Genomic DNA, 70,943 nt, shown 5'->3' with positions numbered 1-70,943 from the left:
AAATTACTGGGCATGTTGACGACAGGCAGCAACTGTCTGAGGCTATTTTTGAGAGCCAGTTATCTGACTTTTGCCCCCAAGTGATGAAGACACAGAACATCAACTCCTTCTCTCCTTTCTCTCCTTTCTTTCTCCATCTTTCTTCCCTTCCCCTCTCCCCACTTTTTCTTCTTTTTTGTTGTTGTTCAGTTGCTCTGTCTGTCCAACTCTTTGTGACCCCATGGACTGCAGCTCGCCAGGCTTCCCTGTCCTTCGCCATCCCCCGGAGTATCTTTATTAGTCTACACACATACACACACAAATCAGTATTTTCAACATGTCATTCAATACATTTCTTTAGGCAAAGAATTTTTCAAAGTTTCGGGTCACTGGGGTACAGTCTGAAATTCTTCTCTACGGGGTAGACATCAAGAGATAATTTTTTTTGGTTTTGGGTTAATATTTAACATCTTCAACGTCAATGCGATTGCAGAATAGTCAGGTCTTGAAACTGATCGATCATGAAGTGAATACATTTCAGATGGGTTTGTGGGTTCAAAGAATCCAGTTTCATTGGCGAATCTCATCTTTATGAGAAACGAGAAGGAAGAAGGAAAGAGTGAGTTTCTGAGTTTTTGGAATGTGTTGATGACTTCGGTTAGAACTTCCTGCCCACAAAGTGCTTGCCTTCCTCCAGCAGGTTGGCCAAAGAGTGATAGCCCTGACTTTGGGAGTTAGGGTTACCTCGCTGGCACCATTTGGTCATCACTGCGGTCCCACCTGGAAGAAGAGAGGGGGAATAAAAAGGCTCTCCCTTCCTGTAATGTACTTAATCTACAGTCTTAGTTTCCACACTGGTCTTAACTTATCCACTAGAGGACGAGTCCAGTAGCTGAGTTTTGTTTTGATTTTTTTACAAAGATGTATTTAAAAAAAAAAAATTTATTTATTTATTTGTTGTATTGTTTTTTGACTGCATCGGGTCTTAGTTTTGGTGTATGGGTTCCAGAGCCCATGGGCTCTGTAGTTAAGGCACGTGGGCTTGGTTGTCCCTCGGCATGTGGGATCTTAGTTCTTTGACCAGAGTTCGAACCCAAATCCCCTGCATTGGAGGGTGGATTCTTAACCACTGGACCACCAAGGAAATCCCAGGAGCTGAGCCTTGAAGGAATCTTAAAGTTGCCAGATTTCGCAGATAACAATATTAGGTTGGTCAAAAAGTTTGTTTGGGTTTTCCCATAAGATCAATGCAAGATGCCTGGTTAAATTTGAATTTTAGATAAAATAATGAATTAAAAATATGTATGTTATATGTATATAGCTATATCCCAGACTTTGCGTAGGGCATGGAGGATGGAGCTTGGGTCTTCAGGTGACTTTTTGGAAAGGGGAGACTAGCGTTTGGGGAGGCGGGAGTAGGATGGGTTTGTTGCCTGTTTCGATATTAATGTGTGTGCTGCATGGCAACGCGGGAAGTGTCGCCCGAGGAAGGAGGTCTGCCGCCGGGAAGATGGTCTGTCTGGGGCTGGCAGCATTAGGACATGGGCCCTTTGCTCTCCCTTCTGCCCCATCCCCCTGGGTTGGGGGACTGATGAGAAGTGGGTTCTGGTTGTCCTTAGACAGCCCTGCCTGGGTATACCTCGTGGCTCTGTAGCCTCAGGACCTGCGTGAGGGACACAGTATAAGAGTTCCATCTCCCAGGGGCGGCTGCACTCTAACTGAGCGTCCAGACTGAGGGCTGCAACCAGAAGCACATTGGTGGCGGGACTTCCCTGGTGGTCCAGTGGTTAAGAATCCGCCTTCCAATACAGGGGATGCAAGTTCGATCCCTGGTTGGGCAACTAAGATCCCACGTGCTGCGGGGCAACTAGATAGCCCACGCAGTCTATACGCGAACCACCCTGAACACACGCGACTTTGTCTAGAGAGCCCATTCACCACAACTAGCGAAGCCTGTGTGCAGCAACAAGAACAGCCTGTGGACAGCCAAAAAAAAAAAAAAGCATGTTAGCAGGTTCATCAACCAGAGGCTAGTGAACCGAAAGGCACGCCCTTTCCTGCAGAGGAGCGTTAGGAAGGTCGGGAGGCGAGCGCAGTTAGAACCGCTAAGCGTTCTTCCACCGCACTTTCTCTCCACTCAGGACTCCTGTGCCTCCCTCTCGATGCAATCCACTTCCTTCTCTGTGGCCCAGGACATCGGATTTCCATGTCCTACCCGACACCCACATTCTAGTCCCACCCACCAGATGACTCTGTCATCACCCTGGTGGAGTGTAGGCTGTGGCTGCATTCTTTTCTCCTAGTTAGAGACCGTCTCTTGATTCATTCCCCAGAGATGCCTTACTGCATCCACTGTCTGTGAATGGACCAGCCTAACCTGGAGGGCAGCTTATTTCCAAGTCCTGTCCACTGCTGTACCCCTGGTGTAGGTGGGGGAAGCAGCAGGATTTGAGTCCAGCGCTCGGGCAGGGCCAGGCTCCCAGGAGGGCCTCCTAGGCTACTGAGGAGTCTGGACTTTGTCCCGTTGGGGATTGTTAGCAGAGACGGATTTTCATCAAAAGCATTGAAGATGACTCTTTGATTTTTGGCAACCGTGGGAAGTATATTGTGGAAAGGGATGAGACTGAAATCTTAGGGGCCACTTAGGATGTAGGACAATGGTCTCCCAAAATGGCCATGATCTCATCTCCAGAAGCTGTGAATACGTTAGGTTACACGACAAAAGGAAAGGAGGATGGCAAATGGAATTAAGGTTGCTAATCAGCTGACGCTGAGATGAAGTGGTCACACTGGATTACCTGGCTGGGCCCAGAGCAGTCACAAGGGTCCATCCACATGGAAGAGGGAGGCAGAGGAGGAGGCCAGAGGGAGCGTGGAGCCTGCACCACTGATCTGAAGGTGGGAGCAGGGGCCGGAAGCCGAGGAATGAAGGTGGCCTCTAGAAACTGAAAAAGGATGGAAACACACTCTCCCCTGGGAGTCTCCAGAAGGAGCACAGCCTGCCAACACTTTGGGTTTTAGTTCAGTGAAATCATTTTGAATTTCTGACCTCCAGATCTGTAAGATAATACATTTGAGGTTTAAAAAAAAAAAACACAAAAACATTAAGTCTGTGGTAGTCATAGGAAACTAGTTCAGAGGTTATTTGCAATATCCCAGGCCACAGACAGCAAAGGCATGGTACTGGGATGGGAGTAGAGAAGGGGGCACATTCAAGGTAAACTGAGAAAGCGGTGGACTCAGAGACCTATGGATGCATATGGTCAGATCCTTCTTCTGGCCCCAGTGCCCTGAGGTCGGTCCTCATCTCCTCACTACCCGTGAGACAAGAAGAGGGCCCGGGCTCTCTCCCTGGGAGCTGCTGACTGAGAGCATCTCCAACCTGTCCTAGGGCTGAAGGAGTATCCACATGAGTCATCATCATCGTAAGAGGGAATTCTAAAGGACACTTTGAGCTGAATCCCTCGCAGACACTCAGGATGCTTGGGTGCTGCAGACACAGCTTCAGCTATTTTAGGAGTTAACTACATTCTTCTCACGGGCTTGGAATCCATTCATTTGATGGGGGACAAGTCTGAGTTTCAAGGCCCTGGTTGACCCATTCTGATGCTAGCAACTGTGCATGCTTAGCTGAATCTATCTTCAGATTTATTTCTGCATATACTAAAGGTTCATAATTTGGGTTTGCTCATGGAAATATGTTGGGTGGCTAACTCTTAATGATTCATTCTCACATTGTTTCCATGTGCCCGCTGGTGTGTTCCGTAAGTGCCTGGGGAGGAACGCTCCTTAATTACACGCTGCAGAAGGCATTGTTTGTGTGGCCCTTTCATCATCAATTGATGTTTTCTTTATCATTTATCTGAAGCCACTCTGAACAACAACCACCCTATGGTGAATGACTACCCACAAAACCCCTGGCATGTGCAAACAGCTTGCTTGCATTAGCTATAAACTAGACATTATTTTATCCATATCATCTTGATAAAGTTGATGAGGGTTGGTTTTGGTTCCTCTTCCTGCTTCATGAATCATTTATAGATTTTCCTGCCAGGCTAACTTCAATCCACTCACATGTTGAGGGTGTAAAACTGCAGCTTTCCTACAGATCCATCAGTTTACGTTATATATTGACATAGCAAGGGCAAGTCCTTGGATTTTGCAGTGTTGCAATGATTCTGCAATGTTGATTCTGCAATGATGGCCATGTTTAGTAATGACGACTCCTCTTCAGCTTCCTTTAAGAATAAATCTAACTGGGATTTATCTGGTGGTGCAGTAATTAAGATTCCACACTCCCAATGCTGGGGACAGGGGTTCGATAACTGGTCCAGAAACTAAGATCTTGCAAGTCACATGGGGTGGCCAAAAATTAAATAAATAGTAATTGTTCTTTTGGTTGCAGGTTGTGGGAGTAATATATTAAAAAAAAGAAAATTCTCCCAGATTCACAGTTTAGTTTATAACATGATCAAGAAATGGGGTCTTTCCTCTGGGCTCTTCAAAAGTATGAATGCTCAAAGTAATACAGTGCTAACAATACATTTCTTGCTTTTAACTTTTTTGGCTTTATTGAGATACATTTTACATTTCTTGTTAAAAAAATTTTTTTTTTACTGTTTTTAATTTTAAAAACCTATTTATTTATTTGGCCGCGAGAGATCTTAGCTGCAGTATGCACAATCTTTAGCTGTGGCATGTGGGATCTAGTTTCCTGACCAGGGATTGAACCTGGGTCCCCTGCGTTTGGAGGGTGGAGTGTTAGCCACTGGACCACCAGAAAAGTCCCACATGTATTACATTGTCACTTTACATAGTTTGTGCATAATGCTTCTCAAACCCGGGAAGCTTCTATTCATTACATTGGCCTCCTTGCATTTTAGAGTTTAGTATATTCATAGTGAAAAAGGCTGATCATATAATTATATATTTCTATAACTAGGGCTGGACGCACTTCTCCTCATCCTCCTTCTTCAAACATAAAAATCCTTCTTAGCTTGAGGTCTGTTCAAAGATAAGCCATGGCCCCAGTGTGGTCAGGCAGAAAAGGAAAAAAAGACAAAAAAGAATCCCATGACATTCTTTCATTTCTCTAATTTTTTTCTGCTTTCCCCAAACATGAGTCACACAGATATGTGCTTTTTCTGTGGCTGTGATCAGTTCATCTTGCATTCTGCTCTTTTAAAACTGAATGTACCCTGTGTGCTGACAGCTCGCATTCTTGGGATCGCCTACATTTGCAGCTCCTCTGAGGTGGAGACTCTCCCTGCCATATAATTGGACTTCCTTTTATCCCTAGATACCTGCTGTATTTGCCCTAGGTAAATATTTCCCTAGTTCTGAATAGGTAATTAAAATTCTGAGCCTTTTATCGCCCTGGATCCTTATCTGTTTGAACAACACTCACCTAGGTGGATGGCCAAAGTATGTGAGTTAAAGATGACCTGGATGCAAAGGAACCCGGGGGACTCAGCAGTGGGGCAGAGGGGAGGCAAGAGGCTCACCAGCCCCAAGGAGGCCCCACCCTCTACCAAGAATCTCTTCTGGAATTGTCAGTTCCCCTGACCGGCTCTGGAATTTTTATAATCACAGGCCCTCCTTTGTGGCAGATAGGGAGGGGTGGGATGGCTATAGTCCGGGTGTGTGTGTGTGTGTGTCTGCATAAGCGGGCACGTAGGTGCATATTTTGGGGGGGTAGGTGGACATTTTTCATCAGCGTCATTTCAGTTAATAGCTCAGGAAATTCCTGCCTTTGGGATCCTACTCTCTACTGTAGGGCAGGGGTTGGGGGTCTGGCTTTGAATCTGGATTGTGTGAGGAAGAAATAAGAAATTGCAGAAATGCTTGCCAGGGAGTAAGCAATCAATAAAATTAATTATTAGGTTACTTGAGATGTTAAAAAAGGTGGACGGAGGTCAGAGGACCCGCTCCACTAGCGCCCGAGGCTCCTCTGTACCTTCCGGACCATCTCACGTTCTAGATTCTGCTGGACTGGCCCTCGCAATTGTTCGGGAAGGGAATTATTACTAATTCCAAAAGAGCTGACACATGCCTGGCAGGGTTCAGCGGGCAGCAATTTTGTAAGACTGCCCCTGTTTTTCCTCAGAATTCTTATTAAGAAAAAAAAAACAAACCAACCCTGAAAAATCAAGTTAAAGCAATCACAGATGATACCAAAAACAAACAAACAAACAAACAAACAAACCCAAACACCAAACCTAGAAAGGAACTGCCTTTCATCATGCGTGCCGCGGATTGAGCCAGGCTGCGTGGAGCTGCAGGGCTCAGAGGCCCCGACCTGGACACCTTGGTCGACACTGCCCCCTAGTGGCCATGGTGGCGCCGGCTGCTGAGGGCGCGGAAGGCGCGTCCCCGAGGGACCACGTAGCTGCTTGGAAAAATCTGAACGGAAGAGGTTCCTCCCTGCAACCCTCTCGTTCTGTGACCTCTGCGGATGCCCTCTCCATTCCCGCTTTCCCTGTGCGCGTCCTCCCCTTTCATTCAATATCTGGGGATGGTGTGGCCGGGTCAGGGACCGATTGCCCTGGGACAAGGGGTGTTTAGAGGGTGTTTATATCCACATGGGACCCACGTTTCGGATGAGTGCTAGTCTTGGCCTATTTTGCTCTAGGGCGATTTTTTTTTTTCTTCTTTTGGGGGGGGGCGCACCAGAGGGCATGTGGGATCTTAGTTTCCCGACCAGGAATGGAACCCGTGTCCCCTGCATTGGAGGCATCAAGTCTTTTTTCTTAATAAATAAATATTTATTTATTTTAATAAATATATTTATTTGGCTGTCCAGGTCTTAGTGGTGGCACGTGGGATCTTTGGTCCTTGCTATGGCGTGTGGAATCTTTTATCTGTGGCATGCAAACTTTTAGATGTGGCATGTGGGGATCTAGATAGTTCCCTAACCAAGGATGGAACCCAGGCCACCTGCCTTGGGAGCTCAGAGTTTTAGCCACTGAACCACCAGGGAAGTCCTTAGGGTGAATTTTTACAGCAACTGTCAACAGTTTCCAGCAGTTAATGCTGTGTGGCCTGTGCAAAGGCCCTGAGGTAGGAACAGGCTTGGTGGCTTGGTTCTTAAAAAAACAAAAAGAACTGCAGGCCAGCACGGTGGACTGCAGAGAGGGAGTGAGCAGTGGGGAGGATGGATGGGAGATGAGAGCCCGTGATGGGTGCATTCTGGATTTGCAGTTGATGAGAAGAGTGTGGGGAAGCTTCCAAGAGTTGGACTTGATTGGAGTGGGGGAGAGGCTGTGAAAGGGGGTTTTCATTTGATAACTGGGTCTGGCCTTACTGTAGAGAGCACACTGCAGGGCACTCGAGTGTGAGCTGGGGGGCAGTTAGGAGCCCTCCTCCCCCAGGCTGTGCAGGTGAGGGGGCGGGTGGGGCCCAGGGTGGCTCTGTGCGCAGGCAGGCGGTTCTCAGAGGTGTTTGCGGGTGACTTGCTTGGCTGGGCATGACAGTGCTGGAGAGGGACGGGTCGAGGCTGCCCCTTGGCTTCAGGCCAGAGCAGCTGGGAGGCTAAAGATGGAATTTACAGAGGCTGGAAAGAGAGAGGAGGGAAGGGGGAATCAGATTTCTCTTGGACAAGAGGAGACTGAGAGGTTGGGTGGATGGTAGGACATAAGGGGAGGAGGTCTGGCCTGTTTGCTGGCAGGTGAGAGATACCTAGAGCTAAGGTTCTTCAGCAGGTTCTGCATTTTCTCCTGGGGCCCAAGGGCAGGGCTCCAGGGTGCGTCAGGGAGGGCAAGAGTGCGGAAAGGAGCCTGGGCAGCCTTCCCACGGTCCCCTCCGTGCCCCTGCCTGATCGTCCTCCTGTTTCCCCTCTGCCTCTGGCTGCCTCCCCCATCTCCTCCAGTCCCTCCTGTCTCTGCACAGACCTTGAGCCAGGGGATTCCTGGGCTGGCCTGTCCACGCTACTCTTTTTTTTTTTTTTTAATATTTATTTGGCTGCATCAGATCTTAGTTGCTTTGCAGCCTTTGAGATCTTGGTTCCCTGACCAGGGATGGACCCTGCATCCCCTGCTTTGCAAGGCAGATTCTTAACCACTGGACCACCAGGAAATCCCATGTCCATGCTCCTCTTGCTTACGTCACTCCCTTTTTTTCTTTTTTCCAAACGAATTTTACCTGTGTATTTATTTTTGTCTGCGCTAGATCTCCGTTGCTGCGAGGGTTTGCCTCTAGCCGCGGAGCTTGGGTTTCTCGTTGCGGTGGCTCCTCTTGTTACAGAGTGCAGGCTCTAGGGCACGTGGGCTCGGTGGTTGTGGCTCCTGGGCTCTAGAGCACGCGTTCAGCAGTTGGGGTGCATGGGCTTAGTTACCTTGCAGCATGTGGGATCTTTCGGGATCAGGGGCTGAACCCGTGTCTCCTGCATTGACAGGCAGATTCTTTACCACTGAGCCACCAGGGGAGCCTCCTCCCTTTCTTTCTTTCATGCTTTTAGCACGGGTTTACCTATCTGTCTGTCTGCTTCTTTGTTGATTTTTGGGGGGCTGGTGATCTTCCCCATCAGGTCACTAGCTCCCTGAGACCAGAGGCCGCCGTCATCTTCACTCTGCTCTACTTGGGCCTCAGTGCGGTTGTGCACTGAGAAATCGCTTCATGCATATTTGCTGGGTTGTGAAATCTGCTCCTGGCTTCCTCAGAGCCCCGAGCGCCACCATGAACACGTGGCAAGTGCCAGTAAATACCTCGGGATTGATTCCATGCAAGAAGGAAGGGGGTGGCCGATTCACTTCTTGAGTGAAAGTTGGCTGGATGTGACTCAAGGGATGGCGGGGAGGGGGGGGCAAGGGCAAGTCACAGAAGGGCTTTGGGGTCAAATAAGAGCACCATCGCCAGTGGGCGGCAGTCACCAGGTGCTGACCAGCCTGACCCCCTCCCACCCACTCTCCACTAGCCTCTTGGGGACAGAGAGTGACGTGAATGGACGGCTTGACCCATAAGCCCCTGCAGCTTCAGCCTGGAAATAGGATGTCTTCATCAGGATGGCTGATAAAGGATGTAGAAAATGCGCAAGAGGAGGGGTTTTGCTTGAAAAAATAGTTTGAGAATAATTCCATGCGGCAAATGTGAAGTAAGCGAAACACTTAACCGACCCTCTCTGGGGACGCCCCCCAGACCCTGTCTGTCCTCAAAGTTCCCCTCAAGGACCCTGGATCCCTAATCAAGGGATTGAACCTGCTCCTCCCTCCAGCCTTTGTTTTCTAAGTTTCTTACAGGAATCAGATCCTTCCATAGGTGGGAAGAGACCATCTGCGCTGGAAGTGATTGCAGACTGTCACAGGGCCAGCCAGCCCCTCAGAGCACCGCACTGCTCTGTCAAAATGCTTCAGAGATCCCCCATTTATCTTTGGGAGATGGAACTCTCTGGAAAACGCCATCTTTGTTTGCAGTTATGTCTGGGTAGCATAATCACCTTAAGTATTTCTTTTTCAAGCCAAGAGAGGGATCCCAAAGGGCTTGGAAGAAACAGAACGCTGAATTTCATTACTAAATGGATGGGGGTTGGAAGGTCAGCCTGAGGTCAGCTGCCACCATGTCTAACGCTCCCCCTGCCGGCACCCCCCCCCCCCCGCCCCCACCGTTCCCTGTAGGTCAGGTTTGAGCAAGGCCCTGGGAATGTTTCCAGGCTGGCTCTCTGCCCGTGGAAGGGAGTATGAGAAGCTGGTCTGCCCATCTGTGGACTGGAAGTGAGACAAGGCCTGGACCCTTGGGGATGTGTTTCCACGGCCACTGCCTTTCTTTTCGCTCTAATCTTACCCCAGCAGCGGCACACCTTTCATTCTAGCAGGTGAATAAAAAAGGCGGGGACACAGATGAGATTCTTGCTTGTACTTTATTGCAGGAGTCAGGCGGGGCTGGTGGGGACGGGGTGAAAGGAGCATCCGGGGAGTGGCAGGGGCCTTGGCAGGTGGAGATCTTCAGCTTCTAAATCCTAAGCACACTCTGGGCTTTGTACTATTTTTCCCTAAAACAAACAAACAAAATCCCCAATACAATAGTGAATGAAAATGTCAAAGCCAGACCCAGAAACTTTAATGTCACCTAAGAGCTTCAGTATTTGTGGGAGGAGCTAAGCTTGGATTATTTCTCAGAAGCTTCTCTAGTTTTAATTAAATTTTTCTCTTTTTTGGCCACTCTGACTAGGGATTGAACCCATGCCCCTTGCAGTGGAAGCTGGGAGTCTTAACCACTGGGCTGCCAGGACGGTACCTCAAGAGCTTCTTTAAAAAAGGTAAGGTGACTGTGCATGCTTCCCCAGGGACATTTACACTGTGACTCTCCTCTCTGTATTAGAAAAGTGTCCCCAAAGTAGGGACTTCTCAGGTGACATAGTGGTAAAGAATCTGCCTGCCAATGCAGGAGATGGAAAAGATGTGGGTTTGATCCCTGGGTTTGGAAGATCCCCTGGAGAAGGGATAGGCTACCCACTCCAGTATTCTTGGGGCTTCCCTGGTGGCTCAGATGGTAAAGAATCTGCCTTCAATGCGGGAGACCTGGGTCCGATCCCTGGGTTGGGAAGATCCCCTGGAGGAGGGCATGGCAACCCTCTCCAGTATTCTTGCCTGGAGAATCCCCACGGACAGAGGAGGCTGGTGGGTTACAGCCCATGGGGTCACAAAGAGGTGGACGTGACTGAGCGACTAGGCACAGCACAGCACCAGTATGCTTGCTTGGAAGATGCGTGGGCAGAGGAGCCTGGCGGGCTACAGTCCACGGAGTTGCAGGACTGGACGCGACTGATGGACTGAGCATGCACGCATGCCCCGAAGTGGGTGATGCTGCAGCCCAGGGACACGGGCAGCGGGTGTGGAGGGAGCCGTGTACCATGCGCTGTAACACGCTGTCCTTGGTCTTCGGGGAGAGGGTGTCTATCAGCGCCTTCAGCTGTCTTGTTGCTTCTTTCATGTCTTTGTCAGGGCTCAAAGGTTCCAGGGCAGCCTCGTAGCTGGAAGGCATGCCTATGAGGAGGTTTCCCAAGGCATACAGAAGGCTGGGGCACACCTCTGTGGATGCTGGAGAACAGAGAGGAGGGATCCCCTGTATCCAGGCCCGTGTCTAGACTGGCCAGCTCCCTGCCGGGGCCTGGCCCAGATGCACACAGCTGAGCCTGTCCACAAGAGCTAGGGGCCCTCTCACCCCCGCCCTGGAGGGTGATGCTCCAAGCAATTGGCTCTTTGGCACCAAGTGGATGCTTTCTGGGTTGTGGCCAGCTTTTTGTAGCTTGCCTGAGCCTTCCTTGTGCTTCCTGGGTTGCAACGGACAAGGTGCTACCAGCTCTTTCCAGGCAGAGCTCTGAGAATAGAAGCTGCTGATCTGACTTTTTTTTTTTTTTGGTGTGGTGTGTGGGGGCTGGGGAGAGGCTGCAAAGGGTTTTGGCTCCCACCGGAAACATACCTCTTACTGATGGTTAGTGATGGTCGGAGTCCACGTGACAAAGTTAGGCTCTGGCAGGAAGAGGCACTCGTACCTGCCAAGCGTGAGCCCCCGAGCCTGGCTCGGAAGGGACATCTGCCGTGGGTGCCAGGCCTGTGGGCTCATCCACCCGCAGACACGCCTCTGCCCCTATCCCCAGCCCCCCTCCCGTGTTCCCTTCATCTGAGGGTGCCCCCCTCATGCTCTTTTTAGGTCCCTGCCCCCAGAATCATGGGGCTTCCCAGGTGGCTTAGTGGTAAAGAATCTGCCTGCAATGCAGGAAATTGCAGGTTTGATCCTTGGGTCTGGAAGATCCCCTGGAGAAGGAAATGGCAACCCACTCTAGTATTCTTGCTTGGGAAATCCCCTGGACAGAGGCGCCCAGGGGCTACAGTCTATGGGGTTGCAAAGAGTCAGAGAGGACTTAGCGTCTAAACAACAACACTCCCGGGATCATGGGGAGAATCACCATGCCCCGCTCCCTGTTTGCCCTGTCTTCCCATTGAGTCTTAAATCCCTGTTCTTGCCTTCACCACCTTTTGTGCAAACTCCCTTTCCTGAACTCCGGGGTTCCACCCGAATGGGTCACTCCAAGTCAGACCCTCTCCAGAACTTAGATCCCTGCTTTGCAACTTACTGTGTCATCAGGCAAGTTACTTTATCTTTCTGTAGCTCAGTTTTCTCATCTGAAAAATGGGGGATAATGTCCCCACTTCATAGAGCTGTTGTAAGAATGAAAAGAGATAATATGTGAACGGAATTCAGCACAGGGATGGGTACAGATAAACCTTAGAGCTTATTATTGGTATTATTATATGTGCACACACACAGACATACAAACACATCCCAGACCCACCAGCTACATATTTCACCCTGTCTTGCTGGGTTGTACCTGGCACTAAGATCTTCTAATTAATGTACATTTCACTCCAAATGATGTTACTTCCCGTTTAAAACACGCATCTCTGCACCATGGTTGCTCCTGCCGCCTCTTGCTCTCTGTTTTCTAACTCCCCCGCCACTCCCCAAGGTCATAAAACTTCTCTCTATTTTTCTTAGGGAACTTTGAAAGTGAGGGAGTTGGAATTTGTTTACATTTTTTAGTTGTTGTTGTAGAAGGAGTAGAAGAGACTGATAGGGAGTAAAAGCAGCTAAGTAACCCAGTTCCCAAAAGATCAGGGGCTTCGAGGAAGATGGGATCCACATCCCCTGCCCCATCACTCTCCTCTTCATAACAGCTGCAACTCTTCCGAGACTCCTAATCCTTTTTGCAGAGGACAAAAAAATGTTTAGAAATCTCCATTCTGAGTTGGCAGTTTCCCAAAGGGAAGAACCCTATCTAGAATATTCCTCTCTGCCCAGAATGGGAGACCTTGCCTGGGGTTGGGTTTCTTTGGAAGCCATGAGGCTCCTTCCAGCCCCTTTGGCTGCCAGGGTGATGTGCTGACCCCAAACCTGGAGGTCTCTTGGCATCTCGGGGTCTGTCCAGGCCTGGGCTTTGGGGAGCTTGTTAGTTACTTCTGTTCTCCTGGTCACTGCATCTAGGTGGGATCTTCTCCATCTCTGCACTTCTGAGGTTGTTGGATATGGAAGATGGGGTCCTTTACAAGTTTCATCACAGCCTCAGGGCTCTGCATAAATTCCTAAGATGGGCTTGTTTGCCAGACCCGGCTTCCTGGCTGGAAGTCAGTATTCCCAGGCTCTCCCAGCAGCCGCACAGAGGACGTGGACAGCTGCCCCCTTTCCTGGGCAGCGCTGGGGGAGTTGCTGAGGCTGGCTTGGGGTGGGATACTTACCAGGTCTGCAGAAGAGAGTCAGGGTGACCAGGGCGAAGGCAATGGTGAGCTTCATGGTGGCAGGAGGCTGGTGGGGGAGGCTCTGGCCCTGTCTCTGGATCTGGTGGTCTCATGGGTGATGTGCCCACTGGGATACCTTCTTATACTCTCCTGCAGTGAGGAGGGCAGGGCATGGGATCCACTTACGGGATCACATTGTTTACTTGGGCATCCGCTCGGTGGGAAAAGTAAACATTCTCATTTCTCAACCCAGTTTCTGTCCCCAGTGAAACAGAGCTCACACAATGGGCCACCTGGGCGAGGGGAACCCAGAGTCCAATGTGGAGGCAGTGAGAGTGCCTGAGTCAGAGGGTTTGGAGAGCTGGCCGCCTTTGCTACTCCCTTCGGACCTGAGTGCTGGGCAGTGCAGATGGACAGACAGCATAGTCCGCCTGATCCTATCACCCCAGGAGAAACTGAGGCCCAAGGCCCCGTACCAGTGGCAGTGATAGGACTAAGACTTGGGTTTCCTGATACTCCAGCGGGCTCTGCTCCAAGGAAGTGGCTGGACTTCAAGCCTCCAGAGTCACGCGGTCCAGAGCGTCTTGTGGTCAGACTTGGGCGAGACCCTGGACCAAAGCATGTTGACAGATTAAGTTCTCCAGAAACCTAATGCCCAGGTCGGGTTGGAGGATGCACTGTGCCAGCCGGGTCTGGAGTCCTGCCTTCCTGATGACAAACCCATGGGCACTGCAGGCCTCATAGCACTTGACCTCTTCATGGCCTTAACCTCTCACCATTTCCTTCTTGAATTGTTCTCTCTCCTACGTTCCCACGACTCTCTGCTTTCCTGTTTTCCTCCCTGGCCATCCTTATTCTTTGGATGTTGATTCTTTACTGACCGAGCTTCCGTGTTGGTGGCTCCAGGCTGTGACCCTGGCCCCTTCTGACACCATGTCAGTGGCGGCCTCCTTTCTTCTCCAAAGCCTGTGCCATAGAACACAGACCTCCCCGACTCAGAGTCACCTCCTAAATGGCCTTCGGCCTCCTAGCTCTTCCTCCTCGGCCATCCTGGGAAAGGCCACTAGAATGATTTTTCTTAAGCCTGCTTATCGTATTCTCCTCCTTCTTGAAACCCTTTTAAAGCTGCCTTGGGCGAATGCGATAAAGTTCAAGTGCAACTTATGAGGCCCTTGTCCACTGGCCCTTGCTTACCATTTGAATCTCATTCCTCTGCTCTTCTGCGTGGAATCTTTTTTTTTTTTTTTTTCAGAAATAAATTTGATAACAGAATTGTGGACTTTTCAGTTGACTTATCAAACTACTAGAAAATTTAATTTTACATAATTTATAAAATCTCCACATCACTATCCTAAACTTCATTTAGTTTTCACTTGAGTTTCTGTTTTAAATTTATTTTTAATTGATTGATCAATACTTTACAGTATTGGTTTGATTTCTGTCATACATCAACATGAATTAACCATAGGTGTACATATGTCCCCTCCCTCTTGAATCTCCCTCCTACCTCTCACCCATTCCCACCCCTCTAGGTTATTACAGAGCCCCACTTTGAAAAAGTGCCACGAAGTTGTCGGCCTGCCTTAACCATAGTCGTGTGGTCAGGCTGGAGAGCCTCTGCTGTCCTTGTCAAGGGGAGTGCTAACCTTCTCTCCTTTCATACAACACTCCTGCATGGAAATTTAACTCTTAGTATGTGCTGATTTGGGAACAGTCCTTGTCTTTCTCCATGCCTTTTTACCTTTGTACAAGCTGTGCTTCTTGCCTGGAACACACTTCTGCCTCGTCTTCTCCAAATCCTATCTGTATTTCAAGAATTCGATCAAATGTTCGTTCATTCATTCCCGAGCATCTGCTGTGTTCCAGGCACAGTGCTAGGAGTTGGGAGTTGGCATAGACATGGAGCAGCCCTGCCAGGAGCCCCTTCAAGATGAACTTGCCACTGAGCTGTGAGGAGTGAGGTCGAGAGCAACCAGTGGCCAGTCCCTGGGGGTCTGCCCAGCCCCTGGGGGTCTGCCCCAGCTGCAGGGAGCTGCTGAGCCCAAGGTCACACCCTCCCTGGGGTGCAAACAATGAGGGCACGTCGGTGCCATGTTGGACAGCTCCTGCAGGTGGTGCTTACTCCAGAGCACCCGCCTGGCTGGCCCAGCCTTTGCCAGGCCTGCAGAGTGTGCAGGCCAGCTTCCCCTGCAGCCCAGCCCAGCTTCTGCTTGCTTCCTTTCACAGTTATTGGTCCCTAGTAATAACCTCGTACCCCAAACTCCACCTCAGTATCTGCTGTCAGGACAGTATTAATCCTCGGTAGGGAAGCAAGCATAAACTGAGCTGGCCCAGGTCGGCGGGGGCCATCGTGGAGCTTCACTCTGGTGGGAGGACAGACAGCAAGCAGACGGTGAAACAAATGAGACACTCACAGATGTGCTAAGCACGGGGGAGAACGAAGTGGACACCATGGTGGAAAAGGCGAGGGAGACCGCTTTGTAGAGGGATGGGGCGGTCCTCTCTGAGCAGGTGAGACCTGCAGGGGGAGAGCGTCTGGGCAGCGTCTGAGGCATCTGTAAATGTTCTTTTCACTGGTATTAAATACCTTCACATCGATGAGCCTTCACCAGTGTCCACCCCCATGCCTCCTGTATCTCGTGAAGCTGAAACTCTGTACCTGCTAAACAACAACTGCCCACCTCACCTCTCCCAGCCCCTGGCGACCACAATTCTACTGTCTGTCTCGATGATTTCAACAAGCCTAGTTCAGTCGCTCAGTCGTGTCCGACTCTTTGCGACCCCATGAACCGCAGCACGCCAGGCCTCCCTGTCCATCACCATCTCCCAGAGTTCACCCAGACTCACGTCCATCGAGTCCGTGATGCCATCCAGCCATCTCTTCCTCGGTCGTCCCCTTCTCCTCCTGCCCCCAATCTCTCCCAGCATCAGAGTCTTTTCCAATGAGTCAACTCTTCGCATGAGGTGTCCAAAGTACTGGAGCTTCAACTTTAGCATCATTCCTTCCAAAGAAATCCCAGGGTTGATCTCCTTCAGAATGGACTGCTTGGATCTCCTTGCAGTCCAAGGGACTCTCAAGAGTCTTCTCCAACACCACAGTTCAAACGCATCAATTCTTCGGCACTCAGCCTTCTTCACAGTCCAACTCTCACATCCATACATGACCACTGAAAAAACCATAGCCTTGAATTGACGGACCTTAGTCGGTAAAGTAATGTCTCTGCTTTTGAATATACTATCTAGGTTGGTCATAACTTTTCTTCCAAGGAGTAAGCGTCTTTTAATTTCATGGCTGCAGTCACCATCTGCAATGATTTTGGAGCCCAGAAAAATAAAGTCTGACACTGTTTCTACTGTTTCCCCATCTATTTCCCATGAAGTGATGGGACCAGATGCCATGATCTTCGTTTTCTGAATGTTGAGCAACAAGCCTAAGTACCTCATAAAAGTGGAATCACGCAATATTTGTCTTTCTGTGACTGGCTTATTTCACGCAGAACATCCTCAAGGTTCATCCATGGTGGCTTATTGCAGATTTTTATTTCTTCTTGGAGGGAAATATGATTCCATTTTATGTCTGGATCACATTTTGCTTATCTGTTCATCCATCAGTGGACTCTTGGGTTGTGGCCTCATTTTAATGATCCCAATGTTGCTATGAACATGGGTGTACAATCTGGAAGGTGTTCATAGGGAGTAGCAGGGTTTGATTTCCCTTTTCTGTTTTCAAAAAATTTTTATTTATTTATTCGGATGAGCCAGGCCTTTGTTGCAGCATTCAGGATCTTTAGTTTCAGCTTGTGAACTCTTAGTTGCAGCATGAGGGATCTAGTTTCCTAACCAGGGATCAAACTCAGGTCCCCTATATTGAGAGTGTGGAGTCTAAGCCACCAGATCACCAGGGAAGTCCCTGATTTCCTTTCTGAAGAGATGTCGCTGACTACTGCCCTGAGAGGGAGGGATGGAGTGATGGAGCAGCTCAGCAAAAGGGATGGTGGGTTTGGACCAGCTGATGGCAGTGGGGTGAGGACGTGAGAGACACAGGGACAGGCTCGATGCTGGATAGATTAAAATGGGTGGGAGAGGGCTGCATCTGGGTGAGCCTGGCTGGTTTCTGGCTGGGGCACTGAGTCCCCGGGGGCTATTTCCTGATCTAGAGGAGACTCGGGAGGAATAAGGTACAGGAGGGGATCAGTGGGAAGCCTTCTCGAACCAGCGGTGTCTGTCAGCAATCACTCTTGCTCTCAGCCTCTACAGCCCTCTGTTTTGTGTCCACTGCCGAGGGCTTTAACTTTGCGGTTCTTCACTTGTTCTAACCTCGTACAGAATGTTTGCTAAACAAGAATCCGTGTGGCATGAACTGATGAATGAGTCCTTGTCAGTTTGTGAGAGGTAGAGAGGCTCAGAGGTGCCTTAATACTGTTACAAGCACAGGTTCTGAAGTAGCCACCACGGGGACTCGTGGAGTAAATTACTGTGCAGTTGAAAGATCAGGAGAGAAAGATTTTCTGAACTGATCATGAAATGATCTCTGAGGCAGGCTACAAAGCGGAAAATCAAACAGGCAAACAAAAACCACAAACAAGGCAGACCAGAGTGAAAAACAGAAAATAAGAGCAAAACAATCCACACAGGCCGTTGCTTGTATGTGCAGAGGACGTCTGTGCAAGTGGGTGGTGCTGGCTGTTTCCACAAAGTGGATGAGGGAACCCAGAGAATGAGACTTCATTTATAAGCACTTTGGTGCCCTTTGAATCTGGAATTACATAAAGATATTATTAATACAAAACAATTTTTTAAAAAGGGAAGACTAGGTCTGACACTTGCTACGACGTGGGTGAACCTTGAGGATATGGCGCTAAGTGAAATAAGCCAGTTACAGAAAGATACATACTATGTGAGTCCACTTAGACAAGGTATGGAGAAGAGTCAGATACACGGAGACAGAAAGAAGAACGCTGGGTGCTAGGGGCTCAGGGGAGGGGGACTGAGAGCTAATTTTGTTTGATGGGGACAGAGTCTCAGTTTGGGATGTCGAACTGGAGGTAGATGGGGTAATGAATACACAACAATGTGAGTGTGTCCAATTCTCCTGAACTCTATGCTTACAAATGGTTAAGATAGTGTGTCCAATTCTCCTGAACTCAATGCTTACAAATGGTTAAGATAGTGTGTCCAATTCTCCTGAACTCAATGCTTACAAATGGTTAAGATAGCAAAGTTCGTGTTATATGTGTTTTGCCACAATTAAAAAAAATAATAATAAAAAGGAGAGAACAGGATCCAGAATGAGCCTGTCTGAGTTGACTCCCAGACACATGGCTTACCAACTTTATTATCTTGCGCAACCTATCTCACTCCTCTCTGCCTGCATTTCCTTGTCTGTAGGATGAACATTCCTTTTGCATTGCAGGTGAAGAATCTGCCTGCAATGCAGGAGACCCTGGTTTGATTCTTGGGTGGGAAGAGCTGCTGGAGAAGGGCACAGCAACCCACTCCAGTATTCTTGCCAGGAGAATCCCATGGACAGAGAAGCCTGGGAGGCTATAGTCCCTGGGGTCTCAAAAGAGTCAGACACGACTGAAGCAACTGCGCATGCACGCATGATTCACATTAAGGGCTGCCTAGCATGGAGACACTTAGCAGCAGCAGCATGGAGACAGTGCTCTGTGAATGTTGGCAAGTACTGTACTGGCCGGTCTCCATGCTGAAGGCGCAAGAAGAAGTCCATCAGCTTGAGTTTCCTTGTTCAAGTCTACACACATGACTCTGGGGGACGCAGAACACCCTGGGTAAAGCATGCTGTCCACCTTCCTGACCTGACCCCAGGGCAGGGGTTGATAGGCAAGGCTATGTGAATAAAGAGAAGTTCTGAGCTCCCCGCATAGGTGAGCCATGTAAAGAAGCTTAGTAGCTCAGATGGTAAAGAATCTGCTTGCAGTGCGGGAGATTTAGGTTCAATTCCTGAGTTGGGAAGATCCCCTGGAGAAGGGAATGGCTACCCACTCCAGTATTCTTGCCTGGAAAACTCCATGGACAGAGAAGCCTGGCAGGCTAGAGTCCTTTGGGTGGTAAAAAGTAGGACATGAATAAGCAAGTAGCACTTTCACTCTGGGTTTTCCTGGTGGCTCAGACAGTAAAGAATCTGCCTGCCCATGCAGAAGACCTGGATTCGATTCCTGAGTCGGGAAGATCCCCTGGAGAAGGGGAAGGCTACCCACTCCAGTATTCTGGCCTAGAGAATTCCATGGACAGTCCATGGGGTTGCAAAGAGTCAGACACGACTGAGCGACTTTGGGCTTCCCTGGTGGCTCAGATGGTAATGAATCTGCCTGCGATGTGGGAGACCCGGGTTCGAGCCCTGGGTTGGGAAGATCCCCTGGAAAAGGAAATGGCAACTCACTTCAGTAGTCTTGCCCTGGAGAATCCCATGGACTGAGGAGCCTGGCAGGCTACAGTCTGTGGGGTCGCAAAGAGTCAGACATGACTGAGCGAGTAACACACACACACACACACACACACACACAACACAGTGAATTCCAGACCAGAGCCTGCAGCCCGCGCTAGCACATGGTGATGGCTGGGAACCACCATTTCTGGCCACATATGGGCAGTCGCCTGGTCACTGTGCCAAGAAGACAAGTGCCTGCAGGAAGACAAGGCTCTTGGTTATTAGCACCATGGGTGTGGCGGTGTGTTGGCACAGTTCCTGCTGGGTCCCCCCAACCAAAACCTTAGCCCGTGTGGGCTGGGCTTGGCTCTGGACCTACAGAGATGAGGCCTGGCCGCAGCTAGGGCAGTGGCCAAAGAGCCTGCCCTGGGTCCACCCTTCCCTGGGCTCCATCTCGGAGGCCAAGGGCGCCTTGTGCCTGGCTCCAGCTTACACCAGGGCCAGAGGGTGTGAGGGACCCAGGCTGTCTGGAAAGCTTGCTTGGGGATCTGGATTTTAAGGTCTGCCAATCCCTCCGCTCTGCATGTGGACTGTGCGTGTGCACACGCGGCTGCCTGCTTTGTGAGCTCTGATCAGTGCCCCTTGGGGAGTCCGCCCAGGTGCCCACTTAGAGGTCTTGGGGGGAGGGCTCAGCCCAGCAGCAGCCCAACAAAGGCATTGACTGAGACCAGCTGTTCCCTCCTGGGCTTGATGCTTGCTGTATCCTCTGAACCGGAAGCTGGGGTGCAGCCTGGGCTGGCATCTGGCCTATGGCAAGTCCCAGCCTGGCCCAGAAAATAGGTTGGAGGCTGTGGGAGGGCCATTCTGATCCTATCCATCCGGCCTGGCTGCTAGAACAGGGCTGGTCAGGCTACAAGCTTGTGGGGTCAGCTCATGGGGCAAGCTTTAGACTTCAGCCTCCTCCCTCCACTCTGGGCTCGTTCAGGAAATAGTCCCTGAGAGAGCAGAATTTTGCTTGTGGTTCTGGTCCATTCTATTCTGTCTCAGTGGCTCCTGAGAACGACTCCTACACTGACCCAGCTCTCGCAGGTGGAGTCTGGACATTCCAGCCAGAACAGACAAAACTGTCCACTGGCCCCGATGCCTATGGCCTGTGAGCTTTCAGAGGGCCTAAAAAATTGTCATGTATGTCTTGGCTTCCAAGCATAAAAAGAAAATTTTAAAATTGTAATCAATGGATATTTCCACTAGCTTGATGGGACTCAGTTCAACCATGATATAGTTATACATAGGGCTCCCCTGTTGTCTCAGTCAGTAAAGAATCCGCCTGCAATGCAGGAGACCCAAGTTCAAACCCTGGATCAGGAAGATCCTCTGGAGAAGGAAATGGCTACCCACTCCAGTATTCTTGCCTGGGAAAATCCCATGGACAGAAGAGCCTAGTGGGCTACAGTCCATGGGGTCTCAAGAGTCGGACACAACTTAGTGACTAAACTACCAACCACCAGGTGCAATAAACTTTAAGTTGTATGAACCAAATGTATAATCTAGTCTTAGGGGCAGAATTATTAAACTTATACAAGCTCCTTTTGAAACTTGATAGGCAAAGTTATATTGGGAGAAGAATATATATTGTAATGTGTCTGATATAATATGGGGTAGAAACATCAAAACCAGTAGGATTTCACAATATCTGTAGGAGTGGCCATAGCAGAACACAGCCAGGATCAGAGCAGGCAAGGAGGGACCGGAGGGAGTACCTCAGCTTCTGCTTCTTTCCATCCTCTCTGATTTATAGCCAGAGCCTTCCCTTGGCCTACCCAACTGGTATTCAGCAGCAAGGAAGCCTGGGTTTTGTGGTCCTTAGAGATCAGCCTCCAGGGACACAGAGCAGATCATAGAAAGGTCAGAGAATGAGTGGGAGGGGAAAGTGAAAGGTGTTAGTCACTCAGTTGTGTCTGACTCCTCACGACCCCATGGACTGGGGCCCGCCAGGCTCCTCTGTCCGTGGGATTCTCCAGGCAAGAATACTGGAGTGGGTTGCCATTCCCTTCTCCAGGGGATCTCCCTGACCCTGGGATTGAACCCATGTCTCCTACACTGCAGGCAGATTCTTTACTGCCTGAGCCACCAGGAGGGGAATGAGTGTCAAATATAGAAAAACCAGCCCATAAGAGTATCATTCTACTTACACAGCTCTGGAGCTTGCCTTTTCCACTTAATGTTACATCTGGGATAACTTTCCAAACCTTGGCACTTACAGATTTGTACTTTTCTCATGCTGTAGACTATGTGTTTGCAGGATGTAATATAATTTCCATTACCAGCACCTTTTTGACGGACCTAAAGTTTGTTTCCAGCTTTTCTGCCGTTACCAGCCACACGGTAACGACACAGCTCCTGCGCAGATGCCTGTCCTGGGTCTGGGTGCGCCACGCTCCTCACTGGTGTTAACATTCTCTGTGGAGGGGTTGATGGTGGGGAATGACAGGGCTGGGAGGCAGGAGCGGGAGGGTGTTGGGGTGGGTGTCCACGGTTCTGATTTCCATGGGGATCTCACCTTCCCAGGGCAAGACGTCCCTTAGCTCTCAGAGTAAGGGGAGTGGCCAGCCAAGATGCTCTCATAGGCTCCCTAGTGGCATCCTGTGGACACGCTTCACCCACTCCCTGTTGTGGGCTGGGCTGGACCCAGGTACAAAGCGACCTGGCTTTTGCTCTTTCTGGAGTTTCGGGGAGGGATGGGGGTGCGGCAGGCTTCAATCCGCTGAGGATCTGAGCCCTCTCTGCTGCTGGAGCTGAAACTTGGGGGCGAGGTGGGAGGGTGGGGACAGGCTGGGAGCTGGGGTTGGGCTTTCCCTGAGACCCGGACGCCTGGCAGAACCAGCAGGTTCTTGGCTCTGGGGGAAGCTTCCTCTGAGGGTGGGAACTGTGAAGGTGATAGAAGGCCCCGTCTTGCAGGGTAGAAACTGGTTCCCTTCGTCTTACTGGCGGCTCTGGGGATTTGGGCAGCAGATTTGGGTTGACAGCGCGTGACAATTCACTTCCTGACCTTTCCCAGGGAGCTTTCACTTGCCGGCTGAATCCTGCAGCCTTTTTGTTCTGCCATGAGTCACCAGGTTCAGCCCTCTGCGACGGTCCTCCCCCGCCTCCCCTGCCCTGAGCTTCCTCCCCCCATGGACTTGGCAGGTCACCACCGAGGCCCCTGTGCCTGGTGCCTCGGGTGGGTTGTACGACTCTGCCTGTGGCCATCACAGGGCCGTGAGCCCCTGGGGTCAGCAGACGTGGGTCAGGGCCCAGCTCTGTTGCTGGCCGGCCGAGGGGCTCTGTGGAACTGTGGTGGTCCCACACGAACAGGGAGCAGGAAGGAAGACCACCACGGGCTCCTTCGGGCTGTTAGTCTGAGACCCAGCGATGTCTCAGGCAGAGGAGCCAGGTGAGCCCCTGGCCTGTGTGCCCCTCACATGGCCTGCGTTGTCCCTCCTGGGTACCACGTCACTCTATCAGGGTGACGCAGCATCCTCAAACATGAACGAAAACTTTATCTATCCTCTATCTCTATTTTTATAACTAAAATAGTTAAGTTTATATTTATACATGTAATATACTACGTAATGTATTTTGTCTCATATACATATATAAACATACATAACACATATAATGGGCTTCCCCATGGCTCAGTGGTAAAGAATCCGCCTGTAATGCAGGAAATGCAGGAGATATGGGTTTGATCCCTGAGCTGGGAAGATCCCCTGGAAGAGGAAATGGCAACCCATTCCAGTATTCTTGCCTGAAAAACCCCATGGACAGAGGAGTTTGATGGCTACAGTCCACGGAATCACAGACAGCCAGACATGACTGAGCAATACATTTAATAATAGTATATAACATTTCTATGATAACTAAAATGAATGCAATTTCAGCCTCAAGCCTTCACTCTGCTAAGGGGATGGGAATTTAGCCTCAGCCCTCCTGGGCCTCTCCCGTCCAGAGTTGTACTAACTTCCAGGGGCCTTGTTCAGAACCAAGACTCTGGTGGACTTTGTGCAGTGGGGACATCAGTGCTGGTTGCTGTCGCCTGTCACCAGCTCAGCTCTTGCTGTTGGTCATCAGCCTGTGCAGGCCTCAGGCTCACTGGCTTTCTCTGCCACCTTGGAGCCACTCCTGGGGGCCCAGGAATCCTGCTGCTGCTCCCAAGTGGTGCTGAGGCTGGGAGATTCTGCTGTCATCCCACCTAAGATGTTATCATTCACCCATTTCTTCTTTGGGGGGCTTCTGCTGTCTGCTCTCAGATTCTTCAGACCCATCTGGAGGCTCTGCCACCTCACTAAGGCTTGATCTCTCCATGGATTCCCTGCTGGATTTGATACCCAGAGAGGATCCCTTTTTAATGCCTCCCTGCTCTAGACAACAAAACTTATTCTCAGTACAACTGTGAAATGAAATGAAGAATAAAGGTCAGAAAAGAAAGGCAGACAGTGGTCACTGATTTAATTATCCATCAAGATCATTTTCTTTTATTGAAATACACACACCCTGCTGGCAAAAATATCAGAGCACACCATTTTCCCACGTTAAAACACACCTATTTAGTCCTTTTTGCCATAGCCAAGACATGGATGCAACCTAAATGTCCATTGACAGATGACTGGATAAAGAAGATGTGTACATATCTACAATGAAATACTTCTCAATCATGAAAAGAATGAAATAATGCCACTTGAAGCAACAAGGAAGGACCTAGAGATTATCATACTAGTAAATAATCTAGTGAAGTAAGTAAACTGGGCAAATGTCATATGATATTACTAAGACGTGAAATCTAAAAAGAAAATGGTACAAATGGACTTCTATACAAAGCAAACATAGATCCTCAAACATAGAAAACAAGCTTATGGTTACCAAAGGGAAAGAGGGTGTGGGGATATATTAGGAGTCTGGGGTCAATACGCACCTACTACTATAGATATAAAGTAGATAACCAACAAGGGCTTACGGTGTAGCACAGGTAACTGTCCTGTGGCTCTGCTGGTAAAGTCCGCCTGCAGTGCGGGAGACCTGGGTTTGATCCCTGGGTTGGGAAGATCCCCTGGAGAAGGGAAAGGCTACCCACTCCAGTATTCTGGCCTGGAGAATTCCAGGGACTGTATAGCCCATGGGCTTGCAAAGAGTCGGACACGACTGAGCAGCTTTCACTTTCACAAGGGAAAGAGTCTAAAAATATATACGTCTGTATAACTGAATCACTTTGCTCTACACCTGAAACTAATACAACATTGTAAATCAATTACACTTCAATAAAACATACACATACACAAAACATAGCAATTTATTCAATAGCTTGTATATTTACCTAATGGACTCTGATTCTTTGGTTACAGTCTGCTATATTAACATCTTATGTAAATAATTATTCAATTAAAATTTACCCAGAAGTGAATTTTTATAAAATTGAATTACATACCTGCAATGACTAATTTTAAAGGTCAGTTTAGTCAACTGCTAAATTGTACCACTGATGCACTCTTTTATTCATTTGATTTGCTCTTTAGTTTTAAAACAACCAGCAATTGAAAAAGAATACATTTCAACTTTAAAGATATTAAAATTCAGTCCAACATTTCACATATGAACTAAAATGTTCATCTGAAACAAAAATATTATACTTTACACTCTTTTACTGTTTAAAATTTTAAGCCCAAAGAGAAGTTTCAAGTGGTCTGAGATGACAGAAATGAAGCAACTCAAGTTCTCTTCCTTGCTCTTTACAAGCCCAACATGCTGGTGGATCACTCTGGACTTGCTGTTTGAGTACAGGACTATGTAGCAAGCAGGAGCTAGAGGCTAGAACTGAATCTGAAGTCAGCTCCAAGGATTCTGCACCTTCGAAAAAACTTACTCTTTTTTGTAAGCCACGGATAAAATAAAATTCTTCATTACAACAAAATATAGTATACAAGTTTACAACAGAACAGTATTCAAAAACCAATAGATAAATGGGAGAAAACAAACTGTAAAACGGACCCAAGTAAACTGAACAATCTGACTAGCACAGTAACTAAGAACCAGAAGGTTCAGATGGTTTTACAGAGAAGTTTTACTAAATTTCAGGTAATAATAATAGTAAATAGTTATAACAGGTAATATGTAGTGAGCTGTTTCTGTGTTCCAGACAGTACGAAGTGCTTTCTATAAGTGAACAAATTTAATTTTCACAGCAATCTAAGTGGATAGGGAGTGGCTTCTATATGAAAACTTTCAAGATGGCAAGCTTTCTACTTTGTACTTAGCCTGCTGTTTTTATCTATTTATTTAAATGTTTTGTTTCTATTTCCTTATTTCCTTTATTGGGATATAGCTGCTTTACAATGTGGTGTTAGTTTGTGCGGTACAACGAAGGGAATCAGCTATCTGCATACATATATCCTCTCCCTCTGGCAACTCTCCTATCTCGCCATCCCACTCCTCTAGGTCATCATTCTGCTTAGACTGTTCTTTTGTTAAATAGCTTTAGCCATCAGTTTTCTATTTACCTATGCGCAGATATATACCTGTTAGTTCTTGTTCTGCCTTCTTGAGCAATATGACATAAATGAAGCTCTTCTTTCGTGTGGCCATTCTTTCTATGCTGGAAAGCCATTATCATATCTGCTTTCTCCACCTTAGGAGACTTCATTTAAGTCTGTCCAGGGACTTCCCTGGTGGTGCAGTGGTTATGACCCTGTGGTTCCACTGCAGGGCGTACAGTTTGGGTCCCTGGTTGGGGAACTAAGATCCTGCATGCCACGTGGTGTGACTGGAAAACAAAAGAAAGGTTTTGTATAAACTTAAAAAAGATAATTATTAAGCTTTGGCTGCTCTGGGCGCTCGATGCGGTGAGAAGGCTTTCCCTGGTGGCAGCGAGTGGGGCTGCTCTCTGGCCGTGCTGCTCGGGATTTTCACTGCGGCGGCTCCTCTGTTGTGCAGCACAAGTTCCAGGGCAGAGGCTCAGTGGTTGTTGCGCATGCGCTTGGTTGCTCTGCAGTTCGTGGGATCTTCCCCGATGAGGGATTGAACCTGTGTCCCCTGCATTGCCAGGTGGATTCTTAACCCCTGGACCGCCAGGGAAGTCCTTGTATAAACTTTTTAATATCCATTTTTCCCACCTGCTAGTCCTGTAAGCCCTCCTAATTTCCTGCATGGGTTTACAAAGATTGTTATTAGTAGCTTTGTGTTCTTGTCTTCATGACAAACTTATTCTTGACATGAACCTGCTGGAGACTGAGAGTTCTTAGAAATAATTTCCATGTAGAATATAATGTCTGTTGAAAGATAAGCAGTAAACGCGTGCTAATTTGGAGCTTACATATATACTATGAAAACTCAACGTTACCCATATCAGATGCTTTCAACTTGGACTTAGGAGAACATTCCAGGTAGGAGTATTTTATCACTGACATTGTTAAGAATTGCTGGTGCATGGTGATATTAAAAAACATATAGGCATTTAGTGAGTCTTACTGGTTTTAAACCCTCTCACTGCCTGCACTTGTTTCAGCAGAGACCACCCATCTATGGTAATCCAGACGTGCTTCACGAGATGGTGTTTTCTGGAAATTGAAGATTTGCGGCAGCCCTGTGTTGAGCAAATCTCTTGGTACCAATTTTTCCAACCGCATTTGCTCACTTCATGTTTCTATGTCACATGTTGGCAATTCTTGCAGTGTTTCAAACTTTTTCATTATTATTTGTTATGGTGATCTCTGATCAGTGATCTTTGTTGTCACTATTGCAAAAAGTTTATGACTCTCTGAAGGCTCTCCGGTGGTTAGCATTTTTAACCAATAAAGTATTTCTTGATTAAGGTATGTAGATTTTTTGCTTATTTTCTTTAAACTGAAATATAGTTGATTTACACTGTTGCCTCACTTTCAGGTGGATAGTTGTACATTTTTTTTTTAACATAGTGCTATTGCACACTTAATAGGCTACAGTGTAGTGTACACATAACTTTTATATGCATTGGGAAACCAAAAAATTCATGTGACTCACTTCATTGTGGTGGCCTGGAACTGAACCCACATGTATCTCTGAGGTGTGTCTATACTTACTCTGTGCCTCCCAGCTGCCCTGGGAATCCTTTTCTAGTCTGGGGGTGTGGTGGGGGCTCAGGAAGCCTGGCTCTTACACAAACGAGTGCCTGGAGGTCTTTCCATGCCTCTGAAAGGGGAGGCTTTTGAGCTGCAGAAGCCAGGAAAAGACTGCCCCTTTCTCTGCCTTCCTCTGTGACAGCCCTTCCCTTGGGCCACCTGGATCAGGGCAAGAGCCAAGAGAGCAAAATAAATAAGAGGAAAAATAACATAGCTTCATGTTTCAAGAACTTCCCAGCATGAGTGAATAGCTTGGGAGCCGGCGGGCACAGGGCTGCTGCTCACCCCATCCCTCAAGGTGGTGGGACCCCAGTGACATCCTTGCTATCTCTCTAGCCAAGACAGCACGGAAGAGGTCAGACTGCCCAGGTCCCGGCCTCCAGATGACTGTGTGGCTCTCTGCAGATGGCTTGCCTCCGGTTCGAACTCTGGGAGGTTCTGCCTCTGGAGTCTGGAAGGGCTGAAGGGAACATCAGCTCCACCCTCTGTTCTGGAGAAGGGGTCTCAGGCCCAGCGAGATGCCATAAGTCATGAGACGTTGCACAGAGAGTTGGGGCAGAAACAGTACTTGAACTGACCGTCTTCTTGCAGGTCTGATCTGCAGAGCACAGCTCAGTGGGCTGCTTATTGCTCAGCTCGAGCTGCAACTGAGGCAGGAGATAGATGGGCTCCAGGCTAGGCATTTACAACCGGCCTTCTGTTTACACATCTTGGGGTGAGAAAAAGATGGACTTCAGGTCGGACACTTACACTAGCCTGCTGTTTGCATTTCCTGAGACAGGAGATAGGTGGGCACGTTAAGTCACTTTAGTCGGGTCCGAGTCCTTGTGCCCCTCTGGACTATATCCTGCCAGGCTCCTCTGTTCCTGGGATTCTCCAGGCTAGAATACTGGGGTGGGAGGCCATGTTCTCCTCCAGGGGATCTTCCTGACTCAGGGACTGAACCCGAGTCTCCTGCATTGCAGGGGTATTCTTTACTGCCGAGCCACCAAGGAAGCCCAGGCTCCAGGTTAAGCACTTACAAATCAACCTCCTGTTTGCTCTCATCAATGGAAGTAACAACTGAAACGGGGCACTAGCCAGGCTTTGTCTCTTGTGGACGCCTAAAGTCATGTCAGGAACAAAGAGGGGCTGAACTGTGTTTGAGTAAAGGATTAAAAGGTCACATATTTCCCCTCCTTGGGGCAAGGGAGACACTACCCACGTGCAGAAAGCCTCCTTGGGGGTCAAAAGTCAGGGATGCCTGGCCATAATGAGTCTTGCTTCTTCCAGACGCCTTTGCATTGAAATCCATCTTGGCAAAAAGTTGCACTTGTATGCTGGGAGGAGGCTTAGGGCAGGTCAGACATGGAGAAAGAAGCCAGGTAAACAAAGATGGGGAAGAACGGCCCTAAATAAATGACTTCAGCGGCTCTTTTTTGAGGTCCTTCTTACTAATGGGGACACCCACACTCTTGCTGGTTATGCATCTCTGCCTTGCTTCCATCTTAACTAAACAAATTGACAAACTGTTTCTCTGTGTGCTCCCCAACTCGTTACTGTGCTGTGCATTGTACCTGCATTTACAGTTTTAGCTTCCATGATAAATGTATTTTTTCACTGGTGGCAAAGATCCAGGGAAAAATAGTTTCTAGCCTCTAGCCCTTGCTGCTCTGATGGCTGGGATTCCTGGTTCTCATCCAGGCCACCCCAGTTCAATTCCTGGGCAGGGAACTAAAATCTCACTTCACACCACTGCTCACCACTGCCTCGCCGAGACCACAGCCAGCGTCTCAGGGACAAACAGTTCAATGATGCTGTGAACCTCATGGGCCCTTGGGGCCTGGAAAAATGCTGAAAAACAACCTCTGATGCTGTTATTTACTTTCCTCTAAACTCACTGGTGGTCTTTCCCCAGTGGATTCAGAATGCCAGGAGATGTGATAACTAGAGAGCAGGCGTTCCTGGGTTGCAGAGGCTGGAGACAGACCCACTGGCCAGGTGGGGGCCAGCTGGGAGCAGCCTGTTCCACGGTGGCCCTGGAGAGGCCTGGCCTGGGAGGACAGTGTGGGGGCTCCTGCTTGAGGCTCTGGTGGAGCATGGATCCCATGTCATGTCCCCACAGTGCCCCTTGAGGTCCGTTCTCCCCAGAGCAGCTATTGAGATCTTTGAAAAATAAATCCGGTCTTGTCACTTCTCTGTATAAGCCATTCCCGCAACACTCAGAATAAAATCCCAAGTCTCACCTGGTCCACATGACTTGGTGTGACCTATCCTCAGCTGTCTCTCCAGTCCCATGTTGGGTCACCTCACCCTCCCCCTGGCTCAGTACCCTGTGGGCACGGTGGCCATCCTCCCTGCGGGGCATACAGAGGGCGGGCCCACCTCCCTCTGCCTGGATGCTCCATTCCAGATTATTTCTTGATTGCAACTCTCACAGCCCGTCTGTGGATAAGCCTTCCCTGATCACCGCATCCCCTCTCCCCAGTCACTCTGGATTTCAGAATTCAGCTTTCTTTCCTTTAGAGCCTTTATCACCGCCTGAAATGATCTCCTTTACCTGTTTGTCTATTATCTATCTAACCCCTGGAACTAAGCTCCGTGCTCACCTATAATTCTCCAGGGCCCTGCACACGGGCGTGTGCATGCTAAGTCTCTTCAGTCGTGTCTGACTCTTTGTGACTTCATGGACTGTAGCTGGACAGGCTCCTATGTCCATGGGATGCACCAGGCAAGAATACTGGAGTGGGTTGTCGTACCCTCCTCCAGGGGATCTTCTCGACCCAGGGAATGAACCCGGATCTCTTATGTGTCCTGCATTGTCGGGTGCGTTCCTTACACTAGCACCACCTGGGAAGCCCGGGCCCGGCACATAATAGATGCTTATGAAATATCTGCTGAATGAACAGATGGAGCTCGGAGCATGTTATCCCCCCTCGTCACTGCCAGGTGTTCTGTGATCATGGGTGGGGAGGGAGCGGAACATGGATGGCACTCAGAGCATGCCACGTGCCTGGTTGTTTAGTCGCTAAGTCATGTCTGACTCTTTTGTGACCCCCATGGACTGTAGCCGCCAGGCTGCTCTGTCCATGGGATTTCCCAGGCAAGAATACTGGAGTGGGTTGCCACTTCTTTCTCCAGGGGATCTTCCTGACTCAGGGATAGAATCCATTTGCAGGGGGATTCTTTACCACTGAGCCACCAGGGAAGCCCCTGGCAGATACTAAATACTAAAATACTCAGTGTTGGGACATCCTTGGTGGTCCAGTGGCTAAGACTCCACACTCCCAATTCAAAGGGCCCGGGTTTGATCCCTAGTCAGGAAATTAGATCCTACATGCTGCAACGAAGACCCAGAGCAGCCCAAACAAATAAACAAACCCCCCAAACTCAGTGTTTTCTGTGATACTTATTGCCCCCAGGCCCTGGGGCTTATCCTCAGTAATTGTTCCATTTCCTGAGATGCGCTCACCTGTCCTTCCTCATCTTCAGTTATTGAAATATCCCTGAGTGCACCAACCTTCTACTCCCATCTACACTTGTTGAAACCCTTCTCACCTTCAAGACTCAGATCAGAGCCAACTTTCCATTAAGACTCCATTACCTCTTCAGGGAGAGTATGGCCTCAGCCGTGGCCACCCACCCTCTGCCCGGCACTGCACGCCACCGGATCTCTCATTTAGGCCTTACGACAGTCCTGTGAGGGAGGTTCTGCTCCTTACCCCATTTCACAGGTGGGGAAACTGAGGCTCAGGAAGTTGCCCAAGCTCTCACAGTCACAAGTAGTGGAGGGGATAAGTCAGACAGAGAAAGACAAATATCGTTTGGTATCACTTTATGGAATCCAAAAAGCAGGGTACAACTGAACTTACCTACAAGACAGAAATAGAGTTACAGAGGCAGAAAATAAACTTATAGTTACCAGAGGGGGGGGGGTGGGTGATAAACTGGAAAATTGGGATTGACATATACACACAACTATATATAAAAAAATAGATGACGAATAAGGAACTACTGTATACTACAGCAACTCTGCTCAATACTTTGTAATGCCCTCTATGGGAATATAATCTAAAAAAGAGTGATATGTGTGTAACTGACTTAGTTTACTCTACATCTGAAAGTTAACACAATATGGCAAATCAACTATGCTCCAATAAAATTACACAAAAAAAAATCAAAATAAACAAACCAAAAAAACCCCCAAATAAGTAGAAGGAGGAGGATCTAAACCCTGGGAGGCTGACCCAGCTGCGACTGATCTACAATCCATCTATAGGGTCTATAGCTACAGGCCCTACGCTGAGCCTGCCTGGCCCACTAACCGCCCCCCACCTCTTGCACCGCTGGTCCTTGTGGTCTCTGCTGCCCAGGGAGCTCAGAGCCCTTTGACCATCCTGTCTCCAGCCCTGTGTCCTCCTTGCTGCGCCTGGAACCTGGGCCATCGCTGAGGACAGGGATTGAACCTAATTCTGGCCTTTCATCCCCCGTCCCGTGTGCCTGCTTTTTAAAAACTTATTGTTGTCGAGAAATTCCATAGAATTTTTTTTTTCCATAGAAAAATTTGAAGGACAAGATGATCATGTGTTGGGAAGGGCCTGACAGAACTTGGCAAACCAAAGACAATTACTGTAAATCATGTCTTAACATTTTTGTGTAGTTACATACTTCTATGTGGTCCAAACTGCTCAAGAGTCAGTTTTAAAATACAACCCTGACCGAAGTAACTAAACCCTCTCTCCCTCTCTCTCTCTCTTTGTCTGTCTGTCTCTCCCCTCTGGAAGGCTGGGGCTCTCCGAGAAAAGGCCCAAGACCAGAGGCTGGCCGCCTTCCTAATAGGTGACATGGTACCCATCATGCGGATGTTCGGAGCAATGCAGAACTTTGAGCCTTTTTCCTCTTAGCCTCAGGGATGTCATCTGTAAACTGGGCCTAGTGGAGGCTGTCCCTCTAAGAGGGGCTGTCAGGGTTCAGGGACTGATGGGAGGAAGTCCATGCTTTCCAGAGACCTCGGCTTGAGTGGGGCAAGGGCAGTGGGTGGGGAAGAGACTGTGGTTGGCCGGAGCCTGGGGCTTCGTGCTGCCTCGAGGGTCTCACAAGCATATGGGGAGGCAGACGGACAAGGGGACCATGGTTCATGGGTTGTCTACGAGGAGCTACTCAGGGAAGGGAAAGACAGAAAGACTTTCTGGAGGAGGTGTCTCTGAATTGAGGGTGGCAGGGAGGAAGCTGGAAGGAAGCGAGGTCAGAGCTGGGAGTGTCTGGCCCCTCCACTGGCTGTTCTGTCATTCAGGACACAGAAGTTCAGGTTCTGCCATGTGCCAGGCCTGGGGCTGGTACTGGGGACGTCGTTTAGGGTGGGAGACACATGCTGATTGCAATGGTGATGGTTTCCATGAAGAAGAGATTTGGGGGTGTTAGAGGGCTCACCAGGCCTGGGTGTTGGAGGAAGCGTCCCTTGGGTGGGCTCTGAGATCAGCAGGCGCCGTCCAGTGCTGGGTAGGAGAGCGGGGCTCTGGGCAGAAGGGAGTGCGTGAAGCTTGGAGCCGGAGGGAGCAGGGCCCCGTGAGAAGCCGACGTGGCCGTGGCCCATGAGCTGGATGAGGCCCGTGTGCCCCATCCACACAAAGCCTTGAGTGATAAAGGGGCGTTTGCCTTTAACTTAGTCACAGGACCCCTTGAAAGGTACTAAAGTGGGGTGGAGGTCAGGCTGGAGCAGGGGCAGTGGGGGCAAGGGGCAAGGGAGGGGACACGCATTTGGTGGATGGAGGACAAAGGGGCTCGCTGGGGTGGGGACGGGAGGTGGGCACCGCTCAGTTCCCTGAGTCCTCTAGCAGCACCGTGCTGGAGGGTGGGCTGGGACTGGAGTGGAGTTTGAATTCATTGTTATTTTGACCTTGTGGTCAAGGCTGTTCTGTTTGTTAAACGAATGTGAACAATCCCCCTGGCTGGGCTCCTGAACTTGGACTCAGACAGGGACACCGCCCACACATGCACACCGACCAGGCCTGGGGCTGAGCCTGGCTGTGTCCTCGGCCCCACCAGCTCTCCTGGGATCCAGGTGGGGAGCTGGCGGTAGAAACGGGCCCCGGGAGCGATTCCTGGCCAGTGACCTTGGGCGCCCTGGCTGTGGACTCGAGTTCTGCCTGTTCCCTGATCCACTCATGTTCTCAGGGAGCCCAGCCTCCCTTCCCCACCCAAGGCCCTGACCTGCTGGAACCTCTGGTGAGTGAGCCTTCACCTCAACTGGGAGCTGACTTTGCTCGCCTACCAGTGACCCAGTGGACAGTGGGGCCTGGAGCCTCCTGGTGGGCCCAGCCTCTGGGCAGGGGTTACAGGGGGTGCTGGGCAGGGCTGGCTGTGTTGCCCCAGGTCTTCGGTGGGTTTTCCCCCGCTGAGCTCTGTTGTGAGCAGGGCTGAGGCATGGGCTGTCATCCAGCTTTCCTTGCTTGCTCAGGGAGTCACATCTCTCGAGGCCTCACTTTTTCCATCTGAAAAATGGGTACAGCACCATGTTAGCTGGGTTGTTGGGTTTAGGGAGGGTGAATGACTGCACGGTTGGCCTTGGACACTCCTTGTTCTGACCCCGGAGATGAGCAGGCTGGTGGTCTGGTCCAGCTCTGGGGAGAGGCTTTTCCAGGCTCGGAGGGCTCCTGGCCTTTCTTAGGGAGGCTCCCTCTGCCAGGAGCTGAGCTCACAGGGTGGGCCGGGCCTCGGGGGCCACATGTCCGCTGTCCTCCCTTTCCTGGGAGCTGGCCCAGAGATGGGGGCAGGGCGTCTGGTTCTCATTGGCGGCCATCTCTAATTTCTTTGGCATCTGAGCTGCTTTTCAGAAGGAGGAAGATGCACTTAAATGATCGTGACCCAGCGCGGTGCTGAGGAAGCGCTGGGCTTCCAGCAAACAGAGCTGGATACAGGGCCTAACTGGGCCACTCACTGGAGCGTAGTCAGGGTGAACGAGGTGTTCACTGCCCCTCGGTATCAAGGGCCCCATTCGGAAAATGGGAATAATGATTTCTGCCCTGTCTGTTCCCTAAAGTAGAGAAAGATGGGAACATGCTTGTAACCTGCAAAAAGAAGACACTTCCCCTTTGTGCTGGCATCATCGTGGATGGGGTCCTGCCCAAGGACCTTGCCCCACATGGGGTAGCCAGGCCTGTTGGCCGAGCCCTGAGGTCTGCATGTCCATACGGGTAAAGCAACTTCGGGGTCCATGGGATGGAGGCCCGTTTTAGAGGGCCTGGCTGGGGACCCTGAGAATGGCAGGGGCTCAGAAAAGGAAGAGTTCGCTCTGTTTGGTGTGGCCTGGGGACAAAACAACACACTAATGAGAGCTAACGCTTCGTCCACGCTCACTATGTGCCCAACACACTTCTAGGAATTTTCTGTGATTGATCCTCACAACTCCCTTCTGAGAGAGGTCCCCATTACTCCCCCTGCCAACCCTTCAAGGGTGGAAAGGCATTACGGGAGAGGGTATGGGGTGTGCAGAGGCCTGGGGAGCCCCTCGCTTGGGGGTGCAGCGGGAGGAGCTGGCCCAGGGCTTGGGGGTCTCACACAGCAGCAGCGAGAGCCCTCGGAGGTTCTTGGGGGACCTAACCTTGAGGGTGGGCAGGATGGGCTCCTGGGAGGACTGGCCGTTGGGCTTCCTCATTCCTCTGTCTTCAAACTTGAGCACAGGCCCAGCTGCCACCCAGGCGGCCCTCTGGGAATCCTCGGCTCCAAGAAGCGCCGAGGAGCTGGGCGGTGTCAGTGCAGAGGGCTGAGGTCTCAGAGCTGGGTGGGCTAGCGTGGGGGCCAAGGGGACCGTGGGCGCCAGGCCGCACCCCATCCTGGGAAGCGGACTCCCGGAAGGGCAGGGCAGCCCGCCTGCTGAGTTTTAGAGCAGCCAGGGACATTCTTCCCGCTCTGGGCCATCCTGCTGGTGCAGCCCGATCAGGGCACTGGCCCAGCTGGGGAAGGAGTGATCACGCCATGGCCCCAGCGACCAGAGAGAGGAAGCCACTCTGGACACTTTCCTCTCAAAGACAATGAAACCCTTTCCCAGGGAGGCCACCCTGGAGCACCACGGTGCGGGCCCTGGTCTGAGACCTGGCGTGCAAGCAGGCAGGCACGTCCCCTCCCAGGACGGCAGTGGTTCACTGCTGAGCAAGGCCTTGGGGCTGGGACTGGGGAGTGTGCGGGGGCATTGGCTGTGCAGGGTGACCCGCCCTGCGTCCTGACCGTCTGCTTGAGCCTCCATCACCATTGACAAACAGGCAGGAATTTCCAACAAAGACAGGGATGGGGTAGGAAAAGGGCCTGCGGGGGGGAGTGGTGGAGTTTTGAGTCATGAGGCATCCAGGGTGTGATGTCTGTGCAAGAGCCAGAGATAAGATGCGCAGAGATGGCTGGGGCGATTGGGAAGCACGAGGCAGACAGGCCGGATCTGGGGTGAGGTCACCGGAGAAGCAGGGGCTGCAGTGAGCCACGCAGCACAGGGGGGTTGAGGGAGCCCCAGGGAAGGCAGGGGAGAGGTGGGGGGCTGAGGGGGCCTAGGGGAAGGCAGGGGAAGGCAGGGGAGAGGTGGGAGGGAGGGAGGAACTCGCCTTGGACTTTCTTTTCGAAAGATTTAAATACTTGGTGTCTGAAGAGAGCACTGAGGGAGAGAGTTCAGGAGTTCAAAGCCCCAGGGATCTGGCGCCCGTGGACAAGGGAATGTTGTTCTGGAAGGGGAGAGAAGCCCAGCCTTTGTTCTCATCCCACAGAAACAGTCCTGGATTCGGTGAGATTGGCATCCGCCTATGCCAATTTGTAAATACTTCTGGAAATGCCCTTTGCCCAGGAGGCACTTGGCGAAACCTCTTGCTTACTGTGTGGCCAGCCGGCCGTAGGAGAGGTTGAAGGTGAGCGGAGCTGGGAAGGCAGTGAGTGACCCCGGGGAGAGGCGGCGAGGAGGCCCCAGCAGGAAGGGCGGTTTGAGGCCTTTCCTGGACGGTGCACGAGGCGAACCCGCTCCCCACCTGCTCGTCCCACTCTAGCTCGCGCCTTGCCAAGCTTCTGGGTGAGGCCGTGTGCTCTGGCACAACCCCTGTTTCCCTTTCCAAACCTTAATCCCGGTGCTGTTCCCACAGCCCAGCTCGGCAGGCTTGCGCTGTGGAACCAGAGGAGGCAGCCTGAGTGGCCGGGCAGGCACGGTGCTGTGGGGCCCCTGGCCTGACCACCCAACAGGTCAGAGCTGTTAAAGCAGGGCAGGAACCGAGAGGGGGGACTGAGATGCACCCACCCATCCCCGCAAGGCCGAGGATCTGCACAAACCTGCTGTTGGTGACGTTTTTTTTGAGAACACTGGAGAAATCTGAATGCCAACTGAGTGTTACAACAGGTGAAACTTGCCTGACCTAGAAAGGTAGATTGTTAACTGAAAAAAAGTTTAAAAAAGCATATATGGTGTGATCTCATTTTGGACAAAATAATAATGAATATGTACCATAGGTGTTAATAGTGATATCGATTGGGTACTAAAAATCTTTTCCCCTTATTTTTTCTTATTTTTGTGGCTCTATGTTTTCTCACTTAAGTTTTTTTGGTCATTGTCTTCAACTGCTACAGTGAACATACACCTCTTTTGTTATATTAAAAGGTTGTTTTTAACTAAAAAACATTTGCTAAAAATTGCTCCTCTGCAAGAGAGCAGCTTGAGTCGTGGATGGAACCATGGTCCTATGGGACAGGAAGAACTAACCTCTCTGCTCCTTTGCTCCCAGCCACAGCTTAGAACGCAAACTCCACCTGAGTTTGACCCGTGCTGAGTTGCTTCAGTTGTGTCCAACTCTTTGTGACCCCATGCACTGTAGCCCACCAGGCTCCGCTGTCCATGGGATTTCCCAGGCAAGAATACTGCGGTGGGTTGCCATTTCCTCCTCCAGGGGATGTTCCTGACCCCGGAATTGAACCTACATTGCTTATGTCTCCTGCATTGGCAGGCAGTTTCTTTACCACTAGCGCCATCTGGGAAGCCCTGAGTTTGGCACAAGGTCCAGATAGAGCTAATTATTGCAGAGCGAAAAACAGACTTGACTCTGAGATGACGAGTGATTAGTGAGTGATTAAAAAAAATAATAATAAATCTCAGCCTGGCCTCCTCAACCAACCCAGGCCGGGGCTGTCCCAAACTTCTCTTTGTATGAAAATCCAACTGTATTTTAATAGTGGGTTGAGGAAATCAAAAAGCAGAATTTGAAGGATAAAGTTGCTAAGTGTGCTATCCTTTCCCGCTAGTCACCGGCAGCACTTGTGGGACTGTCCCAGGTATGTCTGGGCACCACTAGTGATGCCAGACTGGGTACCATGCATGACGTGGTAAGACCATCACTCAGAGATAGAGGGTTTGGGACTAGGGAGGCTGAGATGAACCACAGTTTAACTGGAATGCAATGAGTGCCCTGGAAAACCCATTTCTCTGGGCCTTATTTCATCCTTCAGAAGGGCCGTATCATCCTGGGCCTCCCCTGGCAAGCTTGCCTCTCACAAGGCTGTGGCTCAGCTGCTCCAGGTCTTGTGTGCGGGACAGGTGAGTGGACGGGTGGTCTGCCCATCTAATGGCACCTGTGCTCTGGATGGAGCCACCCCTGGGCACCCACACCCACCACCGGCCTGGCCCCCTCCCAGCCCCGTTCCTGGACCTGGCTCTGCCTCTGACCTCCTGCCCAGCCCCATTCCTTCCTGGGTCTCTCCTACACTGCCCAGGAGGAGCCAGACACTCTTCGGGCACACTCCCTGATTCCCAGGTGTGGGCGGCTGAAAGCGGAGCTGCGGTGGGGCGCACAGTGTTCCCCCGGGCTTCCCCACACCTCCACTTCTGATGAGTAGGGAAACCATTCCCTCCTCCTTTTGCCCTCAGAGTCTGTAATTTCTCCTGCAAGAGAGGAACATGTCTAAAAAGGACATTATTTGGGGGCGGGGAGAAACTTATTGTCCAACAGCTACAAGGTTACGGCCCTTCCTTCCTGGGACTGTTTGTCCAGATCAGCAGGTGGGTCGAGCCGCACCCGGCAGACACCCGCGCCCACTGGGCTCTGGGTCCCCACATTTGGGCCAAATGTGGTGTGAGCCTCTTCCTGGCTGGAAGTGGCTGCCTGGCCGAGCTCACCCCTGGGCTGTGGCAGTCGGTGCAGAGCAGGCTTCAGTGATTTAAAAGACAGAGACGTGGCTGATTTTGATTTTGTGGGGCATTTGCTACCAATTTTTTCCCCCACAACTGTGCTCTAAAACAAATTGTAGTATTTAGATGAAGGTCAGGAACAGGAAAACCTCTTTTGGTCCCAAAATTTCTGAGTATATTGTTTTGCTGAGTGGAGGTGAGTTATCTTCCTTTAGGGCTGAAGACTGTGGACCGTGTGGTTTGCTGCCCTCTTGTGGCAGAGAAGGGATCCGGGGCTGGCATTCCCCCCAGACGTGGCCTCCAGCCCCCATGTGTTGGGACAGTTGGGGAGCTGCCGCTGGGCAGCCTGTGGGCCAGGAGACCTACCCCCTGGTCTCTGCATACAAGATTCTGACTAGTCCAGTGACTGTTCGCAGAAGCGAGGTCTGAGGCCAACATCACACACCTTGGCCGCCACAGAGGAGCTGGGGGACCCTTCCCTCACTGGGCGGCCAGACCTGAGGCCCCAGGGAACCCTGTGACCAGAGCCGCGTCCCTTGTGAACAGAAACGAGATGTGTGAAACCAGGCCTCACTCCTTGCTCCTTCCTTCTCTACTCAGTGATGGTTACTTCTGCAGAAGTCTCTCCCTTCCCAGCTCCTGAATGGTCCTGCTCTGCCTCCTGTTGGGGCTGAACCGGGATGCTCAGAATCCTTGTGCTGAAGCCATGTCACTCAGGGTTTTGGAGACAGGGTCTGTGAAGAGGTGGAAAGCTGGCCGTTAGGTGGCCCTGACCCCACCTGACTGGTGTCCTTGGACGAGGAAGAGATAAGGCCAAGGACCGGGCCTCTGGAGGAGCCACCCTGCTGATGCCTGGACCTGGGCCTTCCCGCCTCTGGAACGTCTGTCGTGAGCCTTCACCTGCAGTGTTTGGATGCTGGCAGCCCAAGTGAGTGAACACGCCTGCTGACAGAGTGCCATCTCTAAAGGGCGGAGGTTGCCTCTGAGGCTTAAAGGACACAACCACATGGACTTCCCCTGGGGCCTGGCCACACGTTCTGTTTGTCTAGAGGCTCTGGAGATAAAACACTGAGCAGCTGGCCTCTATTTTCATTTAATCATCTGAGTGACCTACTTTATAGATGACCACATTCTCAGAAGTTATCCTGCCCAGGGTCACCCAGGTCGTGGGGAGAAGCAAGATTCAAACTCGGCCGGCCTCCATCTCTCTCTCTCTCAGGCTCAGAGCAGAGGACACGGGTGCCGGGAAGGTCAGGGGACAGGGGCTTGGCCTGTGAGACCATCTGGCTTGAAGGTCGGCAACTGGCAAGAAGACGGATCCGTAAGCCCTGCTGATTACTGCAGTGGTGGCGGGGCCTCTTCCTCAGCCCATCCCCCCAAAACTCCATTCTTCTGGAAACTCTCAAATAATCTCCTCAGGGCAGGTGGTCTTATCACATCCACACACCACCCTTAGGCTGAGAGGTCTAACAAGTTCACCTGTCTGAACTGACAGACCAAGGAAGGTCATATACATTCTGGTCTTCGTCAACAGTGACTCCTGACCACACTGTTATTCTTTCAAAATGCATTTTATTAGTGGCATATGGAATTTAAAGTGAAGCAATTTCTTTCCAGAGAGAAAGCAAGCCCTGACAGGTTATAAAAAAATGAGCAGATATGTCATAGCAAAAGTACTGTCTCCAGTGTAAAGAGGCTAATAGGAATACTCTCCACCAAGGAAATGCCTTTCTCTACCATGCTGACCACAGTGGACACCCAGTTCAGCTGGGGGAACCCACAGCACTGGACAGTCACGGACGCTGTTAAGTCGGGGTCATCTGGACACTGACTGGCTCTTCCTGTTGTAGGAGAGGCAGAGAGGTCACAAGCCCCACGGTTCACTGTGAAGAACCAGGGTCTGGGAGGCGGAAGCTGGCTGGGGGCGGGGAAACAAGGTGAGCAGGCTCGGGAGTGAGCCCGAGAAAGCTCTTAATCTTGGGAGGGGCTCCAGGGTGCCCATGACGACTTTTCACCTGCAGCTGAGAGCCAGGGGTCAGCAGAGGGTCCTTTTATAGCATCTGGAAACACGTCTGTATTGGTAAGTCAGAGATCTGCACTTCCTTAACAAAACCAGTTTTTCTGTTTCTTTTGCCTAATGTTCTTCTGACTCCGAATGAGCTCTGCAACATTCAGCGTTCCATTAACTCTATGGCCGTCTCCCCTTTACCGCTTCCACTGGCTCCTTCCTGCCCGCCTCGCCCTGCACTGGGTCCTGCCCCAGAGCCCTCTCCTCCGAACCCCCCACACCCTTGAACCTACAGCCTCTGTCACTGCTGTAGGTCCCCCAACTCCAGAAGCCGGTCCCTGCATCGAGGCCCTTTCTGTACTGTTAAGATCTTGCTGTTTCTTCTTTCTAGCCTCAGACAACGGGGACTATTCATGAGGAGGGCTCCGTGGAGTTTGCCATCTTCACTGGTCTTATTTTTACCTTAACATGGGCATTTCTCATACACTTTGGAATCCGCCCCCAACCAGACACTTATCAAGGCAACAAAACGAGTGACAGACTGCAGCATTTTTCTATTTCTAGATCTAATTGATGAAGCTAGGTCTCCACACCAGGAGACCGTGCGTCGCCTCCAAGCTAGCTTCTAGAATACAGCTTCTGGGGGCTTAGGACAGGTCGATGACGCTCGTGTCGCCGAAGTCAATTCCCGAGTGCAGCTTGCCGTCCTTTGCAGCTGCCCAGGGCATGGATGTGGAGGTCCACTTCACCGCCCACTCTCCTGCTTTGTTGACCATGATGATACCACCTACGCCTTTGACCTTTGACTTCATATGACCCAATGATGCGTTGGCAGCTTCTTCTAGTGATTTTCCTGAAAAAACAATGAGAGGTTGAGAACAGCACAAGTTACTGAAAGGAATCTGATGGGGAAATTATTTACAGTATGAAAAAAGCAAAGCGCGTTAACAAAGATTATTGGTAAGTGATTTCTACTTAATGTCTCAAACAAAGACCCTTAATTCTCTCTACAAGGCCCCTCCGCTCCACTGGGAGGAACCCAGGCTGAGTCTCTCTTCTGCCCCCTGGAGGCGGAAGGCGAATGGTATTCCAAATTCTCTTCTTTCTGCACCCTAACAGATAGGGACTCAACCTGAAAGCAAAGCAAGGGTTTCCCATCCTTCTCCCTCTATTTATAAGCAGCTTCCCGGTTCCACATACCCTGCTCAACGTGGAAGAGTGCGAGTCTGGCCAGATTCACCTTCAGGATGCTCTCACCGTGCCCCGTCGTCGAGACGGCTCCGATGTCATTGTCAGCGTAACCTCCAGATCCTGCTCAAGGAAGGGGATTGGTTCTAACTGAGCAGCAACAGCCAGGAAAGTCAAACACATATTACAGGTCTAAAGCTACATGAAAATTAAATCCCAAGAGTGCCAGGGCGTCATGCTAAGGTGCACTAGGGACCACCATGCGAATACCCTGAAATCGGGGCAGGGGGAGCCTCGGGGAGGCAGGCCTGACCTTTCCTGGAGCAGCTGCACCAGGGCAGCTCCTCCTTTGCCCTGGGGCATATCTACACAGCCCTCACAGGATGAAACATATACACACCCTCCATGCACCCTCTCCCAAACACACACACTCCTGGGAATTAGATAACGTGCTCCAGGGTTAATGCAAAGAACACTTCGATGTGTAATATCTTTTTTTTTTTGGCTGTGCAGCATACAGAATCCTCCCTGACCAGGGATCAAACCTGTGCCCCCTGCACTGGGCGTGGGTAGCCTTACCCCCAGGCCACCAGGGAAGTCCCTGTCATATTGAGTGGTGCTGTGCTGCTCTTAAGCCACTCCAGTCTGATAACTGCAGACTCAAACTGTCAGCTTTCCTAGTTTGCTCATTTGAGCCCATTCCTGGGAAGAGGTTTCACGTACTTAACCCTTTGGGCATAATTAAGTCTGTAGATTGTGAAGCGGGTTACAGGGAAGAAAGAGGCAGCGGGGGTGCCGGGGTGACTTCAGCACCCTGTCTCCAAAGTTATTCCCAAAACACAGCATCTAGGAATCAGGTACCTGCTGGACAGGCCATCTTCTCCACGTCCCTGGACAACCGTCCCCAACTCAGGCCACCCCCAGAAATTCTACAGCTGCCACAGCAAGAGAAACAGATGAAGGAAGAAAGAAATGGGATGGGGGACAGAGACCGGAGAATGAGGACAAGATGACAAGGGGAGGGCAGGGGCAGGGGTCACCCGTCCAGCTCACCTATACACGGCGTGTCCCCGACGCGGCCCGGCATCTTGTTGACGATGCCCCCCGTGGAGGTTGCGTAAGCCAGGTTTCCTTGGCAGTCCACGGCAACAGCACCCACAGTCCCCAAGTTGCTGCCAAAAAACAGAGAGTAACAGGCTGGACCGTGAGACACTCCTACAGGTGACAACACGGCTTAATATACTTCTGTGTTAATGGCACATGCGACATGCTTTGATTCCAGCATCCCCCACTCATGGTGACAGCGAAGAAAGCCTGTTTGGTTTACATTCCACATACCAGTCAGACTGCTGGACGCACCTTTAGACCTCAACTTTAAAGGGTCCGTGCAGTCCTGGCACCATCACTTTCTAGCTGGGTGACCGAGTCTCATTTTCCCCACCTATAAAATGGGGACACAAATAATTGAGCACTACTTAGACACCAGCACCCTTTGGATCCTCAGCTCCCCATCCCAGTCCAGAGGCCCTGAGTTTGCAGGTATGAGATGGGACAACCGCCCAGGTGACACTGATACTAACTGTCCACACACCTCACTCCGCCTGTGTCATGGGGTTTGCTATGAAGATGAAATAAGCCAGTTTTACTCTCACATTTCTTTTTTTAAATTTATATTTATTTTTAATTGGAGGATAATTGCTTTACAATATTGTATTAATTTCTGCCATACATCCACATGAATTAGCCATATACTCTAACGTTTTATTATAAATCTTGAAGTACAAAAGTTGAAGGAAATTATACACTAACCACCACAAACCCACCACCCTGATTCTATAGTGAACTATACTGGAGGCAACATTCTAAGTGCTCGGACACACAAGTGGACAAAATCCCTTCTCCCTTCGGGGCACAGGGCGACAGCAGTGAGATATGTCAGGTTTTACTCAACAGAAATAAACAATAGCCTAGAGCAGCCCATGGGGCACGTGACGGTGGAGAGGTGGTTTAAAGGCCTCTCTCAAGGAAGTGAGGGTAAGTCATGCTGATTGCTCGTGAAGAACATTCCTGAAGCAGGACATGCTTTCCAAGCTCATGGAAATTCGAGGCCCCTGTGGCTGGAGTCAACAAAGCGAGGAGCACGCGGCAGGGTCAAAGGGATGGCCAGCAGGCAGACCGTGAGGCTCTGATGGGGGGTGACGGTACATCCGGGTTTCCCAGGTCCGTCCTGTTTATGCCAGTTGTCCTGGCTTAATCAATACTGCCCCTCCCTTTCACTCTCACAACTAAGTGCCAGGTTGAACACTGAATCACATGGTCATCCTGTTTACAGGCCATAGGAAGGGCTTTCAGTTTGAGCGAGGTGAGAAGACGCTGGAGAGTTTGAGCTGAGAGGTGTCATGATACAAGTTAAGTTTTAAAAATAAGTGCTCTTACCACCACACCCATTAAGTTTTCCACTGAAAGTGAAAGTGGCTCAGTCGTGTCCAACTCTTTGCGACCCCATGGACTACACAGTCCATGGAATTCTCTAGGCCAGAATACTGGAGTGGGTAGCCTTTCCCTTCTCCAGGGGATCTTCCCAACCCAGGGATCGAACCCAGGTCTCCCACATTGCAGGCGGATTCTTTACCAGCTGAGCCACAAGGGAAGCCCAAGAATACTGGAGTGGGTAGCCTATCCCTTCTCCAGGGGATCTTCCCGACCCAGGAACCGAACCAAGGTCTCCTGCATTGCAGGTGGATTCTTTACCAACTGAACTATGAGGGAACCCCAACCTATACACTGGCATGGCTAAAATGAAAAGAGATGCGGCATCAAGTCTGGGCACAGACTGCAGGGACTAGGGACCTCAATCACCGCTGCCAAGGACATGGACTGACATGGCACTCTGGGAGGAAAGGAGACTGAGCCCTTCCTTTTTTCCCCTATGTTCTGACCGCGCCTCACGGCATGTGGGATCTTAATTCCCCAAGCAGGAATTGAACCCAAAACCTCTGCAGTGTAAGCACCGAGTCTTAACCACTGGACCGCCAGGGAAGTCCCTGCCTCAGTCATTCTATCCCTACATTTTTATCCAACAGAAACGCAGAGTAAGTTCACCAGGAAAGCAGACAGAAGGTCCACAGCAGCACCATTTGTAATACTGGCAAACTGCAAATTACATAAGCGCCCACCCTAGTAAATAACCTGTGACACTGACAAGAGAGGGCACACGGCCACAGCGAGGGTGGACCCTGCTGCACTTGACAAAGGGACGGGTCTCGGGAACTTAAGGAGAGAAGGCGCCCAGCAGAAGACCAAACCACACGCTCTCAGATAAAGTTCAGACACTGGCACCAGGAGCCCCCGCAGTTGGGAGCTGAGGGGGCGGTGATGGAGGGGGACCACTGGGCTGCAGGTCATGTCTGGCTCTGGGCGCTGATCACACTGTCCACCCTGTGAAAACTCGTCCAGAGCTCTGTAGACAATCTATGCGCTCAAGACTCTGTGCTATTCTTCTATAAAAGTCTTCCTAGGAGAACTGCTGTGGCTACTGTGTGTGGACTGAGGGAGCCCAGAGAGGAAACAGACCGCTTGGGAGGCGTAGAGGGAGCGGTTTGTGTCGGGGAGCTTCAGGAGGAGAGGGTGGGAAGGAGGCTGGACCTGTCACGGCTGGTGGCAGCCCCACAACACGTGCAAGGGGTCGAGGCAAAAATGCAAAGGCAAATGGACGCCCACACACGTTTACTACTTAGAAATAATAAGTATGTTCTATCCTCTTACCATGATAAATGTATCCCGAGAAATACTGTAAAGCTACGGTTTTCATTTGACTGAAAGCTGACAAGCTACCGATGATGACAGCTTAACTACTGTCGTACGTCCTCTGCTGATCAGCTGGGATGGCGGGACGAGCGGGGAAAACCCCCCACAGGCACATACACAATCATAAATTATAATGCATTTATTCCATAAAATTGATTTTCCTTGCTTTCATCTCAGGGGGCATGGACCATGTTCCTATGATCAACATTTTCACGTAACATGTATTCTGTTGACAAAGCCCCAAATAACACAACTTCTCTTGACTCAATGCATTAATAACTCTTCAACAAGCTTTTAATTAATTTTAACTTGGAGAAGCTTCACTCTGCTGAGGCAGTAGCACTGAAATTATATACAAAACTCTTAAAGCAATACTTAGCTTTGGAAATGAATCCTGAGTTTTACATTACTGCACTCAAATGCTCTATGAGGCTGCGAATGATACGCTGTTAACAAGATGTCACTAAATATTTTAATTTGAACATTTAAATCATAATCACTTTATTACAGTCACTTTTTTCATCTCTTAAGCAGTGTCTCAATCCATGCAGACTATCTTAAATTCTTCTTTCAAATTTCAATGCTGGTATTGAAAAGAAAATTGAAAATTGCAGTACGTTGCTTAATTTTCTTCAACTCTCTCTTCAAGTGATAGTTACACTTCAATTTACAATGAACAGAGTAACAGTCTCCATAGAAACTGGTTTCAGGATCATTTGTACATGCATTTTCTTCCAGTTAGGCAAATATTTTCCCATATTTCAATTTCGTTATATTTTATGAGGATGTCATTTTTCTTGCATATCTCACATGCACTTTTGGCTTTGTTTCTCTAAACTTTAAAAAAGATTTCCAACCCTTTAATAACTGTAAAAGTCAAACAAAAATTTTTTTAAGCTTCTGTTAAGCTTATCAACAGAGAGGAACAGTTTGGACTAAATAACTAGATCATGAAAATTCAAAATTCATTTCATATTCTGTTAAAGTCCATGATTTGTTCTTTGAGGAACTTCTGTAATTTTGCTGAACTCTTCTTACTTATTTAATTACTTTAACAGCATTTAGTTGGTATAAAAGGCTGTTGTAAGGTCAGACGTGAGTCTAATCAAGCCCTTCCAGCTTTGGCCACATCTAGAATATCTCGCAGTGGACCCTCTACTGTCCCACATCACTTTCAGTATTGGAGCAGCTGAGGGCTCCTCTTTTAGAAGCAAATTCACTGTGAGCTGGACGTGCCACCCAGAACACTTCTGGACTCTTGGCCAAACTTCGCGCGTACACACCTTTTATGTACCTACCCTGTTAGCTCCATTATTACAGGCTTGCCTTGTTTTTTCAACATGTCTTCTGATCATGGTACATTCTAGTGGAACTGAGTTTTTTTAAACTTCATACATGGTTTCATCTCTCGCTTTATTACCCATTAAACGAACCTATCTGAATTCTCTCTCCTAGATACTCATCATTAGTTTTTTCCCCCGAATTATGTTTGGCATTTTATCAAATTTTGAAATAATGTTTACTAAGCCTAGAAATGTCCCATTAAGAAATTGTATTTATTTATTTTGGCTGTGCGGGGTCTATGTTGCTGCACAGGCTCTTGTGGAATGGTGGGGTCGGGGGCGGGGCCGGGGGGGGCGGAGGCGGGGCCGGGGGGGCGGTGCTCTTTCCTGTGCTGCGAGGGTTCCTCATGGAGCTGACTTCTGTTGCGGACCGTGGCCTTCAGGGCACGCGGGCTTCAGCAGCTGTGGCTCCCAGGTTCTAGAGCACAGGCTCGATAGCTGTGGGGCCCGGTCTAAGATGTTCCATGGTATGTGGGACTGTCCCAGATCAGGGATCGAACTCATGTCTCCTGCGTGGGCAGGCGGATTCATTACCGCTGAGCCACCAGGGAAGCCCTCCCGTTGTTTTTTATAAACACTATGTGATGAGGTCATAAAAAGCACCATTATACTTGGCCAAATATTATTAGTTTTCTAAAGATTTTTCTGATGTGGACCGTTTTTAAAGTTTTTATTGAATTTATTACAACACTGCTCTGTTTTACGCTTTGGCTTTTTCGCAGCATTGGAAGGTGAAGTCTTAACCACTGGACCACCAGAGAAGTCTCAAATATTATATTATTCTTTCAAGAACATTACATCTATGTTTTTTATCTCTGCCTTCTCTGGTTAACAACTGTCTACTGTTTATTCGGCCTTTCCCCCTCCAATTCTAATAACTGCATACGTCTTCTGGTGTTATTCTTTGTGATTAGCAATTAAATCTTCCTTTAGTAAAGAACATGAAGTTGTCAGGATTTATCTGAACTGTTCAAGTTGTGGATTTGGCGAGAATATTTCTAATTTTCATTGTTTTGATACATTTAATTAAATCTTCATTGAACAAAGAATCTGTAATGTTCTCTGTGAATTTTACGTGGGTCATCCTGGAAGAAGACTGCTTACTTTTAAAGCACACCATTTCTTTAAAGATTTTTTTATTCCTTTTTTCCTTTTAGCTTTCTTTCATGAGCTCCATTTTAGTATTCTTTTTCTATCAAAATCTTGACTTGTACACGTTTTCAATAATCTAGGAATTAGAAAATGAAATGTAACTATACTGACAGTGTGCAACATCAGCATATATTTTCATCAAAATTTAGGGCAAATCCAAAAAAAGAGAATAAATGTAATTTGTAGATATAATTTCAAAAGTTAGTTTTTTCTAAAATTCACAAAATTATTAAGGTCTAAACATTTATTATCAGAGAAGGCAACGGCAACCCACTCCAGTACTCTTGCCTGGAAACTTCCATGGATGGAGGAGCCTGGTAGGCTGCAGTCCATGGGGTGCGAAGAGTCGGACAGGACTGAGTGACTTCACTTTCTAGTTTCACTTTCATGCATTGGAGAAGGAAATGGCAACCCATTCCAGTGTTCTTGCCTGGAGAATCCCAGGGAGGGCGGAGCCTGGTGGGCTGCCCTTTATGGGGTCGCGTAGAGTCGGACAAGACTGAAGTGACTTAGCAGCAGCAAACATTTATTATAATTAATGAATAGAACCATTTAAAATAAAAATTATCTAAAAGTTGAACATTTCAACATTTTAAAAAATTTAATTCAACCTTAAGTATTATTGTTTTTTTGGTGGGGGGTGCTGCCCTGGGTCTTATTTGCTGTGTGTGGGATCTAGTTCAATGACCAGGGATTATACCCAGGCCCCCTGCACTGGGCGCACAGAGTCTCAACCACTGGGCCACCAAGGAAGTCCCTCAACCTTAAGTATCTTTATGAGAATAAAACCATTCATAGTTCTAATATTCAGTACCCATTTAGCTGCCAGCATGAAGAGCTGGTTCCTCGTGCAGGTTCTGTCTAGACCTGCAATGCCCCACACAGCACCGCTGGCTTCGGAGCACCAGAGATGCGGGTGGTCTCCGGTAAGACACGCTGCCAGTGCAGCTGCACGGCAGATCTGAAAGATTTGGCACGGAAGCATATAGAATGTCTCAGAGATAATTTCTCACGTTGATTGCATGTTTTTTAAAAAACTCATTTATCTTTAATTGAAGGATAATTGCTTTACAATATTGGTTTGGATTACATGTTGAAATGATAATATTTGGGGTATAACGAGTTAACTATTAGTTCAGTTCAGTCACTCAGTCGTGCCCGACTCTTTGCAGCACGCTAGGCCTCCCTGTCCATCACCAACTCCCGGAGTTCACTCAGACTCACGTCCATCGAATCAGTGATGCCATCCAGCCATCTCATCCTCGGTCGTCCCCTTCTCCTCCCAGCATCAGGGTCTTTTCCAATGAGTCAACTCTTCGCATGAGGTGGCCAAAGTACTGGAGTTTCAGCTTTAGCATCTTTCCTTCCAAAGAACACCCAGGATGGATCTCCTTTAGAATGGACTGGCTGGATCTCCTTGCAGTCCAAGGGACTCTCAAGAGTCTTCTCCAACACCACAGTTCAAAAGCATCAATTCTTCGGCACTCAGCTTTCTTCAGTCCAATTCTCACATCCATACATGACCACTGGAAAAACCATAGCCTTGACTAGACAGACCTTTGTTGGCAAAGTAATGTCTCTGCTTTTGAATATGTTATCTAGGTTGGTTATAACTTTCCTTCCAAGGAGTAAGCGTCTTTTAATTTCATGGCTGCAATCACCATCTGCAGTGATTTTGGAGCCCAAAAACATAAAGTCTGACACTGTTTCCCCTGTTTCCCCATCTATTTGCCATGAAGTGATGGGACCAGATGCCATGATCTTCATTTTCTGAATGTTGAGCTTTAAGCCAACTTTTTCACTCTCCTCTTTTACTTTCATCAAGAGGCTTTTTATTAGTTCCTCTTCACTTTCTGCCATAAGGGTGGTGTCATCTGCATATCTGAGGTTATTGATATTTCTCCCGGCAATCTTGATTCCAGCTTGTGCTTCTTCCAGCCCAGCGTTTTTCATGATGTACTCTGCATAGAAGTTAAATAAGCAGGGTGACAACATACAGCCTTGACGGACTCCTTTTCCTACTGGAACCAGTCTGCTGTTCCATGTCCAGTTCTAATGGTTGCTTCCTGACCTGCATGGAGGTTTCTCAAGAGGCAGGTCAGGCGGTCTGGTATTCCCATCTCTTTAAGAATTTTCCACAGTTTATTGTGATCCACACAGTCCAAGGCTTTGGCATAGTCAGTAAAGCAGAAATAGATGTTTTTCTGGAATTCTCTTGCTTTTTCCATGATACAAATATGATTAATTTCACTCTTTCTTTTTTTTTGCCTTTTTAATGTGGCTGTTAGAAAAGGTTAGATTACATATATGGCTCTCATTTTTTCTATTGGACACTGCGGGTTTAGACCTATATTCACAAATCTAAGTGTAGTGGGAATCAGCCCTCCGTGCAAATCTTGCAGATATTATACTAATTCGTGGATAACTCCAGAATTGCAAAGTGAACCATGTAGAAAGGAAGAGGACACTTCTGGGAAGTGGCACTGGCACTCCTGGGAAACAACACTTCGTTATACAAGAATTTGTTTCAAAACACATTGTCTTTTTTTCTTACCTAAGTCCTTCTGCTGTTCAGTTCTTCTCCGACACTCCAAAGCAGGGTCTATTTCTGATATCAGCAGTGGTATAATCCACAAGCTTTTAGACTCAGGTGGCCTTTACTTGCAAGACACAGAGCAAGAGATGCAGAGAAGCACCTCCCTGGGGGCTGAATGCTATCAGTCCCAAGAGCGGATGTTGAGGGCGACGGTCAACAATGTGCCACGGCTGAGTGACAGAAGTGCCCCATGGGCCTGCAATAAACCAACTGTTTTGTGTATTTGCACTACGCTGTTGCTTCTGTGCTAAGTTGCTTAATTGTGTCCGACTCTTTGCAACTCCATGGACTTGCAACTTGCAACTCCTGTGGCCCGGTAGGCTTCTCTGTCCATGGGATTCTCCAGGCAAGAATACTGGAGTGGTCTGCCATTTTCCTCCTCCAGGGGATCTTCCCAACCCAGGGATCAAAGCTGCATCTCCGTGTCTCTTGCACTGTATGTGGTAGGTGGTTTCTTTATCCACTGAGCCAGCGGGGAAGCCCATTTGTGATGTGAGGGTCTTCTAAGTGCAGGGCCCAGGGCAGGAGCCCCTCTTGCTTATATGGAAGGACAGTGCAGGCTGGCAGAGATGGTGTTGTTGCAGAATTTTTGGAAACAATGCGGCAACCTCTATTAAAATGGACATGAGCCGCTGATAAAGCAGCCCCAGACACAACAGCACCTTTGGTCAAGGCTATCAACAGCTACCAACATATGGCCAATCTTGTGAAGCAGATGCTTAACCTGGGGACATGTCATAATCACCTGGAAAGCTTTTTTTCTAATGGACCTGTGTGGCCTCTCCACCTCAGCTCCACTAAATCAGATCCTGTAGGAAAGGAGCTCAGACATGGATATTTTGAAAAAGCTCTTAAGATGATACTAAAGTACACCTCTGATTAAACATTACAAATCTAAAAGGGTATGTAGAATTAATAGATTATATTCCATTATATTCCTTATTCTGGGCCACATTCAAATTGTATTTTTCAAGTTTTGCTTTAAACAAGGGGGGCTTTTATTTGGCACTTTTGAATGGGTAACACGGAAAACATTAATTCAGAACACATGACTAATTCACTTTCCAGGGCTTGTCTGCCCTGTGGAAGGTGCCTCAGTTCACAGGGTGGTGTAGATCACAGCGGACCTGTGCAGTGTACTGAACACGACAAACTGCTCAAGAAGCTTGCACGTAACGAATACAGCGACACCCAGCATTCATCTGCCAAATCATGCTGGAAAAGGAACTCTCAGCTGACTATGGAGAAGGAAAGGGCAACCCATTCCAGTGTTCTTGCCTGGAGAATCCCAGGGACGGGGGAGCCTGGTGGGCTGCCGTCTACGGGGTCGCACAGAGTCGGACACAACTGAAGCGACTTAGCAGCAGCAGCAGCAGCAGCAGCTGACTATGAATAAACTATTCATAGGAGTAAAAAATGAGGTTAAATTTCAGAATCAAAAGAGCAGCTTTTTCATTTTTTAGTGTGAACTATTCTATACAAAAACTGAAACTACCTTGTGATATTGGACTTTTTTAAGAAATGTGGATAATCAGACGTGTCCAACTTCCACATCTGGGTAACTCCCCCAAATGTGGGCCACAGCTGACACTTACTTCTGACAGTCTGCTTTCTGAGCATCTTTCTCAAGCTTTTCTTTTTCCAGGCGTTTCCTGTTTCTTTCTGTTACCAGCTGTTGTCCAGGAATTGTTGGAATCCCATTGGCTGCTGCAAATTTTGCTGCACCTTGGTCAGTCAGAAAGCAGTGAGGTGTCTTGAGCCAGAAAGAAATGGGAAAATAGTTAGTTTCTTCAAAAAGTTAAACTCTTTTTAATTGTTTCAACTGTGTGGAAATAATTGTTTTCTTTGGGTAAAAGCTTCAAGAATGCAAATTCCACTGGCATAATTTTCTGAATGTTGAAAAAAGCCTATCTCTCTGAGTTTTTGTATTTTCAAAAACCACCAAATAATGGAATATCAGGAATTCAACTTACATATGATTTTAAACTTTAATCCATTTTTATTTTATGTATGCTATTTATTTATTTACTATGCTGCACAGTTTCTGAGGTCTTAGTTCCCTGACCAAGGACTGACCCCAGCTCCTGGTGGTGGAAATGCAGTGTCCTAACCACTGGACCACCAGGGAATTCTCCCATACATGCTATTTACATAGCTGGTCTCTTCAGTCTGAATATGTTATGTTACCATGTGTTGAGAACAGGCTGAAGAAAATACAGGAAGATAACATGCAATACCTGGTCAAGTGATCCTGAGTCAGAACCTTGGTCTCCTTGAGAAACTTAAATAGTAACATTGCTTTTGTTCTTTCATACAACTTCAGGAGAACAGTGACCTCAAGCGTTTCCCCACAGTCAGACCCCTTTCAGCTGCTGAAGTGCAGCAGGGGCAATTCCTTAGGAAAGGGTGGTTGGGTCCCACATACCTTGTCCATAACAAGTCGTGCAAGTTTAATGGGATTTGCGATACAGCGGACTGCAGACACCGCCCCTGCAGACAGGTCTTTCCCATTCATGATACTGGCATCCATTTCAACCTCCCCGTTTTCGTTCAAGACAGATCCACAACCTAAAACCAAAGAGAAGCCGAAAAGCAAGAGTTGAGAATTTAGAAACAGCTTCCGGGCTTGCTCTTTAAGCTGCCTACTTTAATTCATCCGCAACTGCTCTGTCAAAGGAACATTTCTAAAAACCCAAATCTGACTTGGTACCCCCATGGCCTACAAAATAAAAGGTATGAAGCCCTTCCTGATCTGGCCTCTTGACTTACTTTTCCAGCTTCATCTCCTCTCCATGGCAACATTTTACGGCAACATCAGGTTTCCTTGAACATATTAAAACCATCAGGTCTCGTTACTCTGTGTTCTTTACCACTAGCAGCTTTTCTCCAACGTTCTCTACCTAGATAACACCTGTAAGGGTAGTTGTTCTTAACCTCTATGTGGCTCTGTTTCCTCAGAGGGATAAGAACAAAGCTCAAGAATATTTAAAGGAATACAAAAATATCCAGCACCTAAGAAGTGTTTGGTATCTGATAAGAAATCACCAGGCACAAAAAGAAACAGGAAATTAAGACCCATAATGAGGAACAGCAACAACAAAATCAATCAATAACAACAGACTCGGAAATGGCATAAACCAGGGCATTATTAGACAAGAACATTAAAACAGCTGTTGTAACTATTCCATATGTACCAGAACGTGGGAGAAAATATGAAAAGGACCCAAAGAGAACTTCTAAAAATGAAGAAGTTTGAAATGAAAAATACACCGGATAGGATCAATACCAAATTAGACACTACAGAAAAGACCAATGAACTTAAGACACAGCAAAAGACTGAAAAAAAACTTGGACAGAGTTTATCACTGAGCTCAGGGACAGTTTCAAGCAGTCCAGCACATGTGTAATTGGAATCCCCAAAGGAGAGGTGAGACAGAGGGACAAAAAATGTTTTAAGGAAATGGTGAATTTTCAAACTTGGTGAACACTATAAATTCACAGATTAGAGAAGTTCAACAAAGTCCAAGGAAGAGAAACTTCAAGGGAACTACACACAGGCACACCATGATCAAACAGCTTAGTGCTAACGAGAAGAGAAAATGTTAAACGCAGCCAGAGAAAGACACGTTAGGCATAAAAGGAAAAGGAAAAAATGATAGTCTATTTCTTGCCAGAAACAATGCAAACCAGAAGACAGAGGAGCAACATCTTTAAAGCTCTGAAAGGAAAAAAAAAAGTCAAGTTGGAATTCTACACACAGGGACAGTATCTTTAAAAAATCCCAAACAAAAACTTTCATAGACATACAAAAGCTAACAACAAAAAAAAGTCATCAACAGCAGTTGTGCAATACAAGACATGTTTAAAGGAAGTCTTTCAAGCAGAAGCAAAATGACCGCAGGCAGCAATCAGGATTCCCCCAAAGAATGAAGAACACTGCAAACGGCTAACAGGTGGATAAGCAGAAGTCTCTCTTCCCTTTACTTTTATACTATTTTTAAAATATAACTGTTTAAAGTAAAAATAATAACGATGCCATTGGGTAACTTATCACTTATAAAACATATGAAAACATTAGCACAAAGGCTAGGAAAGGAGAAACAGGCGTATGCTGCATAAAGTTCTGTTATGCATGAAGTTTGATATCACTTAAGGTAGACTGTGATAAGTGAGAGATGTATACTATGAACTCTAAACCAACCTTTAAAAAGAAGTTTAGTTACTAGGCCAACAAAGGAGGTAACATGGAATTATAAACATTCCATTATTCCAAAGGAGGCAGAAAAAAGTAGAAAAAGAGGAAAAGGGTAACAATGAATAGACTGGATAAAGAGCAGACAAATAGCAAGATGACAAATTTGTGCCTAACCATATCAGTGATCACATTAAATGGAAATGGTCTAAACATCTCTGTTAAAAGCCTGCCAGGCTCCTCTGTCCACGGGGAATGTCCAGGCAAGAATAATGGAATGGGTTGCTATGCCCTTCTCCAGGGGATCTTCCCAACCCAGGGATCGAACCCAGGTCTCCCGCTTTGCAGGTGAATTCTTTACCATCTGAGCCACCAAGGAAGCCCCAGTAAAAAGCAGAGATTGTCAAATTGTATGAAAAGATAAGACATAATTATATGCTGCCAATGAAAAGTCTACTTTAAATATAAAGATGCAAATAGTTTAAAAGTAAAAGAATGGACAAATCATATACCATGCCAAAATGAATCAAATGAAAACTGGAGCAACTATACTAACATCAGGCAAAGCGTACTTCACAATAAGGAGCATTAAATAAGAATAAGGACACCAAGCAATGATACAGGGGGTCAGTTCACTGAGAAGACAACCATCTATACACCAGCTAACAGGTTCAAAACACATGAAGTGAACACTGATCGAACTCAAAGGAGAAGAAGACAAACCCACCATTACAATGAAAGACTTCAATACTCCTGTCTCAGTAATCGGTAGAAAGAAACAATCAAGATACAGAAGGTAAGAACAACATTACCAATGAACTTGACCTTATTGCTCTATACAACAACAGCAGAGTACATTATTTTCAAGTGCAAATGGGCACGGTAGAACGCATTCTGAGCCAAAAACCAAACCTTAGGAAGTTTAATAAGAATGCAAATCACATAAAGCATATCCTCTGACTGTAACAGAATTAAACTAAAAATCAGTAACACATATTTGGAAAATCCACAAGTATTTGGAAATTAATTATTATATTTCTAAATAATTCATGATATAATGAGGACGTCACAAGGAAAATTAGAACACATTTTGAGTGGAATGAAAGTCAAGACAGGTAAAAAACAGGTAAAAAAAAAAAGCAGTGCTAGGGTAAAATTTAAAACATTAAATGCTTATATCAGCAAAGAATAGTCTCAAATTAATGATCTAACAGGAAAAAGAAAATTATTTCCAATGCAAACTGAATGAATAGAAGAAATAAAAAGATAAATCAATGAAATTCAGAACAGAAAAAGAGCGAAACAAAAAAAAAAACAACAGAAAAATTTACAAAATCCATCCCCGCGAAACAAAAGCTAGTTCTTTGAAAAGAACAATAAACTTGATAAACTCTAGACTGACAAAGGAAAAAAAAGACATAATTACAGATATCAGGAATGAAAGAAGGAACCTCTCTACAGACCATACAGGTATCAAAAGCATAACACAGAAATGTTGCAAATTCAGCAACTTACATAAAATATAAACATTTCTTGAAAGACAACTGACAAAACTCTCTCAAAGAAGAAATACATAACCTGAACAGTGTCATGCCTATTAAAGAATTTGATTTCTTAGATAAAAACTTTCCATCAAAACAAACAAAAATCAATCTACCAATCTACCAAAACCAATCTACAAAATATTACAAAGAAATAATGCCAACTTTATATAAATTCTTCGAGAAAAACAGTTGAGAAGGGAACACTTTTCAATTCATCATATGGAGCCAGCATCATCCTCATTTCAAAACCAGACAGATGTTATAAGAAAATCAAACTATAGACCAGTATGTCTCATGAACATAGATGCAAAATCTTAAGAAAACACCACCAAATCAAACCCAGCATTTTATGTATATATGTAATGTGAGATAGATACACATACACACACACACATATATGTATGCACATATATCACCACAAAGTGGTGTTAATCCCAGAGAAGAAAACCTGGTTCAATACTCAAAAATCAATCAATCTTCACCATATCAATAGACAAAACAAAACCATATGATCATCTCAACAGATGCAGAAAAAGGACTGGATAAAATTCAACATCCATACATGATTAAAAATTTCAAAAAACTAAGAATAAGGTGGGACTTCCCTGGTGGTCCAGTGGTTAAGAATCCATCTTGCAATGAAAGGGACACAGGTTTGATCCCTAGTCTGGGAAGATCCCATATGCTTCAGAGCAACTAAGCCCGTGGGCCACAACTACTGAGCCCATGGGCTGCAACTGCTGAAGCCCCCGCACCTAGAGCGTGTGCTCTGCAACAAAAGAAGCCCCAGAGACGACAAGCCTGCACACCGAGGTGAAGAGTAGCGCCTACTCATGGCAACTAGACAGAGTCTGTAGGGAAAAGTCTGTAGAGAAGACTGTAGGGAAAATAAATTAACTAAAGTTTTGTGTAAATACTGCTCAATTCCAGTGAAAGCAAAGCATCCCTGTTTGGGTGCCAATCTGATCCTCTAAAGAATATTCCTAGCATTCAAATTTAAACTGGTGGTGTCTAATAGATAAACTACTTTTTAATAAACAAAGTGTTATGAAACAAGCTTCAAACATAAAATGAAACCTATATTGAAAGATCAATACAATGTAAACAATGCTTTAACAGACATTCAGATAAACTTGTCATGAATGCAAATTATTGCCACCTAACTCAGTAACTATGGTTTTTCCTGTGGTCATGTATGGATGTGAGAGCTGGACTGTGAAGAAGGCTGAGCGCTGAAGAATTGATGCTTTTGAACTGTGGTGTTGGAGAAGACTCTTGAGAGTCTCTTGGACTGCAAGGAGATCCAACCAGTCCATTCTGAAGATCAGCCCTGGGATTTCTTTGGAAGGAATGATGCTAAAGCTGAAAGTCCAGTACTTTGGCCACCTCATGCGAAGAGCTGACTCACTGGAAAAGACTCTGATGCTGGGAGGGATTGGGGGAAGGAGAAGGGGACGACCGAGGATGAGATGGCTGGATGGCATCACTGACTCGATGGACGTAAGTCTGAGTGAACTCCGGGAGTTGGTGATGGACAGGGAGGGCTGGCGTGCTGCGATTCATGGGGTCGCAAAGAGTCGGACACGACTGAGCGACTGAACTGAACTAAACTCAGTAACTGCCAGGGCTCAGCTTTTTGTATGCAGTTCCCAAATAGTTCCTCTAGAGGATTATAGTAGAGGTTGCTGAAAAGAGCTGGGAAAGACAAACAGAAAACAGAGCTCAAGGTGGAGAGTATGCTATTAAAAGTTCCACCTTTACCCCCAGATTTTTGATTTCCTTCTTTTCAGCCAGCTCTCTTTTTCCTCAATGTGCAGAGTGGACAACTGGGAAATGAGAAGGGAGCCACTCAGAATGCAGGCTCTGGATTCAGAGCAGAGAAACGAGAACCAACAGACGCAGCTCCCTAGTCCCTAGCTCGCCAATGCACCCTGTTGGTTTAGAGAGGGTGGGAGACCAGAATGCCTTGCTCCAAATGAAGGTCTCCTGTGAAGAAGTGGGGACTGTCAGCCAACAGGGTCCTGACTGCCAACAGGCATAGAGCTTAATGAGTCCCCCACGGGCTGCTGCTGGCAAGGGATGGAAGGGCATCTAGTAAACTCTGGCTCAACCAACAGCCACAGAATGCAGTTATGTCTCATTCTATGGGTTAAAGAGTACAGGGCAGAGGCTAGGGGACAGACCATTACTCAGTATCTGATGACTGGTTAGATTTCCTGAAATTCTTTTCTGTGACAGATGTCAGGTGGATGGGTGGTACAATTCTAAGAAGTATTTCAATCCCGAGATTTTAGGTTTTCTATTTCAGTAGAAGACACTGACAAGTTCCTTAATCTCTAGCAAGTTCCTTAATCTCTAGCAAATTACTCAATCTGACAAATTCCTTAATCTCTAGCAAGTTCCTTAATCTCTAGCAAATTACTTAATCTGACAAGTTACTTAATCTCTAGCAAATTACTTAATCTGACAAATTACTTAATCTCTAGCAAGTTACTTAATCTCTTTGTGCTTTAGCTTCCTCATCTGAAAAAAGGCTGAGCACCGAAGAACTGATGCTTTTGAACTGTGGTGTTGGAGAAGACTCTTGAGAGTCCCTTGGACTGCAAGGAGATCCAACCAGTCCATTCTGAAGGAGATCAGCCATGGGATTTCTTTGGAAGGAATGATGCTAAAGCTGAAATTCCAGTACTTTGGCTACCTCATGTGAACAGTTGACTCATTGGAAAAGACTCTGATGCTGGGAGGGATTGGGGGCAGGAGGAGAAGGGGACGACAGAGGAAGAGATGGCTGGATGGCATCACTGACTCGATGGACGTGAGTCTGAGGGAACTCCGGGAGTTGGTGATGGACAGGGAGGCCTGGTGTGTTGCGATTCATGGGGTCGCAAAGAGTCGGACACGACTGAGCGACTGAACTGAACTGAACCACAGGATAGAAGTGCAGATTAAGTGAGTTAATCAGGCAAGTTTCTTAGACTATAGTTTGGTACACAGTAGACACTCATAGTAGTTATGATGATTATTACTCTAAAAAAGGATTGATCTGAAAGAAGCCAAACATAAAAGAATCACTCTTTGTGAATGCATTTATGTGAAACAACAGAAGTGGGCCTCTGTGGGGTCAGGATGTGTGGAGGGGTCATCTGGGCTTGCCTGCAAGAATGTGAGGGATGGAAAGAATGGCCGCTATATCGCGGATGCCGGATTGTCCTCCAAACACAGTGACTTGGTTAATGCAGTAATGGCATGTCCTGTGTGTTCTCAACAATGCCCATGGCAACTGCCAAAGGGGTCTGAGGCCACCCACCAGAGCTCCTAACTGATGAGGGACAGGCAAACGGATTACACTGGCCTCCGTCCTCTGAGAGAGGGTTCTAACATATCCTGGTTTGTGTGGACTCCGCATCTGGCGTAACTCAAACTCTCCCTTGTCCCCATGCAAACCAGGTACCACTGTTAGGAGATCAGAGAAGTTGAGTACCAAGCAGGAGTACCTTCATCAAACAGACAATGACTGGGGTCACATTTCAAAGGTTGTGGATTGTGATATGCAAAACTGGACAAAAGAATGTGGCTCCGAATGGAGGTTCTATCTCCTCTATAACCCCCACAAGCAGCAGGGCTGAGAGAAAGGAAAAATGGAACAGTAAGGCAGTACCTTAAATCACTAACAGATAAAACTACCGTGGCTGGGTCGACACAAGTACTGTCCAAGGTTTTGATACATCTGAATGACCAACCAGGAGAACTGCTGTCTCATATGCCAGACTGGGGACCCCCAAGGAAGCGCCTGATACCAAAAAGGGGCTTCGGGAAACAGCCACTGCCCTCTCACCATGGATCAATATGCTATGGTTCTGAGGATACCAAGCCCCTTCACACCTGGGTGAGGGGATCAGCTACTGGGATTTGCAACTGAACATTCTTCCCGGATGGGGGAGGAGGGACCACTCAGTCTCCACTCCTGCTGTCCTGCTGCAAGCTGGGCTTGTTGAGATGCATCAAACCTGCAACGGAAGGTGCCGCACTGAAAAAGAAGGGGAGGGCTCCGGTCTGGGGCATCCTGCCCCCAGGCCGTCTCCTCAAGCCTGACAGCACCCCGTCCCCTCTCCTCAAGGCCTCTCTCCTCAAGGCCCTCTCCTCAAGGCCTCTCTCCTCAAGGCCCTCTCCTCAAGGCCAGGTGGGCATGTTGTGTTTCCCACTGGAAAGATCATTCAGCTGCCATCTCTGTGCCCTGGGCTGGAAGACACGACGGCATACGCAGGGCTTCCCTCATCAAGCCCGGAATGATGGTCAACAAAGCCTGTCCTTCCTGCACATTGAAAAGTCTCCACTGAGACAAGCTCTCCTCCAAAACAGAATAGCCTTGGCCATTATCACTGCCTTGCAAGGAGGCAGCTCTGCCGTTATCCAAACAGAATGCTGTGTGCTCATACCTGATAAGTCTGTTAACACGTCACTTTTATTAAATCACAGGACACAGGTGAATGCTCTGAGTGGTTTGGCTCCTAGCCTATAAGACTTAGGAACAACGGTTTGAAGCATGAGACTCTTGGTGGAAAAAGGTATCCGGGATCTGATAAACTGTCTTAACCTGTGTTTTCTTTAGTATGTGCCTGTTGCTGTGGCATCTGCCTCCAACGCAGGCAGACAGCCGCCAAAAAAGCCACCCAAACAACTGCTCAGGGGACATTGCAGAAGAGACAGTGTGTGGGACTGTAAGAGCTGGTCACGACGGGTGAAGTGATGAGGCAACCAGAGGCCCTTACCCCTTCCTCTTTCCTTGGAAGGCGCCCTCCATTTGCCTTCCTGCACCAGCAGCTGCCCAAAGACATAGCCTTGAGATGTGGTATTGAGATCATCTGGGTGGTATGCATGGCTGAACCTCGATAAGGCCTCTAAATAAACTTTTCAGATTCTGATGGGCACGAACAGAGGGCTACTTATCCAGCAAGACAAGCCTCTAGTGTACGTTCCCATGCTTATTACATCTGCCACCTACCAATCTGGAGTGATCTGCCTTTTCCTGCAGTCTCTCCGTGCCCTCACTCCCTCCATTCAAATGACCCCCTGAAGCTCCAAGGTTGCCATGCTTTGTGGGGTAAGCAGTCTATTCCCTTACCCCATAAAAAGATGTAATAAAACAGCCTCTTGGTATGTGAATTCCAGAAAGCAGATTAAAGAAGAAAGGGTGAATAACGAATTTTAAAATTCTCTTAAAGCAACTTGTTCAGTCACTAAGTCTTGTCTGACTCTCTTGTGACCCCAGGGACTCCCCAGAGGAGCCCAGCAGGCTCCTCTGTCCGTGGGACTTTCGAGGGCAGAGTACTGGAGAGGGTTGCCATTTCCTTCTTCAGGGGATCTTCCCCACCCAGGGATGGAACCCGCGTCTTTTGCATTGGCAGGTGGATTCCTTACCCCTGTGCCAGGCAAGGCCCAAAGCAACCTGGGTCAACAGGTAGAAAAACTAAGCCTTTTCAGCATATTAGGTAAGAGATCCAGCGACACTTGAGAAAGGTTCTGTTTATCTGGCGGGGGAGCTGAACCCGGTGTGGCGCTGGTCACTGGCCGCAGCGCACATTTACCTGCGTTGAAGTCGGGATCGTCTTCCAGCACTGTCACGGCTCCTTCTACCGCGTCAACGGCGCTCCCTCCCTGCTTGAGGATGTTGTAACCCACGGTGGCGGCTCTAAGGATGCCCTGGCGCACCCGCTCTTTCCGGTCCTTGGAGATACTGCTGGCTCCGCCACCGTGGACCACGACGACTATGGGGTTCATGGCGAAGGATCCTAGGGGTTAGGAAGACGAAAACGTCCTTTCAGGCGGGTCCAAGAGAACCGCATGGGGCTTACGTCTCCCGCTGGGGACAAGTCCAGTTTCCATTGCTGAACGGGGGCAGTTTTTACAGCCTCAGGCGAATTCCTGAGACCCAGGGAGTCCGGCGAGCAGAGGTGTGAACTGGGTGTGAGAGCTGGGAGTGAACTTTGCACGGAAAGCCCAGGGTGCCGTTCCCTGCCCGGCCGGGGCACCTGCCCGCCTCGCAGCAGCGACGCGATGCTCCGCGCCCCCTCCTGGCCCGCTGACATCCGGCCTCAGTTTCCCCGGGGAACCCCGGCTCAAGGCCCGAGTCGGGAAGGGGCGGAGACGGCGCCCCTTCCACCCACCCCGATCTACCCTGCCCCGGGGCCGCAGCTCCAGCCTTCCTCCCGGGCCCCACGTCGAGCCTCGGTTTCCCGGGGGCCTGTCCGCGCTCCCACCCGCGCCGCGGGGCCAGGGGGAGGCCTGGGGGCTGGAACTCGCCAGCGCTCTCCCGCTATCGGCCCCGGCTCCCGCGAGGGTGCCTTCTCGGGTCTGGGGAGGTGGCTTCCCGCAGGGCCCGTCGACTTACCGAGGACGCCGTAGGAGGCGGACGCCGGGGATTCAGGCTCGGCCGAGCAGCCCTGGCGGGTCCTGCACAAGCGGTTTCCCTGCAAAGCCGCTCTGGAAACCGCTCCGCCGGCAACCGCTCGGCGGGCAACGGCTCTGCGCCTGCGCACGAGGGCGGGGCAGCGAGCCCCGCGGAATTACCGTAAAGCCTCAACGCGCGGCGGGGAGCAAGCACTCCTGCCCTCGTTGCCACCGCGCCCTCGACTCCCGCCGCCCGAGCTTCCTCTTGGGATGCGGGGAATTCCTGCTCCTCGGTGTGAGGCCCGCTGGTGGAGTGGGTGGCGAGAAGTGATGTGCCGAGATTTTGTATAGATCAATGGAACAAAATAGAAAGCCCAGAGATAAATCCACACACATATGGACACCTTATCTTTGACAAAGGAGGCAAGAATATACAATGGAGTAAAGACAATCTCTTTAACAAGTGGTGCTGGGAAAACTGGTCAACCACTTGTAAAAGAATGAAACTAGATCACTTTCTAACACCGCACACAAAAATAAACTCAAAATGGATTAAAGATCTAAATGTAAGACCAGAAACTATAAAACTCCTAGAGGAGAACATAGGCAAAACACTCTCAGACATAAATCACAGCAGGATCCTCTATGATCCACCTCCCAGAATTCTGGAAATAAAAGCAAAAATAAACAAATGGGATCTAATGAAAATTAAAAGCTTCTGCACAACAAAGGAAAATATAAGCAAGGTGAAGAGACAGCCTTCTGAATGGGAGAAAATAATAGCAAATGAAACAACTGACAAACAACTAATCTCAAAAATATACAAGCAACTTATGCAGCTCAATTCCAGAAAAATAAACGACCCAATCAAAAAATGGGCCAAAGAACTAAATAGACATTTCTCCAAAGAAGACATACGGATGGCTAACAAACACATGAGAAGATGCTCAACATCACTCATTATCAGAGAAATGCAAATCAAAACCACAATGAGGTACCACTTCACACCAGTCAGAATGTCTGCGATCCAAAAATCTGCAAGCAATAAATGCTGGAGAGGGTGTGGAGAAAAGGGAACCCTCCTACACTGTTGGTGGGAATGCAAACTAGTACAGCCACTATGGAGAACAGTGTGGAGATTCCTTAAAAAATTGCAAATAGAACTACCTTATGACCCAGCAATCCCACTGCTGGGCATACACACCGAGGAAACCAGAATTGAAAGAGACACATGTACCCCAATGTTCATCGCAGCACTGTTTATAATAGCCAGGACATGGAAGAACCTAGATGTCCATCAGCAGATGAATGGATAAGAAAGCTGTGGTACATATACACAATGGAGTATTACTCAGCCGTTAAAAAGAATTCATTTGAATCAGTTCTGATGAGATGGATGAAACTGGAGCCGATTATACAGAGTGAAGTAAGCCAGAAAGAAAAACACCAATACAGTATACTAACACATATATATGGAATTTAGAAAGATGGCAATGACGACCCTGTATGCAAGACAGGAAAAAAGACACAGATGTGTATAACGGACTTTTGGACTCAGAGGGAGAGGGAGAGGGTGGGATGATTTGGGAGAATGGCATTCTAACATGTATACTATCATGTAAGAATCGAATCGCCAGTCTATGTCTGACGCAGGATACAGCATGCTTGGGGCTGGTGCATGGGGATGACCCAGAGAGATGTTATGGGGAGGGAGGTGGGAGGGGGGTTCATGTTTGGGAACGCATGTAAGAATTAAAGATTGTAAAATTAAAAAAAAAAAAAGAAAAGAAAATTGAAAAGCCCCAGTGCACGCACTGAAGTCCTTCCTCTGCCTGGGATGTTTCGCAGACTTGCTAGTTATTTTCTTCCCTTTAATTGTCTCACCCTTTAACATTTGATAGAGATCAGAAAGATAATCTCTGTAATTGGTCTGGTTCTCTGCCTGCGGTTCACTAAGGAGTCTGCCTTCTTCTGAGCCTCAGGATCCCAGCTCTTAAATTCCTTCAACCATAAGTACAATTTTGTGTGTGTGTTTCACATTTATACTCCTCTTTGTCCCAGAGCCTTAAAGTTTCTGACACCCCCACCTCCATCCAGATGATTGAACCAATCACCTGTATTCCCCACTACCCAGCCTCCCTAGATTACTGTTACCATAGCCACATTCAAATAGAAGTTTACATTTTATCCAAATAGAAATTGAGATCATGGCATCCGGTCCCATCACTTTATGGCAATAAAAGGGGAAAAAGTGGAAACAGTGACAGGTTTTATTTTCTTGGGCTCCAAAATCACTGCGAAAGGTGACTGCAGCCATGAAATTAAGAGATGCTTGCTCCTGGGAAGAAAAGCTATGACAAACCTACTTTGCCTACAAAGATCTGTATAGTCAAAGCTATGGTTTTCCCAATAGTCAAGTATGAATGTGAAAGTTGGGCAATCAAGAAGGCTGAGCCCTGAAAATTTGATGCTTTTGAGCTGTGGTGCTGAGGAAAACTCTTGAGAGTTCCTTGGAAAGCAAGGAGATCAAACCAGTCAGTCCTAAAGGAAATCAACCCCGAATATTCATTGGAAGGACTGATGCTGAAGCTCCAATACTTTGGCCATCTGGTGCAGAGAGCGGACCGGACTGAACAATGAACAATAGTGACCTTCAAAAAAAATGTTTACGTTTCTATCCAGCAAAACAACTGCAAGATACTGATAGATTAGTGCCATGAACCACTATATTATTGTGTAAAATAGTGGCAAAAGCTCACAGGGCCTGAAGCTTTGAATTAGAAGAAGAACTATGGCGGGGTGGGGGACATTGTGCAGAGGGAACTCAGTTATTTTCTAAGTCCTGGTTTTTCTCGGGAGTCTGCAGAGATCCAGGCCAGAAGGTGTCAACAACCAAAGTTCTGTTATTGACTTTCTGACCGCTGTGGCTAACTCAACCCCACATCTGGCGATTGTTATTTATGCAATTCCCCCTAGGCAGCTATTAAGCTGAGAGTTCTGTCACTACCCTGCTGTTTTACACACAAGGCACTCTAGAAGCATCTTCCCGTCTCTTCTCCGGGTAGTAGAATCTGTGTCATACTCAACTGTGCCTTGTCTACAGCTGTGTTGAATCCCAGCCTACGTCGCTCTATCACTGGGGTACCTCTTGGGGATCCAGTTTGCCAGCACAAGCCAGGGGATGAATTCAATATCAGATAAAGGCCAAGGATGTGGAAAGGAAGCCTGCTTCAGCCATAAATGTGCTATGCCATAACCTTGACCAGGAAACCTGCAGTTCTTCCTGCTACAATTGTAATTTGCCTAACTTCACTTCTTGAGAAAAGAAGTTAAGGCTTCAGTATGATAGAACAACCTAACTCTATAGTTGCTTTTTTTTCCCCTTCCATGGAGGATGCTACTGCTGCTAAGTCGCTTCAGTCGTGTCTGACTCTGCGATCCCATAGACGGCAGCCCACCAGCCTCCACCGTCCTTGGGATTCTCCAGGCAAGAACACTGGAGTGGGTTGCCATTTCCTTCTCCAATGCATGAAAGTGAAAAGTGAAAATGAAGTCGCTCAGCCCTGTCCGACTCTTCATGACCCTGTGGACTGCAGCCTACAAGGCTCCTCCGTCCATGGGATTTTCCAGGCAAGAGTTCTGGAGTGGGGCGCCATCGCCTTCTTCATCCATGGAGGATAGATGGTTCAAATAGTGAATGCATTTTGGCTGAAAATGCAATGTGAATCAAAGCGTGTGGGTCAGCAAGACCCAGTCATACATATAATAATTTCTTTCTTTTTTAAAAACTATGTATTTATTGATTAGGTTGGTGCAAAAGTCATCACAGTTTTGCATTTGTGAACTTTGTTGTTTGATATTGGACTACAGTCTTAAATAAATATGGTTATACACCATTTTAATGTGCATTTCTCACTCAGTTTTTTGCTAATGACATCACTTGCTGTTTATATCTATTTGTTTTAGACTAGGGAAATGATGTTAGACAAAAAGCAAATTTGGGCAATTTTCTTATTCAAATTCAAAATGGGTTATAAAGCAGCAGAGATAACTTGCAACATCAACAAGGCATTTGGCCCAGGAACTGCTAACAAGCATACAGTACGGTGGTGGTTCAAGAAGTTTTGTAAAGGAGACGAGAGCCTTGAAGATGCGGAGTGCAGTGGCCGGCCGTCAGAAGTTGCCAATGACCAATCGACAGGATCGTCGAAGCTGATTTTCTTACAGCTGCCCAAGAACTTGTTAAAGAACTCAGTGTCAACCATTCTACTGTTGTTCAGCATTTGAAGAAAATTGGAAAGGTGAAAAGGCTTGATAAGTGGGTGCCTCATGAGCTGACTGAAAATCAAATAAATCATCGTTTTGAAGTATCATCTTCTCTTATTGTATGAAACAACAGCGAACTATTTCTCAATCGAATTGTGATATGTGCTGAAAAGTGGATTTTATGCAACCAGTGATGACTAGCTCAGTGGTTGAACTGAGAAGAAGCTCCAAAGCACTTTGCAAAACCAAAGTTGCATCAGAAAAAGGTCGTGATCACTATTTGGTGGTCTGCTGCCTGTCCGATCCACTACAGCTTTCTGAATGCCGGGGAAACCATTACATCTGAGAAGTATGTTCAGCAGATCGATGAGATGCACCGCAAACCTCAAGGCCTGCAGCCAGCACTGATCGACAGAATGACCCAATTCTTCTTCACGACAATTTCCAACTGCATGTTGCACAACCAGCGCTTCAAAAGTTGGATGAATTGGGCTATGAAGTTTTGCCTCAACCGCCATATTCACCCGACCTCTTGCCAACTGATTACTGCTTCTTCAAGTGCCTCGAAACTTTTTGCAGGGAAAATGCTTCCACAAGCAGCAGGAGGCAAAAAAAAAAAAAAAAAAAAGAATGCTTTCCAAGAGCTCGTCAAATCCTAAAGCATGGATTTTTATTTTTTGAACTTATTTATTTTTCTATTGAAGGATAATTTCTTTACAGAATTTTGTTTTCTGTCAAACCTCAGTATGAACCAGCCATAGGTATACATATATCTCCTCCCTCTTGCAACTCCCTCCCATCTCCCTCCCCATCCCACCCCTCCAGGTTGATACAGAGCCCCTGATAGAGTTTCCTGAGCCACACAGCAAATTCCCCTTGGCTATCTATTTTACATATGGGAATGTAAGTTTCCACGTTGCTCTTTCCATACATCTCACCCTCTCCTCCTCTCTCTCCATGTCGGTAAGTCTATTCTGTATGTCTGTTTCTCCATTGCTGCCCTGTAAGTATGAAGCATGGATTTTTACGTTACAGGAATAAATAAACATTTCTCATTGGCAAAAATGTGTTGATTGTAATGGTTCCTAATTTGATTAATAAAGATGTGTTTGAACCTAGTTATAATGATTTAACATTCATGATCTGAATCCACAATTACTTTTTCACCAACCTAAAGATTATTCATTCGGCTGTGCTGGGTCTCAGTTGTGGCATGTGGGATCTTCCATCTTCATTGTGGCATGTGGAATCTTTAGTGACAACATTCAAACTCTTAGTTGTGGCTTGTGGGATCTAATTCCCTGACCAGGGATTGAACTTGGGCACCCAGCATTGAGAGCTCAGAGTCTTAGCCACGGGACCACCAGGGAAGTCCCCATGTAATAATTTTTTATACTGGCCTCCCCAAGAAGACAAGCTGGCTGTTTCAACGATAGTCTCAAGAGGTCTGAGAAGGAAACAGGGCATGGAATACAGGTCCCTTGTTTTCTGCTGTGTCAGCCTTGAAAGCAATAAGCAATCGCTTCTGCTCTGATAAACAGGGTGGGAGGAATTTCGTGAAAGTCAATGTTAGATCTGTCTTGGAGGATGGTGCCCCTAATCCCAGACCCTGACCCTGGGCCGCTCCCCATGATGGAAAGGGTGTGAGTCATATGGCTGAGCCATGGCCTCATCTTACTGACCATCAGAGTCACTTGGAAGTGAAATATAGATTGCTGGCCCCCACTCCAATGCTTCTGACTCAGTAGGTCTTTCGGGGAGTGGAGTGTAGAGTGTGGGGTGAGGGGTAAGTTAGGGAGGTGGGGGTGGGTGGTGGGTGGGTGGAAGACAGTAATTTGCATTTCTAATGAGTTCTTAGGTGATGCTGCTGTTGCTGACCTGGGCATTACCACTGTCTGGAAGGAGCCATTGAGATCTTGTCCTTTGTAAACTCATCCAGACTGGGATTGGTGACAGTCTTCTTCATGGGATCTAGAGTAGGGAATTAGGAGACTGGGAAATTTGTGCCATTTTTGGTTTTCCTTTTTCTTCAAGCGTTCCATGAATGATGAATGAGCCTTTGTTTCTTAAAAGCCCAGAGTCAGAGTGCTCAGTTCAGTTCATCCGGGTGGGTAGGCTAGGGGGAATAGAAATTGGTTGGGAATGATTAAAATTAGGCCCCCAAATAAATCTGCAGCTGTCGTAGCAGTTCCCAATGAACAGGCAGCTATCTGAAGAGGGGTCTATCTGTTAAGCTTCCTGCCGTGGCATTGCCACTTTTCCACGGAAGTTCCCAGCACTGAGTATAGTCCTTGGTGGACTTTTCTGCCATAGACTAAGCTATGGACATCTTATGAATAGTTACATTTGTTAAATGAGGCCAGAACAGTGCTTTGCTCTCTGAAGGTCTTCAAGAACATTTGTTGGATAAAAAACAACTGGTTCAGAAACTCAAAAGAGCAAATTCCCAGAAGTCTGAGACAACAGGTCTTGGGAAGAATGAAACTGGCATGGTCTGGGTATTTGTGAACTGATCAGTGAGCATGACTTATTGCCATGGGAGAAAAACACTGGGCTTCAGATGGAGGTGGCCGGAATCCACTTTCTGGGTAGAGTCACATCGGTGCCCACTTGGGGGCTGTGTCCTAGAGGTAGTGACAGCTCCATAATGGGCAACATCTGGGTTGCTGTATTCAGTGCTTTATATATATAGAGAGATATAAATTTTCATATCATAGCCTTCCTCTAGGCAGATGGATAGCATCGTACACAACCAGAAACTTTGACTAATATAATCAATCTGGTCTCTACAGCTAGGTGATAATTTCTCTACAGTCAGTGTGGATCTTGGAGAACTTTTATATTCCTTGGAGCAATTCCCAGCACCTCCGTGGGCCTGGCACAGAGCCTGGCACACGGTAACTGCTCAAATGTTTATTGAATAAAAAATGGGCCAACTTCATTCAGATGAGGGGTTCTTCAGCACTGGGCAGCGGTTGGGCTGAGATTTGGAGTTCTGAGGATTCTGATGGATGGTAATTATAATTTAAACTCAACATTTGAATAAAAGAACATACTTATTTTACTTGCATAACGGAAGATTCTTCTTTAGACTAATCAACCATGGAAATACTAAATTGGATGCAAAAATACATTTTCAGGTAAGGGGTGTATTTATTATAGACAGAGAATGATAAAGTAAAAAGAACCAAATGAAAATGGCTATGATTCTGACCCCTGGAGCTGCTGCTGCTGCTGCTAAGTCACTTCAGTTGTGTCCGACTCTGTGCGACCCCATAGACGGCAGCCTACCAGGCTCCCCTGTCCCTGGGATTCTTCAGGCAAGAACACTGCAGTGGGCTGTCATTTCCTTCTCTAATGCATGAAAGTGAAAAGTGAAAGTGAAGTCACTCAGTCGTGTCCAACTCTTAGCGACCCCATGGACTGCGGCCCACCAGGCTCCTCCGTCCATGGGATTTTCCAGGCAAGAGTGCTGGAGCGGGGTGTCATTGCCTTCTCTGACCCCTGGAGCCACTCACAGTTAAATTTTTTGGTGTATTCTCTCTCTATTAGAATGCTATATTTCACACTTTTTTTCACCCAGGTAGCATTATTTGTGAGCATTTCCATGCTATTA

The 70,943-nt window shown here is 48.0% G+C and overlaps 2 protein-coding genes and 1 pseudogene across 2 annotated transcripts; all 3 read right to left on the bottom strand.

The window, feature by feature from the left end:
• Positions 1-9,928: 9,928 nt before the first annotated feature.
• On the bottom strand, positions 9,929-13,260 carry SCGB1A1 (secretoglobin family 1A member 1). Its single transcript, XM_052662487.1, has 3 exons — positions 13,206-13,260; positions 10,822-11,009; positions 9,929-9,961 (listed from the first exon to the last, which is right to left on the bottom strand). The coding sequence occupies exons 1-3, from the start codon at positions 13,258-13,260 to the stop codon at positions 9,929-9,931; spliced, it is 276 nt and encodes a 91-aa protein (XP_052518447.1).
• A 1,499-nt stretch (positions 13,261-14,759) lies between these two features.
• On the bottom strand, positions 14,760-14,873 carry LOC128069316 (uncharacterized; annotated as a pseudogene).
• Positions 14,874-40,428: 25,555 nt separating this feature from the next.
• On the bottom strand, positions 40,429-63,179 carry ASRGL1 (asparaginase and isoaspartyl peptidase 1). The gene is made up of 7 exons (XM_052662486.1): positions 63,063-63,179; positions 62,260-62,463; positions 53,364-53,506; positions 52,534-52,691; positions 43,094-43,212; positions 42,053-42,163; positions 40,429-41,705 (listed from the first exon to the last, which is right to left on the bottom strand). Exons 2-7 carry the CDS (start codon positions 62,450-62,452, stop codon positions 41,500-41,502), a joined length of 930 nt encoding a protein of 309 aa, XP_052518446.1. The 5' UTR covers positions 62,453-62,463; positions 63,063-63,179; the 3' UTR covers positions 40,429-41,499.
• Between the last annotated feature and the right edge of the window lie 7,764 nt (positions 63,180-70,943).

The sequence above is a fragment of the Budorcas taxicolor genome, chromosome 25, assembly GCF_023091745.1.
Source record: "Budorcas taxicolor isolate Tak-1 chromosome 25, Takin1.1, whole genome shotgun sequence".
Taxonomy (NCBI): Eukaryota; Metazoa; Chordata; class Mammalia; order Artiodactyla; family Bovidae; genus Budorcas; species Budorcas taxicolor.
Note: the sequence above shows the minus strand (reverse complement) of the source record. Positions and strands in the feature narration are given on the sequence as shown.

Coding starts and splice junctions, on each gene's coding strand:
- SCGB1A1 (XM_052662487.1), bottom strand. CDS start 13,260: ATGAAGCTCACCATTGCCTTCGCCCTGGTCACCCTGACTCTCTTCTGC. Junction 11,010..13,205: donor GACTCTCTTCTGCAGACCTG/GTAAGTATCCCA, acceptor TCTGTTCTCCAG/CATCCACAGAGGTGTGCCCC. Junction 9,962..10,821: donor ACAGCGTGTTACAGCGCATG/GTACACGGCTCC, acceptor TGTTTGTTTTAG/GGAAAAATAGTACAAAGCCC.
- ASRGL1 (XM_052662486.1), bottom strand. CDS start 62,452: ATGAACCCCATAGTCGTCGTGGTCCACGGTGGCGGAGCCAGCAGTATC. Junction 43,213..52,533: donor CAGAAAGCAGACTGTCAGAA/GTAAGTGTCAGC, acceptor GTTTTTTGGCAG/CAACTTGGGGACTGTGGGTG. Junction 41,706..42,052: donor ACTCTTCCACGTTGAGCAGG/GTATGTGGAACC, acceptor TTGTTTTTTCAG/GAAAATCACTAGAAGAAGCT.